The sequence below is a fragment of the Triticum urartu genome, chromosome 3, assembly GCF_003073215.2.
Source record: "Triticum urartu cultivar G1812 chromosome 3, Tu2.1, whole genome shotgun sequence".
In the NCBI taxonomy this organism is placed as follows: Eukaryota; Viridiplantae; Streptophyta; class Magnoliopsida; order Poales; family Poaceae; genus Triticum; species Triticum urartu.
In genome coordinates, this window is record NC_053024.1 from 629,850,150 (window position 1) to 629,922,238 (window position 72,089).

Below are 72,089 nucleotides of genomic sequence, written 5' to 3' on the forward strand. Positions count from 1 at the left end.
TGTTGGTTTGAATAGATGAATCTGAGATTGTGTGATGCATATCGTATAATCATACCCACGGATACTTGAGGTGACATTGGAGTATCTAAGTGACATTAGGGTTATGATTGATTTGTGTCTTAAGGTGTTATTCTAGTACGAACTCTAGGGCTGTTTGTGACACTTATAGGAATAGCCCAATGGATTGATTGGAAAAAATAACCTTGAGGTGGTTTCGTACCCTACCATAATCTCTTCGTTTGTTCTCCGCTATTAGTGACTTTGGAGTGACTCTTTGTTGCATGTTGAGGGATAGTTATATGATCCAATTATGTTATTATTGTTGAGGGAACTTGCACTAGCGAAAGTATGAACCCTAGGCCTTGTTTCAACGCATTGCAATACCGTTTACACTCACTTTTATCATTAGTTACCTTGCTGTTTTTATATTTTCAGATTACAAAAACCTTTATCTACCATCCATATACCACTTGTATCACCATCTCTTCGCCGAACTAGTGCACCTATACAATTTACCATTGTATTGGGTGTGTTGGGGACACAAGAGACTCTTTGTTATTTGGTTGCAGGGTTGCTTGAGAGAGACCATCTTCATCCTACGCCTCCTACGGATTGATAAACCTTAGGTCACCCACTTGAGGGAAATTTGCTATTGTCCTACAAACCTCTGCAGTTGGAGGCCTAACAACGTATACAAGAAGAAGGTTGTGTAGTAGACATCAATACCTTCCTCAAAACAGCCACCATACCTACCTATCATGGCATTTTCATAGCTATTCCGAGATATATTGCCATGCAACTTCCATCATCATCATATACATGACTTGAGAATTCATTGTCATATTGTTTTGCATGATCGTAAGATAGCTAGCATGAAGTTTTCATGGCTTGTCCGTTTTTTATGTCATTGCTACGCTAGATCATTGCACATCCCGGTACACCGCCGGAGGCATTCATATAGAGTCATATCTTTGTTCTAGTATCGAGTTGTAATATTGAGTTGTAAGTAAATAAAAGTGTGATGATCATCATTATTAGAGCATTGCCCCAGTGAGAAAAGGATGATGAAGACTATGATTCCCCCACAAGTCGGGATGAAACTCCGTACGAACAAAAAAAATAAAAAAAAGAGAAAGTCCAAAAAAAAGAGAAGGCCCAACAAAATAAAAAATAAAAAGAGAAAAAGAGAAAAAGAGAGAAGGGGCAATGTTACTATCCTTTTACCACACTTGTGCTTCAAAGTAGCACCATGTTCTTCATACAGAGAGTCTCTTGAGTTATCACTTTCATATACTAGTGGGAATTTTCATTATAGAACTTGGCTTGTATATTCCGATGATGGGCTTCCTCAAATGCCCGAGGTCTTCATGAGCAAGCAAGTTGGATGCACACCCACTTAGTTTCAGTTTGAGCTTTCATACACTTATAGCTCTAGTGCATTTGTTGCATGGCAATCCCTACTCACTCACATTGATATCTATTGATGGGCATCTCCGTAGCCCGTTGATACGCCTAGTTGATGTGAGACTATCTTCTCCTTTTTGTCTTCTCCACAACCACCATTCTTTTCCACCTATAGTGCTATGTCCATGGCTCACGCTCATGTATTGCGTGAAAGTTGAAAAGGTTTGAGAACATCAAAAGTATGAAACAATTGCTTGGCTTGTCATCGGGGTTGTGCATGATGTGAATATTTTGTGTGGTGAAGATGGAGCATAGCCAGACTATATGATTTTGTAGGGATAACTTTCTTTGGCCATGTTATTTTGAAAAGACATGATTGCTTTATTAGTAGGCTTGAAGTATTATTGTTTTTATGTCAAATGATAGACTATTGCTTTGAATCACTCGTGTCTTAATATTCATGCCATGATTAGATATGTGATCAAGATTATGCTAGGTAGCATTCCACATCAAAAATTATCTCTTTTATCATTTACCTACTCGAGGACGAGCAGGAATTAAGCTTGGGGATGCTGATACGTCTCTGTCGTATCTATAATTTTTGATTGTTCCATGCCAACATTCTACAACTTCCATATACTTTTTGGCAACTTTTTATACTATTTTTGTGACTAACATATTGATCCAATGCCCAATGCCAGTTCCTGTCTGTTGCATGTTTTTGGTTTCGCAGAATATCCATATCAAACGGAATCCAAACGGGATAAAAACGGACGGAGAATTATTTTGGAATATTTGTGATTTTTGGGAAGAAAATCAACGCGAGACGGTGCCCAAGGTGGCCACGAGGGTGGGGCCCACAGCCACTACACGCAGGCGCGCCCCGACCCCCGTGGGCCCCTCGTAAGGCGGTTGATGCCCTTCTTTCGCTGTAAGAAAGCTAATATCCGGATAGATATCGTGTTAATATTTCAGCCCAATCGGAGTTATGGATCTCCAGGAATATAAGAAACGATGAAAGGGAAGAATCTGGGAACGCAGAAACAGAGAGAGACAGAGAGACAGATCCAATCTCGGAGGGGCTCTCGCCCCTCCCATGCCATGGAGGCCAAGGACCAGAGGGGAAACCCTTCTCCCATCTAGGGAGGAGGTCAAGGAAGAAGAAGAAGGAGGGGGCTCTCTCTCCCTCGATTCCGGTGGCGCTGGAGTGCCACCGGGGGACATCATCATCACCGCAATCTTCACCAACAACTTCACCGCCATCATCACCAACTCTTCCCCCCTCTATGCAGCGGTGTAACCTCTCTCTTACCCACTGTAATCTCTACTTAAACATGGTGCTCAACGCTATATATTATTTCCCAATGATATATGGCTATCCTATGATGTTTGAGTATATCTGTTTTGTCCTATGGGCTATTTGATGATCAAGATTGGTTTGAGTTGCGTGTTTTATTATTGGTGCTGTCCTATGGTGCTCTCCGTGTCAAGCAAGCGTGAGGGATCCCCGCTGTAGGGTGTTGCAATACGTTCATGATTCGCTTATAGTGGGTTGCGTGAGTGACTGAAACACAAACCCGAGTAAGGGGGTTGTTGCGTATGGGATAAAGAGGACTTGATGCTTTAATGCTATGGTTGGGTTTTACCTTAATGATCTTTAGTAGTTGCGGATTCTTGCTAGAGTTCCAATCATAAGTGCATATGATCCAAGTAGAGAAAGTATGTTAGTTTATGCCTCTCCCTCATATAAAATTGCAATAATGATTATCGGTCTAGTTATCGATTGCCTAGGGACAAATAACTTTCTCATAACAAAAAGCTCTTTACTAAAACTAATCTAGTTGTGTCTTTATCTAAACAGCCCCTATTTTTATTTACGTAATCTTTATTATCTTGCAAACCTATCCAACAACACCTACAAAGTACTTCTAGTTCCATATGTGTTCTAGGTAAAGCGAACATCAAGCGTGCGTAGAGTTGTATCGGTGGTCGATAGAACTTGAGGAAATATTTGTTCTGCCTTTATCTCCTCGTTGGGTTCGACACTCTTACTTATCGAAAGAGGCTACAATTGATCCCATATACTTGTGGGTTATCAGGGGGGACTTTGGGCTTTCATCCTCATGCCTTCCTCCACCCCTTGCTCACACTATAAGTATAGGTGGAGAGGGCTTTCCACTTCACTCAAGTTTTCTCATCACAAGGCATGCAATGATCTACCATTCTTTCTCTCCCTCCACGAAATAGTTCCATAGCGCAGAAAGGTTGTATAGTCTCTGGCAGGGATTAGTTCTGAATAGCAAACCCTACTAGATAGGTGACACCGTATGTGTGCAACTCGGTAGAGAGATTGTATGTTCAATCTTCTATTCGAGGGGTTGTCCGAGGGACCGCTCGAGGGAGAAAATCCATGCGGTTGGGAGGTTGTAAATTCCTAGCTGCGGGGATCTGGATCAATGATCTTCACTAACTCTACTTCTGTTGCGCTATGAGTTAGTAACGATGAGATCAAACCTTGTATGCATCTTCATAGTGGTCCTGGGCTGGTGCATAGGATGATTTTTTTTTATGTTGTGTTACCCTACAACATTGTCCCTAGGGTTTAGAGTTATAGTCTCCTCCACCTCCATGGCCTGCGCATAGTTTGGCACGTAGTGAAAAGATTGTTCTCCCATTCAGTGCTAGCACGCCCTAGACCAGTTCAACAGGTTAGCCGATCACACCATAGATGGCACCTGGGTTAGTCAATATTCTCTTGTTCAATCCATTAAATTTTAATTAAGAAGACGTGATGAGATCAAGCTGATAGTTTATTATAAAGTTGCTCAGCTTTACTACTATATAGTGCATGAGTTTTGAAATTTTGAATCCTAAGCCTGAGAAGCAACTTGAGCCGTTGATCAGTGTCAATCCTATGGCTCAAAACGAAGGGATTCGTGTCTACAGTATCAATGTATCATCTCACTTTATTCCAAAAAATTCTAGGCCCTCCGGAGGCGTTGACTGTAGGTCACGTGGACGACAGTACTTGCAAGACCTTGCCTAGGCCGAACGATGGCTCTAGAAGCTGAAATATTACCAGTGTTTTAATGAACAAGTGATGCTGTCTGCCTGTCCCCAAAGGCTTCACGGGAATCCCCTGTGCAGAATTAGCAGCTCATTAGACGTAGCCTTGTGATTAGAGCATACACTAGCTTCAAATGTATCTTTTTGTATGTATATTTTTCTCAATTTTTTTTAAAGATTACATAAAAAGTTCTAGGAACAAATGTAATTATGAGAAATCTTTTTTTTCATTGCTAAATAAATTAAGCGCATCGGAACCCCATTGTAGTACTGCCCCCTCCTGCGCGTGCACCCCGCCCAACGCTAACTACGCGCATTCATGCCGCTATAAAGTGCGCCGCTCTGCATTGAAGGCGGCTTAGGGCGGACACGATCTCTCACTGCCTCCGCCACTGAAGCGGCTCATCGGCTGAGGGCACTGTCCGTTGCACGTCCGACTGAACACGCCTTCTCGTTGCATTCATATGCCTCCATTAAACCCGCGTGGAAGTCGAGAAACCTACTGCAGCCACAAATCCGTTCATGAGCGGGCCGACATTAAACGCAACGTCTACCAAGCTCCTCCCGTCCGCCGTCTATTTAAACGAGGTCATATGCCGGGCAAGAATCACCTCCCTGCCGCTCCCCACATCTCCTCCTTCACCACTCTTCTAATGGCTTCCAAAGAGCATTTCTCCGACATACAAGCCGGCTGGGTGGCCCTCCGGATACGAGCGAGGCAGCTCGCCGCTCCACCTCCCGCGCCTGACCCGGCGGAGCAAGTTGCCGCCCCAAGCCACCGCGTGGTTCAGCAACTCGCCGCTCCAGGGCCACTCGATGAGGAGTGGCGAGTTGCTCCACGTTGGCACGAGCGTCATCGTTGTCGTCGACAACCGCGCCTCCCGTGTCTATGATCGCGCCTCCCGTGCCTGTGACCGCGTCTCTCGTGCCTGCGACCGCGCCATGTAGGCAGAGATAGAAGCCGGGTGTGCGAAAAGTGATGAGTCGGTGGTCGGTGCCTTCACGTCCGCCGCCATCATCGAGGAGAAGTAGAAGATGTGAGCCGCCGCCTCTTGGGTACCATGAAGGCCACCGCCTAGGCGTCGCCAGCGTACATAGCCGGTGTCTTGGCCGGTTCTTCTCTTTCGAGGACCTCCGTCGATCCCACATGGGCTCCATGGAAGCGGAGGCGCCGCCTTCCCCTCCCATTGAAGCATCAGCTGGGGGTTTCACTTCGATGAGTGGTGGGGAAGTGAGCCGTCCTTTGCGTTGAAGCATGTACCTCCGGGGCTCCCGGCAGTCTGGTGATCGGGCTGCCAGACATAAGGAAGACAAACAGATCCGTGGGCGATGATTTAGATTAGATATTATTATACTCCAGAGTTGGACTAGCACCGTTGATGTAAATGTACTGAGATCCATCATGTTATATGAAAATCCGGCTGTATTTGCACGAATTTCATACAGTTGATTTGAATTGTTGTAAAAATGTATGCGGTTACAGTCAGATGGCGTCCTCCCGCGTCTGTGTCTGTGGACTGGTCCACCCCTGTCAGCGGACGGATGCGGGAGATGTTTACCGTTGGAGATGCCCTTACATTTAACTCGCTTGCAGAAAAAACACGTGAAAAGACGTGGGCCGGCAACAAGATAGCTATGGTCACGCAAAGTGCGAGATATAGCTCTGGCTCTCTCGTGAGACTGGACTATCTTTATCGCTTGTAGCTACATGGGCCAAGGCCCATCAACCATCCCATCTCGTCCACCGCTTGCTTCTGGCGTGCAACAAAAACGAGCAAGATAAGCACCGGACACGACCACTCCACGTGAGCAGCAGCAGATCAACTCGCAGCTTCCCAACGAGTACGGTTGCACAGATAGCGATAGGTGAGGTGACACACTGATACGTCATGGATCATGTCCTCAACTGGATACAATCATACAATCCGATCGACGACTCCATGGGGGATCTAGTTCGAGAAAACGCCGATCAATCACGCGGGACGAACGCACCGAGCTCCGCGCCGCGCAGAGTCCGGTGGAGATGCCGTGCCGGCGACCTCGCCGTCCACGACGGCAACGCCGAGCTAGCACGACATGGCCGGTGGCAAAGGGCGTGTGACAGAGCGCTGCGCTGAACAGCGAGACGTGTAGCTCATACGCGATGCCACCGTGACGGCGCGGCGTGGCAGCCGTCCAAAGGTGTGGACGCCGCTGTCCGTGTGTTCAATCCAAGGTTCCAAATCAAAGGTGTGGACGTCAGGGGTCGCTAGCGCCCCTCCAAAGTCCAAAATCAAAGCTCCTAGTGGCGTTACCGGTGAGAGTTAAGGACTAATATTGCCGCCGGAGAAGAAAAGATGACACTTTTCCCTCCCGGCCCGTCTCCCTTGAACAACTTTGGACCAAACCAAAACGCAAGACCAGCCTTGGTCCCGATTCATCCGCACATAGATGTGAAATGAAATGTCAGCATGGACGCATAGTCCACCCAGGCGATTATTATTAACCAAAAAAGAAAAGATAGACTAGATTAGATCAGGGCGGCGAGGGCATTGTTTAGTGGATCCGCTTTATTCCGTGCTAGTGGTAAACACCGTCAAACTTGTCCGCTTGCGACGGGCCGCTAGCGCCCGCTCCAAGCAGCCGCACGGCCCTCGGGGCCCCGCCGGCGCCGGCACGGACGAGGCACGCGTCCGCCGGCGCATGATGCCGCCCGTTGAACCGTCGCTCGCACCGCCCGCTTTGCTCGCTCGCTCGCTAGTGGCCGCCGCGCCTTTCGGGGAGGCTTGCTAGTGCGATGCGGTGTGCAGCGCCACTAGCGGCAGGCGCGGCTCCGGAACGGGACGTACGCCCCTGAGCTTTTGCATCGCTCCTCTCCCTTTACAACTTGTCAAGCACTAGCTGGTGCTGCGTGATTTACCCTGACGAGTGTTCAGTCGGAGACTCCCATGATTGTTCTGTGACAATTCGGGGCAAATTGTTCCGTACGGAGAACAAGTTGAGGTATGGAACTGCGCACACGCCTCCCAACGGAAGAAATTGTCTCGCTAGCTGCTGATTGAAATCTTGTTTGGCATGCACATAAATCTTCTCCCAGCGGCAACCGCACGGGCTGGCGTAGCTAGCTAGGCTTCGGCCGGTTAGATATGCACGAACGGCTCCAGTGCATCGGCCAAGGGGCTGCATTTCAGGCACAAGATATACACAATCCGTTCATGATGGCACGTTTCACCTAACCTGATCCACCATCGATACACACACGCGGTTCTTCGCCGTCCCGTCCCGGGGAAGCTGTGGAATTGTTCGGTCGCCTGAATGTGTCGGAGGTGGCTTTGATTAGCCAGCGAGAGCGACTGAGCGGTGGTCCACGCGATTAGTCTTAGCCTCTTAGGCAATGGGGACATAATAATGGTGGTGGAAGAAGAATTAATCCGTCCCGTCCGCGCGCGCGAAACGAATTTGTCAAACTGCAAGATTCTCGGTTCATTAACTAATCATCCTCATCCAGCGTCGTCCGGGCTCTTTTTGGTTGGGACGTCCGCTTCTGCCATGGGAGCATCTGACTTTGTCGCCCCCGACCCCGAGAGCGAACACTTCCCGCTTCGAGACATGTGTGCCGTTTGGAACTTGGGCTGGATTGCTACTAGTTTATCATCTGGAATTCTGGATGGATCGGTCATGTTTGGGAGACAGCCAAGCTTGCTGGTCTTCCATCTGTGCACTTCCGTAAAATGTTCTCTTGAAACAAAATCGGGTTGTATGTACGTTTTTAGTGTGTTTGTTCACTCATTTTGATCCTCGTGTAATCCATACCAAAACATTTAAAGAGTATTATTACTACAACAATGCAGTGCCCTTCGTAAATCCGACCGAATCCTGCGTAAATCTTAACCTGTATGGCCTTTAGGTAAACTCAACCGAAGAGTATTGTATCAGACAACGAACTTTCAGAAAGTTAAAACAGGGCGGCGGCCGTACTGCAGCACCTGCCCACTGGTCAGCGCTCCACCGCATCCACGATTCCACATACGTGTCGCGCTCCGGCATCAGCCAGCGCGGCAAACCATTATTAAGCCGACCAAAGCGAGCTTTTGCTTCCTGCTCCATCCACTCAAACACCATCAACATCCATAAGCACGCCACGACGGCGACCAACGGCTTAATCCCACACGCACACATACGATGATAGACGAATGGCCGTCCACGTAGCCCGACCGGCTGGCCGGCTCGCGAGCGAAGCTTCAGCGGTTCAGCCTCAAACCCGTTTCGGCACCAACCACGGCCACCACTGCCCCAAGTGCCCATGCCGATATCTAGACCTTTCCCCGCCGTGGACTTGCGAAGAGGAGGAAATATTCAGTTACACTTCAAAATGGGAAATGAATGGATACTTTCAGCACGTGTAGCAGTCCCTTCAGGCTAACGGCGGATGGTTGCGACACTTGTCGCCTTTTTTTGGAATACATGGCTTAGAGACAATTGTAGAAATGATAAGGCCCTCTTTGGTTTGCGGGATTCATAAAAACGCAGGAACATGAAATATATAAGATTGGAGTGGTATGCCCACTTGAATCCTACGACATTAGCACGGAGTATTTGATTTCATAGGAAAAACAAGAGGAATTGTAAAAATGAGGATGGAGTGGATGCTAGAGTTCATACGATATGCAGTAGAATAATTCATTAGGAAGAAATCCTACAAAATTCAATTCTATGAATCAAGCGACCAACGCATGAAAAAATCAAAAGGATTATAACACGGGGCGGGCGGGCGCGAAGCACCAAGAATTAGAACTTTGATTCTCACGTCATTATAATTTGATAACCTAGGTCATGCATGGTAATTAAATTAATGTCACCGAGCGCCCTGCGGGCAGATGCAGTCTAATATAACGTGGAATGAAGCTGCGTAATTCCACATAATTGTGAAAGGGTAAGTTAATTAAAGTGGAGTTCATATAGAGCTACATAAGGTAAGTAAATTAATGTGATTGACTGGCGTACTGGAAAGATGCAGGCAAATTGCTGATGAAAACCCCGTCTGGATAAAATATGGATGGAGACATGGTGAGAGGGGGGGGGGGGGGGGGGGGGGCGATTGAAGAAGAATTCAACCTGGCAGAAAAAAGGAAAGCTATTTGTTTTCTAAATAGTAGAGACTCAATGCTTGAATAGTTATTCTAAAGTAGCCCCTGCTTAGGATTCATGTGAGGACACATGAATATTAGACTAGGGTTCATGCGAGAACACTTGAATATTAGACTAGCACGGGTATTCATCCATGACCATTTTCTTAGCTCATGCAAATGGAGATAATGCATGTAATTGAGATGTGTGGTACTACCTCTGTCCGGGATTATTAACCCCCTTTGTATTTTGGGTCAAAGTTTGACCATAAATTCTACTAAACAATATAAGTTATATTTAGCAAAAATACTATAATTGGAAAGTATTGCCATGTATGAATCTAACACTATAATTTTGGTAACATTTCACTTATATTTTTGCTGGTCAAATATATGGTCAAAGTATGACACAAATACAATGAGGACTAATAAACCCGGGAGGAGGTAGTAACTTGCTTACAGTTCAACTCGAAAAAAGAAAAGGAGAAATACTTAACCATAAATGTGTAATTGTGTGGTTATAAAGTTTGTTTTGTTATTTGTCATGGAACATGGTTAGTAGAGATGAGATTTGTCCCTCTCTGGAATGAGATGTATTTTTTGCGGTCCCTGAGATATAGGATCTCGAAATGCATGGACATCCTACAAGTTTAACCTACTAAAGAACTCTTAGTCATGTGATCGAGAAGGCGTAGTCAAGCTTGAGCTTGACCAATATCGTGAGGAAAAAGAAAAATAGCATGTATGCAACATTATGTGGGTTCGCCCGATATGATCTTTATGTGCGTTTGGGAGTTGGCGCATCCTGCTAGGGGTTGTTACCAACAAGTGACCAAGTAGGAGTAATCAGGACATGTCCAAATGTGTCTAAACTTATAAGGGTTGCACACTTCAAGTGGGTGGAGCCTCTAACATGGAAGTCCATTATAAAAATTGTCTATATAAAAAGAAGGGATGTGCATTTAAGTGTTTGCCAGTTAGTAATCCTGAAACCTAGCCGCAACTTCTCTCTTGCCTAAAGTAGCCCATCTAGCAGTCGGGGAAAGCAACGTTCTATCTAGTACCTTGGAGGCATTGCACATGTGAGATGCTTGGATGGATGGATCTTTCAGCAGACTCGCAAAGGGAGGACGGTAAGTACGCTTCGTCAACTTTACTTCCACAGACGAAACTGCGAATCTAGTGGTAAAACCAAAACTCGTGATCTCTAGCTACAATGCTCTTGGGCGTACATGGTAGATTTGTTTTTGTTTTGCACTAGTTTAGCCTACCGTGTTTCCCTTCACCTTCGCCTCGGGATGCCTAGTACAATTTCAAAAACTTGATAGGATCCATGGTGTGGAAATTTCGCACATGCATAATTTGTAGGTGTCTTGTCTATGACTTTCCTTAACATGGGGCGGGGGTAGTGCAATCCTAGTTTCTTGGGACCATGAGACCCACCATGCCTGCAAAGAACCAGGAGGCTAGGGCCTAGGGGGAGGTTGTCAAAATCCCCATCGGTTGTCGGTTGACTCGGTTGGTCAAATAGGTTAGCAAATGTCATGTGTCAAGAAGGGAAACAAAATTTTTTTATACGAATATAAAATTTAGGTGTCTTTATATTTATGAATTTTGATGATTGTAATACATAAAACTAGTCAAAGTAAAAAAATAGTTAATATAATAAGTGGTCAAGGTTGTGTTGCCTTTTTGTTCCACAAAGACTCGATCATTTAAACTGAATCGAATTGCTAGCATTGTAGATGACCCAAATGCTTTGAGATCACAAATATATGTTGCATTAGAGAATTTTTTAGCTATGCTCATCAGTTTCCACGCCATGTGCAACAAAAAAGACATGGAAGCATGCATGTTCCGAATGCCATGATCTATCACATCTCTCAGTTAAGCAGGAAAACAAAGCACCGCGACAGATGGAGCTTGTCAAGAAACCAAGATGCAAATCATGCTCCATGGTACAAAGTAACCCTACACGTGTTTTCTATCCTTAACATATATACCAACACAGATCGTCAACACAAACGGTATGATTTGTTGAGCATGTTGTTCACCATCTCACTGAAAATAGAAACACTAGAAATCAAACACCTCAACGCGACAAGCGCAACACCAAAGGAACCAAGCAATGGAGTCATCAAGTGTAGCAAGTATAGAACGCTATATCTACAGATTGGCTCTTTCCCCATCTATGTGTGTGCACACTAAATCAGTAAAGAAATAGATGTATGTGTGTGACCCTCTCCATTTAAGAAAACAATAACTAGAAAAAGCACCATTAACACAAAAGAAACCAAAGCAATATCCAAGAATATACAAAGTCATTTTCAATCGCACATACACCCATTTCTCAAGAGTGCATGCACAAGCATAAAAACAAGATGGCAAAGAACACCACGGTTGAACCAGAACCAAGCGCAATCATCACACAAAATGTCGACCCGTCGATCAAAAACTGAGCGCAGGGGCAAGAAGAGGAACCATCACACCACGGGTTGGAGGAGGGGGGCACAAACGAAGGAGGTGGATGTGCCTTGTGTTTATGTAGAGTTAGTCCTACTCGAGGTTGCGTCACTGTGTCGAGGGATTTTGTGCCAAGAGATGATATGTCAGAAAAATTATGTGTTACACTAGTTGTCATGTACTCACCCAACAGAGACGAAAAGTTTGTTACGACGTTTAGGCTTCCTCCTCGACTAGAGAATTTTCACAGGAATTTCAAAGGGTATAAAAGGTGTTTGTTTTGGCGTTATAAACACGAGCACAATGGGTATAGACTATGTTGTTAATGTAGGGGAATGGGGCACACCATTGTAAATGTGAGGGAATGGTGTAAAACCTAACGTGTTTCATTCATCACATGAGTTGGATAACAAAGATCCCGGCAAAATGGAGTTTGGTTGCCGCGTTGTCCAGCATATATACTACATTTCTTGAATGGTCAAACGACGTATCAACTTGACACATAACGCACCCCATACGTACTACATTTCTCGAATAGGCAAACAAGAGACGTAATGGCTTGAATGTGTCGATGTTAGCGTATCACTGCGTTTCTTAGGAAAACTAATCAATATAAAATATTTATCTTGCTCAAATTATTGAAGAACGGTTACTTACAATGTCTACTTTTAAAAATGGTTGTTCATTCCGACAACCAGTAAGTAAGTAAGAGTTGGCTAGTTGACTCCAAGTCTCCGAACCCACGACGACAAAGAGAGGCGGTATATGCGGTCAGAGCACCCATGAGCATGACCTTTGACTGTTGGGACCATTAGAGCGGTAGGAGGTGGCTCATGCGAGGAAGATAGAAATATAGGGACAACCCGTTCAGTGGCGGAGTTAGAACAATGAACTGGGGGCTGGGGGGGGGGGGGGGGGGGGGGGGGGGGGGGGGCGAATGGTAAAATATGAATGCTTGGGGTGCTACATAGCTCTGCCGTTGAACCCGTTGACAATGGTTCCCACGTGTAAAAAGAATTTAGACATATTTATAACATTGAAAAAATTAAACATGATAAAGCACGCTAAGGTCTCTCTAAATAAACCTGCTCTCTCCGTATCAAAATGTAAGACGTTTTTGCACTTGAAACTCTTTTATTTTGATACTTACTACGGAGCAATGTTGCGGAGGCTTAGAATTTAGGAAATTCGTTCGAGTTGCTCCTAGTTAAGCCCGCTTGCGGCTGGCCGACCTCGGATTTTGCTTCCTACTCCATCCACTGGACGCCCCGGAGAGCGTCACGACAGCGACCACTGGCTCAACCCCGCACGCACACACAAAATAATGGGAGAGGCTAACCGTAGTGTAGACGTGTAGTGCCGCAGAGAGCGTCCACGTCCGGCCCGCGAGCAAGCGTCCGCCTCAAACCCGATCCTGCCCCAACCAGACAGCCAACCGCCACTCGCCACCGCTGCCCATGCCGCCAATCCAGAACCATCCGTCCATCCGTGGACTCGTGGAGCGCAAACACGAGCCACCCTCCGGTTCAATCAAGGCCGGTTGACCCCGACGCCAACGGCAAAGAAAGATAGAGAGACGGTCGACGATCGACGACGGGCGGCGTGGGCTCGGCAGCTTGCGGTGCGCGCGATAGGCCCGGCTGATCCGACCGTGACGCGTCCTCTGGCCCGTAGCCACGCCCGTGCCGACCCGATCGGTTTCGCGATCCTTTATCTATCTATCGCCGCACCGCCGCCGCGTACCCTCCGGATTCGGCTGGTCGCTGGCTCGGCGGCGTGTGCGTCTGCGTGTTCCTTCATCCGCCGCCGCTGGCCGGGAGGTCCATCCATCCAACGGAACAAAACGTGTGCTCGAGGCTGGAAGGCATCTCATCGCCGCGTGGCCGTGGCCGTACGCGACAATTGCTAAAGAAACCCAGGCAGGGTAGGGGTTTTGGAGGAGGGTGAGGCAACCCCTTCCGTCACGCCACATCGGGAACCCCGACGGACTAATCGGGCGCCACCTAAGCAAGCAATTATGTTAGGGAAAGACACACACGACCAGCTGTTGTCGACCATTCGAAAAGAAAAATGGCTCACTCACAAAGCCGATGCGCCAGAACGGACCAAAGGCCCTTTCGGTGCGGCATGCCCGGACCCTGCGACCCTGGGGCCGCAAAGGGTCAGAGCCTAAGAAGAGCCGTCCAAGAAATGGAACGGAACGCCCTCAAAAAAAAAATGGAACGGAACGGGATACTTGCGGCCCGGGAGAAAACGATGCTACAAAAAACCACAGCTGCGACCCGTCTCCCCCTAAGCACGCACGCCATACGCAAGGGAACAAGAACTTTTCAACCCCCGATTAAGGAGCCGGAGGAACTTTTCGCTGTGCGTACGCCGTGGTGATGCGGCACGGTCATCGTCCCACGGTCTCACCTGACCCGTGATCGCACCGAAGAGCATTTTCTTTCTCTCTTTTCTTTTCCTCTTCCTTGGATTCCAAGTCTGGTCGGCGGCCGGGCCGTGCTGAAGCAACGACCGGGCACGGAGGCACCCCCCGCTAGTTTCCATCGCCGCCTCTGGCAATTCCACGATTATCATATTCGTTAACCCGCAAAGTTAAGGTATAGATTTTTTTATTTTTAGATTTAGATTTCGAGCGAATAAAGTTTCGGGGGACGATGAATATTTCGCCGGGCCGGGGCGGGACGGGACGGGAGCCAGAAATCTAGGGGGAGGGGTGAAACGGAATCTGAGAGGATAGAGTAGGGTGGCGCAGGCAGTGGCCTCATCCTCAGGCTCGGATGGGCCGGGCTGAGCCGACCGGTCCCCGGGCCACCGAGAAATATTCCTGATAGACTGATCCAGTGATCGATCTCTGAATGTGATGGCCTTTTTCCCGTAGTGGGGATCCGCGGGGCCCGCCGGCGAAAGATCTAGAAACAGTGCGAGCTTTCCCGTTGTCTGCCCATGCCCAGAGAACTCATCAATCAGTGTATAGTACGTACCTTCCGTAGTATAGAGAGTGAAGCGACGTAAACGGTAAATTTCTCCGAATACAAAAATATACTAGATTTTGCATAGAGTATGGTATTCAAGTTGAAATGGACTCCTTCAGTTTAAGCATGATTGGGTTTCAAAAGGGTTTTTGAATATGATTAACGTCTCTCTCCTTTCAAGTTTGAATCACACCGATAAAGAAAGTGGGTCCGTGGGGAGACCGGCGGCGGGTCCCAGCGTGCTGCTGGTAGTGGATAGGGCCAACCAGCCATCTCCCCTCCCCCGGACGAGACTTGCCTGCTCCCCTCCCGTGTGCCCATCCGTGCTCCCGCATACGTGGCTTGATTTGATTGGAATAAAATAAAGCCCGGCCCCATCCCTTAAAATCAGGGGGGAGATGATTAGATTAGAAAGAAAAAAGAAAAAAAGACTGCCGTTGGATGAGGTGGGAGCACGGAAAGGGAGCAGGCAAGCCGGATCCCCCCTCCCCCCACCAAGACCTTTCTTTTCCGAACGCCATCTGCGCCCTCCTCCAACGCCTCATTATCACCATCCATCCATCATCAACCCATTTATCTATCTGCTCCCATTTTTTTCTTCCCATCTATTTCTTTTTCAATATTTCCACTCGAAACACCTATTATTGAGAATTCAACTTTTTTTTTCAGTTTCATGGTATAATCTCTAAATGAAGCACCTATTCATCATATACCTGGCAAAAAAAATGTCATCAACCAAAAATTCAAAACGTCTAATCATCGACCAAGGACCACTTCTTTCTCCATGCGCCGTCCTCCAACCTATCCCTAACAGTTGACAGCCGCCCTAGGCGACCGCATCGCTCCCCCTCCTCCTCGCCCTGCGTCGCCCTCCCCTTGTTGCAGCCCATCGTTTGCCGTTGTCACCAGGGACATACCTCTAGCTCTACCTCTCCCTTTCCCCAACCTCTTGTTCTTCGATGCTAACAGACTTTTCACATGTCAAGCTGCTTCCTCGCCTCCACCCGGGATGTCACAGCTTGCTGCTGCTCGAAGCACCGCCTCGTCTTCAGCTAGGTCCTAACTCGGCCTCGTCAGGGTCAACGCTCGTCGCTGGCGCTCCTCACATCATCCCATTTCTGGGGTTGTCCGAAAATCGAACGATGCACGCGAAATTTATGGGAAATGTGAAGATTCATCCAACAACCACCAACCCAAATCCCAATGTTCATCTTCTTGCCCCTCTTCGCCTTCCTCGTGTCGTCGCCCTCCAACCCAGCCCTAACCATCGCCCTCCCCCCCTCCCTTCCCCTTTCGCGATCACGTCACCACTCTGCCCTTCCATCGCCGCAGTGCACCGTCATGCCCTGTCGCCCAAGGCCATCTCTGCTCCCCACCCCCACGCCACTTTCCTGTTTTCCGACATCAACATATCCACACCTGCACCCATCAACCCGCTTCCTCGCCTACCTAGGACGTCGCAGTTTGCTACCGCTCCCAGCGTCACCCCCATCTCCCGGCGAGGTCCTGGCTCAGCCTCGCCGGCATCAACGCTCGTCGCCGGCGCTCCGCACATAGCCCCCATCTTCGACGTCATCCCAAGATCGACCAGCGCGCGCAAAATTCATGGGTAAATTACGATGGGCAAATAGAATCAATAGAAAAATTGTACTACAATATTGGAAATATGTATAGAATAGGCTCATAAAACTGTTCCTCCATGCCTCATTTGTGTAGCCTTTCCCTCTCCCTTTGTCTCCTCCACTTTCTTTATTCCCAAGCATTTCCTTTCTATCTATCCTCCCCTCAAAGCCCTCAAGCAACCATGGAAGCAAAAACAAAGCAAAAGCAAAGCAGCCACAGGTTGCACGGCCGTAGCCTGCCCTCCCGTTATAAAACCGAGGGGGCCGTGGCCGCAGGACAAAAGCTCCTCACCCCTCTCCCTCTCCCCCTCACAGCTTCCCCAAAGCTTACCTTTCCCCACACCCAGACCTCACCAGCTTGCTCCGCGGTCTTCTTCTTGCTTGGTACCCCGGTCGCCTCTTGCTTCCTCGAGCCCCTCTCCTCCTCGCCCAAGCTTCTCTCTCTGAACCATCCCGGTCCGCGGCCACAGGGGGTTCTTGGATTGCCGGAGAAGAGCCATGCTTCACGGCGGCAGGCCGCTGTCCCTCAGGGGCTCCCTCAAGGCCCTCGAAGCCGATATCCACCACGCCAACACCCTGTAAGCAAATCCTCTCCTTCCCCTCCATGATTTTCTTGATTCTGGGTGTTGCTCTCTTTCTGTACTTGATTTTTCCTGGGAAAAAGGAGTGGAAAGGGAAAGGTTCCCCTTTTGGTTCCTGGCTGTTTTTGGTCCCTGTTTTGACATGTTTGATGCAATTTGCGGGGGTGTTAAATTCATGTCCGCAGGCATGTTTTGATGAATCGGCGCTTCTTTTTTCAGGGCGCATGCTGTCCACAGGGCCTACGGGGGCACCTGCGTGCAGATGAGGCTGTCCTACAGCTCCATGGCTCCAATCATCCTCAACCTTATCCAGTGGATGGACTGCAGCTGCTCCCTCTCCTACACCCTCCCCAGCTACCTGGGCCTCCTCGAGGTTCTTGTCTACAAGGTATTGTTTCATTCAGTCCTGCTGCAGGCCCTCAAATTTCTTAGCTGAATTTTATCTCCAGATTATTATTATTGTTATCTTTTTGCTACATGATAATGATGTTTTTAGATGCTTTGGTCTCACTGCAGGTTTATGTTGATGGGGATGCGTCCATATCCACCATCGAAAGGCGAGCGAGCCTCAAAGAATTCTACGGTATGCATAGCAGGCACATAGTTGGGGGAAATTCTTCAGTTTCAGGCCTTCTTCATGCACTGACACCGTGTGCTTCTTTCTGACGTGCCATGGAATGCAGCCATAATATACCCCTACTTGCAACAAATTGAGGAGAACGTCATGGCGAAGGAGTGTAAGGAGAAAGGGTGGTGCAAGGGGGACGGCGACAGCGGCGGCCGCCGGAAGCTTTACGCCGATGATAAGGACGCCGAGAGGGAAGACGAGTGCGGCATTTGCCTGGAGACCTGCACCAAGATGGTCCTTCCCAACTGCAACCATGCCATGTGCATCAACTGTTACCGAGACTGGTAATTGCCCCCTGGTTCCCCTTGCTTATCCGTTTGAGGCATTCTTAATTAGCACCATATATGTTGTTTATCATTTATAGTCCCCACGTCACACGCTAATGTTAAAAATTGCCAGTGGTTGAAAGAGCCTCGAGATAAGGTCAATTTAAGAGATAAATATGCGAGGAATCGCGTGAGCGGCGACAGCTTTGGAATCATGGGTTCTAACAATGCATTTGTATTGTGCGAAGGAGTTATTGGTGCAGTTCTTTTTCAACCTTGGCGCTGTTTGTGAGCTGCTCCTACTCAACTCAGTGTTGGTAGGGGTAGGGAGGGAGTAGTTCAACAACCCAACAGTAGTCTTTGATGCACACAATTCTGCATTTTATTGCTCTACAACTCCATTTAGCCCTACTTAAGCTACATTCTCTCCAAAATATTCAAAATTCACACCAAACAAAAATGTTATCGCTGATTCACTGTTGTTTGAAAGAACTGCAATCTGTTCAGATTGTTTTGCTTTGCTTGCACTGAACGCTCGATTAGTTGGCTGGAAGCTGGAAGTTGCAGTGTTTCTTATTGGCCTTCTACTGTCAACTATAGGAGAGATTACATATAATCCAACCATTCCAACTTTATGCCGTACTCAAGAGACACATTCGGTTATCCCTTTAATTAGGCACTGTATTTATGTTTGAGTTTAATGGGCAGTTGTGGTACTTCATAGTACCATTCTTAAAGCCCTGCTGTTTGTCACACTAAATACAACGGACTATATTTTATCAGTGGTATGGAAATGAGACAACCTGGAAGCTGCGTCCATAAATAAAAACCAGTAGCAGTACTGCATTACCAGTGGCAATTGTCAATAGCACAACACGAACTTGAAGGGATAAGCGCAAGGGGGCGTGGGGGATATTTAAATGTGACATTCTAATAATGCTAATTATGTTTCCTTAGCTGGCAGATCATACTTGTGTACCAAGGCAAGTGTTATCCGCAAGGCGTCGTGTGTGTCATAGGTTTTGCACATGGCAAGTTGTCGTTATAATGATAATGAACTGGCTGCTTCAGTACAATGTTGGGAGCAGTCAATGGCTTCTCTAACAGCATTACTTCAGACAAGATGCAGTTTGCTGCAATTGTATCTGTAGATACTTTTGGTAACTGGTCTATCGCTATTAGCCTTGCAGTGGCCCGACGCAGAAAATTGTCAAGTTAAGGGAAGAAGGTTCCGTTAACTCGCTTCCTTTTGATCAAAGCTAATTTTGCAGTGTAGGCAACTGGATGAGGTTATGTACAATAGTGTGGTCTATTTTCTGTTTCTGAACTCTATTCGAACAACGTTCAGTCGATTTTGTTGTTGCGCTTTCTATTTGCTGCTGCAAGTGCCATCAAGCCACACCTCTAATGTGCATCATGGTTACAGGTACACAAGATCTCAGTCCTGCCCATTCTGCCGCGGAAGCCTGAAGCGAGTCCAGTCCAGGGATCTGTGGGTGCTCACCGGCGACGAGGACGTGATCGACCCCGTGACCCTGGAGAAGGAGAATGTGAGGCACTTCCACAGCTTCATCGACAGCCTGCCCCTCATCGTCCCTGACAACCTCCTGCTGGTCTACTATGACTACCTAGTCTAGCGACGCTCCAGCGCCAGCTCCGGCTCGGCGTGGAGATAGCGATGATGTACTACAGTGCAAGGGTTCTCCGGCAGCCGACCATCCTCCGCAGATCGAGTCTGGCAAGCGAAAGCCGAAGCCGTCAGTCAGTCCGTTTGCCAAGCGCCATTATTTGTTGCTCTGGCTTTGCGCAATCGCATTGGTGTGGTAATAAGTGTACAGAAAAAGAAGTGTTTGATGGATCCTGATGAAGGTTTTTACTTGTTTGGTATCGATGCTATGGCAAATTGCCAAGCTATAATTAAAAAAGAACAGTTTCTGGGTAATGAGTCAATCTGTGTGTGTGTGTCACCACCATTGGTAGAAAAGGAGCCCTTCATGATTCTGCTACTGCTTCTTCCCTTTGTGGTTGTGTTATGTTGTGCAGCACAGTTTTTCTGGTACCAGTTCAAAATTTGTGTGGTAGTTCAAAATTTATAGACCACATCACAAGTTCATAATAGGTACTCCCTCCGATCCGATCCACAATAATAAGTGTCGTGGTTTTGGTTCAAAAAACTAGAGTTTGTAGTTTGAACTAAAACCACGGCACTTGTTATGGATTCAAGTTTGGGTCATGAAGTGCCCCAGAAACCCGAAGAAAGCGAACGAATGATTTCGAAATGGTCAGAGAAGCACTGCTTCAGTGAGCACCCTGTCAAACTTAAAACTTATGTCCGTGAACTTGCAAATTGTGAAAGTACGCCCCATCAGTTCCGTACCGGTCAACTTTTTACGGCCATTGAAATTGAGACTAGTGCAGATTGTTGTGAATGTACACGTAAGCGCTGATGATGACCCAACGAAACTTTTCAACTTCAGCGCTGCTCTCGCTCTAGGTTGGATGATCTCATCAATCAGAAGGCAGTCAAGTCTGCCAAGTAAGAAACTACTCAGTCGTTCAATCAGAACAAACTGTTCTGTTGACTCAACTAGTTTGTATTACCTCCATCCAGAATTAGTTGTCTCAGATACGTATATCTAGAAATAATTTGAGACGAAGGGAGTATTATTCAATCGTCCAAGCGGAACTAAAAATAAATAAAGTGCTGCAAACAAAAAAAGCTGACTCTACCATCGTAAGCATCAAATACCTGCTGCCTAGTTAGCCAACTATCGCCCGTGCAGAAGGCACACAGGAAACCTTGCAATCTAGGGCTCGCTTTCATGAGCATACACGAAATTTCAAGTTTGGTTTCTGATTGCAGTTCAAGATTTATGCATCACCCCAGAAGTTTAAGTTTGAGATAGCAGTGTCAGGTGTCAGTTGCTGCCATTGAAGCTGCAAACTTGGATATGAAATCGGAAACTTACTAAGCTGTTTGACGAGATAAACTAGTATTGCATTATTCAATCGTGCGTCAAAAAGGTGCTGCTGACTGGTTACAGGAGCATAGAACAAAAACCTGATATAAAAACCTTGATTTCATAAGCATACACGAAATTTGAAGTTCTGATTTCTGCTTAAGAGAAAACTGAAAGAGTACTCCAGCCTAGTGTAACAAAACTGAGCAATCTCAATTTCATGAGCATGCACGAAAGTGCAAGAGAAAACTGAGGTTACTTCAGCCAAGTGAAGCAACGAATGAAATTAAGCGATGTTGCTTCAGCTGAAGCAACAAAAGAAAAATTAAGCGATGCAACACAATCGAAATAGAGCAACTCAAGACATGTACTCAGCATATAACAGGTTTTACCCATTGTATAAGCAGCAAAATTACACGACCATAGTAGAACAAAAACCACCGCTCCGATTTACGATACGCAGCACCCGAGTAACAGGGTATTCGACTCCAAAAACGAAACTACCTAAGCTATTTTGAGAGCACAAGTTCCATACTAGGTTCGATATCCGAAGGATATATCAAGACTCTGAAAACCAAACGATAATACTGGTAAGCAGGACACCCAAACAGGCCACCGCACCGAAGGCAGATCAGTACTTGTAGTCCTTGACGTGGAGGCTCTCAGAGGCCCCCTCGCCGAGGGTGGCATCGCCCTTGTAGGTGCCGAGGGTGGCCTCAGAGTTGGCCTTGCACCTCACCAGGAACGCCTTCCTGGCCTTCTCCTCGTTCTCCACCTTGCCAGCCCAGGCCTTGAGGGTGCTCTGCTGGAGGGCACGCCCGAAGGAGAAGGACAGGTTCCATGGCTTCTTGGTCTCGAGCTTGTTCATGGCGTTCAGGTTCAGGGTCGCCTCCTCCTCGCTCTGTCCACCAGAGAGGAAGACAATGGCTGGGACGGCAGCAGGGACAGTCCTCTGGAGGGTGCGGACGGTGTACTCAGCAATCACCTCAGGGGCCACCTTCTTGGCGTCGGATCCAGGGGTGACCATGTTGGGCTTCAGGAGGGTGCCCTCAAGGAGGACATGCTGGTCGTTGAGGGCCTTGTAGCACGCAGCAAGGACCATCTCAGTCACGTAAGCACAGCGGTCAATGTCATGAGGTCCATCAACAAGGATCTCAGGCTCAACAATGGGCACCAGCCCATTCTCCTGGCAGATGATGGCATAGCGAGCCAGACCCTGAGCATTCTGGTTGATGGAAAGCTGTGATGGTTCGGTGGGGCCAATCTTGAGGACGGCACGCCACTTGGCAAAGCGGGCACCAGCCTCGTAGTACTTGGCACAGCGCTTGCCAAGGTCATCAAAGCCCTGGGTGGTGGTCTCACCGTTGGTTCCAGCGAGCTCGACGGTACCCTTGTCCACCTTGATGCCAGGGAGGACGTTGCCCTCCTTGAGGATGTCAACGAAGGGCTTGCCACCCTTGGTGCTCTGGTACAGGGTCTCCTCAAAGAGGATCACACCACTGAGGTACTGGAGGGCTCCAGGGGTGCAGAAGAGGAGCTCACGGAGGGCACGGCGGTTGTCCTCAACATTCTCAACATTGATGCTGGCAAAGCGCTTGCCGATGGTGCCGGTGGACTCGTCGGCAGCAAGGATACCCTTGCCGGGGGTGCCAATGTAGGCAGCGTTCTTGATGAGCTCATCTGCAGGATAACCACCATCAGTATTAAGATGAATTGCCATAACTATTCAGATTGTGCTAAAATCTAGAAAACTGCACAAGTTGAGAGTGGCCATTAACAGCGTTTAGCTAACAACAGATGCACAACAAACTGACTAGCATGATTCTGACAACTGATTATGAATTTTTTACAATTTCTCAAAGATGTATCTGCACAACAGCACAAGGTGGCTAACACGGCCAGGGGCAACAAAGAATTAACATGGCAGCAGAGCAATCAGTACAGCTTGCAACTATATAAGCACAGGATATAGCTTAGCAAAAGAAGCCACTAGGATCTAAACAGAAATAGATTTACAGGGGCAATCTTCAAACAACCATAAAGCCATAGTAAACACTACAACGAACACAAACAGAATTATGTACAGATGGAGCAACGGAGTCCATCAACTTACCCAAAAAAAGTACTTGCAAAATAAGAAGGAACGCCAGTATCATCATTCATATAAAATAATCACTAGCATGGACCTAGCAGTAATCATCAGCATGCAGCCCATCACCCTGACGCGACCTAAATCCACCCAAAGGACTCGGATCTTACAGGCAGTGCCTAAATCCGCTCGAAAACAGCGTAACCGCTAGAACCAAGCAGATCAAAGCACGGCGCGTACGGACGGCACACACTACATCGGATTCGCGAGCAAAGGTAGATCTAAGCACGGCGAACAGGCAACGGATCTACACGCGAGGCAGATCAAAGCGCCGACGTATCGAGAGAACGACGAGGGAGGGGATGGATCGCGTACCCTTGTACTTTCCGCAGTAGGCCGACATGGTCGATGCTCGGGGGGATTCGAGAGCGGGGGAGGGAGGGGAGATTTGGGGCTAGTTGGCAGGCAGGTGATGGGGGTGGTGGCTTTGGTGGACGGGCAGGATTAGGTGGCGGGGGTTATAAAGAGGCCCAGGCTTGGACGAGGGGAAAGAAAGGGGCAATTCGACCGGCTAACCCACCGCTCTGCCCCCCCGCGCACGTCGTATTCACACCGGCCCACGGACTCGTCGAAGCCTCTCGTCCTTGGTTTTCTTCGCGAATCCTCTCTATCCTTTGCTAGCAAAAAAAAGTCCGTGTGTCGCAATAGTTCCAAAAAAAAATCCGTATGTCGCAACGTGAGAAAACTGTGAAGAAACTGTGTGAATGAACAGTAGCGATTCACTATTGATTGATCTCGATGATGTACAGATTTGTGACGATTCACTATTGATTGATGTTAATGATGTACATATTTATATCCCTGGAGGGATGCATCGCACACGCGCAACGTTCACAATAGGCACGATCCGAACGACGTGTCCGTTACATTAGGATGCATTCGTTTGAGAGAGAAACCGGCTGTCGGTTCCACAAGCAGAGATTCTAATTAATTAATCCTAGCACTCCTCTTAAGCGAACCAATCTGTGGTTGAATGGTTAGAGGGATTATGGTATTCCGAGTTCACCAGGATTCAAGTCCTGGTGCTCGCAATTATTCCTGGATTTATTTCATGATTTTCGGCGATGCGCATTCAGTGAAAGGAGACGTTCCCGTCGATGACGAGGTGACTACGGTTATTTCGTAAATTTCAAGATGATATGTCGGCTCAGTCTTTTGGAGGGGCTCATATGGGTAGGGTGTGCATATGCGTTTATAGGGATGAATATATGCGCGTGTATATAAGCGCTTGTGTCTGTACTGTGTTAAAAAACACCACCCCTAATATTTGCTTCAATTTTTTTTGTAAACATTATCATCATGATTAGTCTTCAAAAACCCTGTAGGAAAAATACGAGGAAATATGTACAATATGCCATTAAAAGCTTCATCCAAAAACTCAATAGAAAAATAAGAGAAACTGACATATTACAATGACTACATTAATAATGTCTCATTAAAAACCTTCTATAAAAAACCATTTAGAAAAAAACTTATAAAGAAAAAAGTGCAATATCAAAGATCTGAGAATCACAAACAGATTATCATTTAGAGATACACTCCCTATTAGAATAAATCCGAGACACTCCGTCGATCATCCAAGAACCAAGCAATTACACAATGCACGACACCGAGATTTGTTAACGAGGTTCACCGATATGGTTACATCTCTGGGACCTGACTACAGGCGCTCCTTCCCGTGATACCGCTACAATACCGCACTCAGTCGCCCTGGACGTCGGCACATGCCGCTGGCTTCCCCTGCATTCCTGTGCTACTATGTTGGCATATGTTACATCGTGTGTCTACCCTCGATATATATAAGAGACCTAGAATACAAGTGTCCTACTAGGACACGACTCCATATCTTGTAAACACAATACTACTCAGAGTCCAACTGTAACCTACTTGTACACAATATTCGACACAACTCTAACAAACTCCACCTTGGCGAATATTCTCCACCACCTTGAGTTCGTCAATGCATCAAACTTTCATATACATTGGACTTGAGCTTATCCCATGAGCACCGCTGCTACTCCAAAGACTCCATATGACTCCACCTGCAACTTGTAGTCCGTTCTTTTCTTGACCACAGTCAATGCTCGAGCGAAATTAAGTTCCACATTACTCTAGTTTGCGCTCCCAACTTCCAGTGTATCCGTCCAATGCCATCACACACTGATCATTGACATGCGTGAAAGTGAACAACTAACATATTGGATATCACACATAAGAGTTACCTGAACTCAACATCACCACTCATTTCTTGCCCGTCTGTCTGAAACTTGAAAGAATTTCACCATTGCTTCTAATCATCGCGAGTCAAATTCGCAGTTGTCTCACCACATGTATGACCACCAGAGCCATGACCTGTCTCCATGTCCCGTGCGTACCGCACGCCTCGCCGCTATTACCGCGTCGAGCCTCCGCTATCCCGGTCGAGTCTCAAGGGTCGCAAAACCACACCACTCAACCCCCACTACAGAGTACCACCGATCATCACCGACCGATGACAAGTCTCACGCTTCCATCAGACCACTGGGCTCCAGTCCGAACTACGTGTCACTCGCTTTTTCCCACTGAATAGGCTTCGATTCTCTGGATCCTTACACCGTAGCCCCTCAATCCAGCTCCACCTTCAACATGACTCCATGGTAGATGATCATTCCACCCTCGCGCTCGTCGACTTCAAGCTCCGTGTGTACATCACCTTGAATCAACCCCGCGCCATAGTCTTGTCGAAGTCACACAAGCCCTCAGGCCCGCGCCACGTGTTTCCACGCTCCAGAAATCGGTCACCATCAGTATCACACTCCTATGTCATTGTCGCCAATCCCACCTCCGTCTTCTGTAACAACCGACTTGCGTTGATTCGTCAAACTGCCTAGTCAGACCCGGCCGAACTCGTTCGACTATATGACACGCTCGAGGCTCCCAAATCGTCTTTGGCAAATTTTCATCCATCACATGATAATTTCATCTTAACTGAATTGACTTCCCGCAACGCCTTCAAGCATCTCTGTTGTGCCAACAAATCTTTCATCCGTGTCTGCCATAACCCAAAGTTTTTAGTTCTAATGAACTTCTCCACCTCAAACCCGATGCCCGATGGCATCATGATTCTTTGTATGGCTGACCTTGCAAAAATTAACAGAGCTTCTTTCCATGATGCCAAAGTACATAAGCAAACCTAACGTGGTCACCTCCCAGCACTAGTAGCAATTCAACCAAAACAATGTTAGTCTTCACGTGGTGTAACTCCTAGGCTCAACTCTCAATGCTAGCTATTTGCTTTGTCAAATCCTTAGCCTTCCTGACGTACGCATATCCCTTGATAGACTTTTTCCTTGCCGATTGATCTGCCTCCATCCGTGTCACACAAGGACTGGTCCTTTTTTTGTTCCAAAACAAAACTCGTTTCGCTGCTTTGTAGCACTTCCTGCGTGCTTCACCGGCCATCTGAACCTGCTCGCGTTGCCACGCCTTGGCCTGTCCAGCTGCACGGGTCACTACGGCCAGCCCCGCCTGGGCTTGCCTGCCCAATGAGCCACCAGGCGCTAGTGATCTCAGCGCCCGCCTAGAGTACGCTCGCACCATCAATCCTTCGACCCACCGCCGCACGACTCTCCTGATGATGACCCACAAGTGTAGGGGATCTACCGTAGCCTTTTCGATAAGTAAGAGTGTCGAACCCAACTAGGAGTAGAAGCAAATGATAAGCAATTTTCAGTAAGGTATTCTCTGTAAGTACTGAAATTATCGGTAATAGATAGTTTTGTGATAAGGTAATTTGTAATGAGTAACAAGTAATGCAAGTAAATAAGGTGCAGCAAGATGGCCCAATCCTTTTGTAGCAAAGGACAAGCCTGGACAAATTCTTATATAAAGGAAAGCGCTTCCGAGGACACATGGGAATTATCGTCAAGCTAGTTTTCATCACGTTCATATGATTCGCGTTCGGTACTTTGATAATTTGATATGTGGGTGGACCGGTGCTTGGGTACTGCCCTTACTTGGACAAGCATCCCACTTATGATTAACCTGTATTGCAAGCATCCGCAACTACAACAGAAGTATTAACGTAAACCTAACCATAGCATGAAACATATGGATCCAAATCAGCCCCTTACGAAGCAACGCATAAACTAGGGTTTAAGCTTCTGTCACTCTAGCAACCCATCATCTACTTATCACTTCCCAATGTCTCCCTCTAGGCCCAAACAATGGTGAAGTGTCATGTAGTCGACGTTCACATGACACCACTAGAGGGATGACAACATACATCTCATCAAAATATCGAACGAATACCAAATTCACATGACTACTTATAGCAAGACTTCTCCCATGTCCTCAGGAACAAACGTAACTACTCACAAAGCATATTCATGTTCATAATCAGAGGGGTATTAATATGCATAATGGATCTCAACATATGATCTTCCACCAAGTAAACCAACTAGCATCAACTACAAGGAGTAATCAACACTACTAGCAACCCACAGGTACCAATCTGAGGTTTGGATACAAAGATTGGATACAAGAGATGAACTAGGGTTTGAGATGAGATGGTGCTGGTGAAGATGTTGATGAAGATTGCCCCCCTCCCGATGAGAGGATCGTTGGTGATGACGATGGTGATGAATTCCCTCTCCTGGAGGGAAGTTTCCCCGGCAGAACAGCTCCGCCGGAGCCCTAGATTGGTTCCGCCAAGGTTCCGCCTCGTGGTGGCGGAGTTTCGTCCCGTGAGCTTGCTTATGATTTTTTTCCTCGACGAAAGACTCCATATAGCCAAAGATGGGCATTAGAGGGCCACTGATACGTCTCCGTCGTATCTACTTTTCCAAACACCTTTGCCCTTGTTTTGGACTCTAACTTGTATGATTTGAATGGAACTAACCCGGACTGACGCTGTTTTCAGCAGAATTGCCATGGTGTTGTTTTATGTGCAGAAAACAAATATTCTCGGAATGACCTGAAACTCCACGGAACATCTTAGAAAAAATAATAAAAAATCCTCGCCAAAGATGAAGACCAGGGGGCCCACACCCTGTCCACGAGGGTGGGGGCGCGCCCCCGCCCTCTAGGGCGCGCCCCCCTACCTCGTGGCCCCCCTGGATGCCCTCCGACGCCAACTCCAACTCTATATATTTGCTTTCGGAGAGAAAAAAATCAGAGAGAAGAAATCATTGCGTTTTACGATACGGAGCCGCCGCCAAGCCCTAAAACCTCTCGGGAGGGCTGATCTGGAGTCCGTTCGGGGCTCCGGAGAGGGGGATTCGTCGCCGTCATCATCATCAACCATCCTCCATCACCAATTTCATGATGCTCGCCGCCGTGCGTGAGTAATTCCATCGTAGGCTTGCTGGACGGTGATGGGTTGGATGAGATTTATCATGTAATCGAGTTAGTTTTGTTAGGGTTTGATCCCTAGTATCCATTATGTTCTGAGATTGATGTTGCTATGACTTTGTTATGCTTAATGCTTGTCACTAGGGCCCGAGTGCCATGATTTCAGATCTGAACCTATTATGTTTTCATGAATACATGTGAGTTCTTGATCCTATCTTGCAAGTCTATAGTCACCTACTATGTGTTATGATCCGGCAACCCCGAAGTGACAATAATCGGGACCACTCCCGGTGATGACCTTAGTTTGAGGAGTTCATGTATTCACTATCTGCTAATGCTTTGTTCCGGTTCTCTATTAAAAGGAGGCCTTAATATCCCTTAGTTTCTGATAGGACCCCGCTGCCATGGGAGGGTAGGACAAAAGATGTCATGCAAGTTCTTTTCCATAAGCACGTATGAGTATATACGGAATACATGCCTACATTACATTGATGAATTGGAGCTAGTTCTATGTCACCCTATGTTATGACTGCTACATGATGAACCGCATCCGGCATAATTATCCATCACTGATCCGGTGCCTACGAGTTTTCCATATACTGGTTCTCGCTTATTTACTTTCCCGCTGCTACTGTTACAATCACTACAAAATACCAAAAACATTACTTTTTTTGTCTTTACTTTTGTTGCCGCTACCACTACTATCATATTACTTTGCTACTAAACACTTTGCTGCAGATACTAAGTTTCCAGGTGTGGTTGAATTGACAACTCAGCTGCTAATACTTGAGAATATTCTTTGGCTCCCCTTGTGTCGAATCAATAAATTTGGGTTGAATACTCTACCCTCGAAAGCTGTTGCGATCCCCTATACTTGTGGGTTATCAGCCACCAGGGGGCCCACAAGGCAGGGGGCGCGCCCAGGGGGTAGGGCGCGCCCCCACCCTCGTGGATGGTGGGTGGCCCCCCTCTGGTACTTCCTTCGCTCAGTATTTTTTATATATTTTGAAAATAACTCCCGTGGAGTTTCAGGGCTTTTGGAGATGTGCAGAATAGGTCTCTAATATTTGCTCCTTTTCCAGCCCAGAATTCCAGCTGCCGGCACCCCCCTCTTCATGTAAACCTTGTAAAATAAAAGAGAATATGCATAAGTATTGTTACATAATGTGTAATAACAACCCATAATGTGATAATTATCGATATAAAAACATGATGCAAAATGGACGTATCAACTCCCCCAAGCTTAGACCTCGTTTGTACTCAAGCGAAAGTCGAAATCGAAAAATATGTCCACATGTTTAGAGATAGAGGTGTCGATAAAATAAAATACGGACATGAGGTATATATATTCTGATCATGGGATCAAAATAATATTCTGATCACAACCTGAACTGCCTGAATAACGTGCTTGAACTTCCCTCTGTACGAACCCGACCTTCGGGCTATCTTCGCAACCATGGCTCCCCCCGTGAATTATTTTGCTTAGTCGTGTTCTATATGGTGTTAGTGTAATCTAGAAATGTTTTTTAGCAACTAAATACCGGTTTTAAATAGGAATCTCGCTCGTTGGCGGATTTTGCTTTCGGGATCGTGATGAAATTGTGTTTTTTTAATTTTACTACCTGATTTATTTGACCCGAACTTCTCCTAGTGCTAGGTTGAACTTCCGCCAACATTGCTCAAATGGGGCTTGCGATATACTGTTGGAAAGCTATGGACACCAGTATCATGACCCAAGTTAAAATTTTGGCAAAATGTAAGCGGTTTAAGAGCAGTTTTGAAAACTGTTTTTTCCTCATACAAAAAACATGAATCATATTTTTGATCGCATTTCTAAACCATTTATCGGAATGAGGCAAATAATATGGCGTTGGAAACCTGCTGCAAAACCGCTCCTTCCACATGTTGAAAGTTTTCTCTAATTCCCTATGGATAAAGGGTAATTTGGAAAACCGTAGAATTTCATAAACGGAACACCTGAGTTCGTATTTTCGATGCCATTTCTAAACGGCTAATCCAATTGAGGCAAATAATATGGCGTTGGAAAGCTTATGAAAATACACTACTTTTTCATGTTGAAAGTTTTTTCTAATTTTGAACAATTTAAAAGTAATTTAGAAAACGATACAAGTTCCACCGAGTTCGTATTTTCGAGCTAATGTTTTAACCGTACGTCCGAATGCAACAAATCATATCGTGTTGGAAAGCTTGAAGAAATGGAAAACTTTTTTGTATATATTGTTTCTCCCAATTCCTTATGGTTTTAAGTCAATTTTGAAAATGGCTAAAAATGTATTTTCCCCGTAATTTCTACAAACTTTATCGGAATGAGGCAAATAATATACCGCTGAAAAGCTACGGAAAATGCAAAACTTTTCCATGTTGATGGTTTTCTCTGATTCCCAGCCGTTTTTATGTAATTTTGAAAACGGCGAGATCATTCGTTCCGCCTTTATCGCGAAACAGATTCTTCGGAAATGCAGCGCGTGAAGAACCTGAACTTCTCGGCGCGTGTACCTGAACTTCACTATGTTTTTCACGTGATTTTTTTGCTCGTAGCTCTCCATCCACTGCTCGTAGCTCTCCATCCACTCACCGGAATTGAGCAAGTGATATACCGGCGGAAAGCTGTTGTAAGCACACAACTTTCCCGTGTTGATCGTTTTTTCATACTCGCGATGATTTTAAAAGTTTTTCATCTGAAATTCATTCAGCGTAGTAGTTAAACTTCGTGCTGTTTTCACGTTGAACTTCTGTTACATACTTTCGTTTGTAATTATCTCGTTCATTCGTCAGTGTCACACAAATGATATTACTTTTGTACAAACCTCTCTCACAATAATTTTTTAATTTTCTTCGACCGAGTAGTTGAACTTATAACAACAAAAAATTTGGACCTTGCCTTTTAATTCATTTTTTTCTCATATTAAACACACACCATGTAGTACATGAACTTTTTCCATTTTTATAATTTGATTTTTTATTTTCTTTTTGAAATCAAATTGGTCCCAAATAATAACTGAACTTCTTCGTGGATTGAGAGAATTGTTTTAAAACCCCAAAAAACATTTTTTTTGTTTTTGAACATGGACATACAAGGTGAACCATTCTCGCAAGAATTTTTTAACTTCCCTGGACAGAGCACTTGAACTTTTGTGAATAAACCTTTTAAACTTTTATTTTTCTATACTTTTATTTCACCTGAAACGCATTCCTTGCAGTACTTGAACTTCTCACTGTTTTCAGTATGAACTTCTATCACATTTTTGTGTATACGTTGAATTACACACAATTTAAGGGTGAACGTCATTTTTTGCCATTTTTGAAACATGTAACTAGAGGTCGAACGTCCCGCAATATAAATTCTGAACCGTGCATAGAGGTGCACGTGAACTTCTTGCAACAAATCTCAGTTTTTTATATACTTTGAACTTCTCTGTTATTTCAAATTGAACTTCTTAGTCTTATTCTTAGAAAAAATGTGTTTTCAAATAAGCATCAATTTTTTTTTAAATTGAACCTCATAATTTTATTTTATTTTCCTAGAAATGGAAAGAATTTGAGTTTTACGTAAACATCAAACTACTCCTTTTATTTTAATTTGAATTTCTTTAATTTTATACTTTAGTAACAAAGAAAATCTGTGTTTTTTTAAATATTGAACTTCTCTTTTTTTATTATTTGGACTTCTTGGTTTATTTCTTTTAGCATCAAAATATCCTAGTTTTGTCATAAATATTGGACCCCCTTCACATTCTTTTTCTAATTAATTTTTGTGAACTATTTTTTTATTTAATTTGAGCTTCCGTTGTGGAAACTTGTTTAACAGGAGGAACCTTTTGAACTTTCCCAGTTTGTGCACTTGAACTTCTAGCAACAAAATTTTTGGACTTCACCTTTTTACTCCTATTTTTTCATACGAAACACACACCATGCAGTACGTGAACCTCCGTCTGTTGGCAATTTGAACTTCTCCCTATTTCACTTTAGTAGCGAAAAAAATCTGAGTTTTTTATAGACATCGAATCGCTCTAACTTTCTTTTTTCAACTTCTTTTGTGTGATTTTTAGATTTGTGAAAAATGAAAGTTTTGTTAGAAACATTGAACTTCTTCATTATTTTGAATATATCTTACTGGTCTTATTCTTTAGTAACCGAAAAAACTGAGTTTCAAATAAGTATCAAACACTCTACTTTTAAAAGTTGAACTTCTTTGGTTTTATTATTTAGTAAACAGAAAAATCTCCGTTCTTTATATACATCAAACTACTTCGTTATTTTAGTTTGAACTTCTTGGCCTTATTCTTGTAATAAGGAGAAAAATCCAAGATTTTAATATACATCAAACTATTCTATGATTTAAAATTGAACTTCCTAGTTTTTTTATTTTTTGCTAGGAGTATTTTAATAAACATCCAAACTGTTGTGGTATTTAAACCCGAATGTTTTTATTTTACTTTTTGGAAACGAATATTTTTTTTCTTTTTTAATAAACTTCAGACTTCTCTATTTTCAAAATTTGAACTTCGTGAATTTTTTGTATGTTCACCTCTTTTTTATACCCAATGTGTGTGTTTTGCCCTAAGCGAACATATTGAACTATCCGCGACAGAGAATATGAACTTCGCATCAACCTTTTTTGTCTTCAAGAATGCTCGCTTGTTTTTTTGCTTTTAATATCGAACTTCTATGCTCTATTATTTTGTAACAGTTTTATGAAGGAGAAGGAAAGCAACAACATAATGTGTGTCAGAGAGACAACTAATTGAGGAAACCAACCAATACATGATACATTTTTTACTGTAAAGAGCAGAGAACAATTTTTTTCCATGTCTTTCCAATTTGAACCCCACTAAAAAGTTTCTATTCAATGTATTTTTTTTAGTGTTTCCGTATTGGTTGAACTTGTTGCTTCCTTAAAATTGAACTTCCTAATGTTTTACTACATGAACACAGAAAAATTGACACTATAAAACCAATATGGAAAACAAACTTCTTGGAGCCGTGATACGTCTCCAACGTACCTATAATTTTTGATTGCTCCATGCTATATTATCTACTATTTTGGACTATATTGGGCTTTATTTTCCACTTTTATATTATTTTTGGGACTAACCTATTAACCGGAGGCCCAGCCCAGAATTGCTGTTTTTTTGCCTAATTTAGTGTTTCGGATAAACGGAATATCAAGCGGAGTCCAAATGGAATAAAATCTTCGGAAACGTGATTTTCTCACCGAACGTGATCCAGGAGACTTGGACCCTACTGCAAGGGATCAACGAGGTGGTCACGAGGGTGGGGGGGCGCACCCCCCGCCTCGTGGGCCCCTTGGTGCTCCACCGACGTACTCCTTCCTCCTATATATACACACGTACCCCCAAACGATCAGAACAGGAGCCAAAAACCTAATTCCACCGCTGCAACTTTCTGTATCCACGAGATCCCATCTCGGGGCCTGTTCCGGAGCTCCGCCGGAAGAGGGCCGTCATCACAGAGGGCTTCTATATCATCCTAGCCTCTCCGATGAAGTGTGAGTAGTTTACCTCAGACCTTCGGGTCCATAGGTAGTAGCTAGATGGCTTATTCTCTCTCTTTGAATCTCAATACAAAGTTCTCCCCCTCTCTCGTGGATATCTATTCGATGTAATCTTCTTTTTGCAGTGTGTTTGTTGAGACCGATGAATTGTGGGTTTATGATCAAGTCTATCTATGAATAATATTTGAATCTTCTCTGAATTCTTTTATGTATGATTGGTTATCTTTGCAAGTCTCTTCGAATTATCCGTTTGGTTTGGCCAACTAGATTGGTAGTTCTTGCCATGGGAGAAGTGCTTAGCTTTGGGTTCGATCTTGCAGTGTCCTTACCCAGTGACAGAAGGGGCAGCAAGGCACGTATTGTATCGTTTCCATCGAGGATAACAAGATGGGGTTTATTTCATATTGCATGAATTTATCTCTCTACATCATGTCATCTTGCTTAAGGCGTTACTCTGTTTTGACTTAATACTCTAGATGCATGCTGGATAGCGGTCGATGAGTGGAGTAATAGTAGTAGATGCAGAATCGTTTCGATCTACTTGTCACGGACGTGATGCCTATATACATGATCATGCCTAGATATTCTCATAATTATGCTCAATTCTATCAATTGCTCAACAGTAATTTGTTCACCTACCATAGAATACTTATGCTCTTGAGAGAAGCCACTAGTGAAACCTATGGCCCCCGGGTCTATTCTCATCATATCAATCTCCATCACTTTTATATTGTTTTGCTATTTACTTTGCTTTTACTTTTTACTTTGCATCTTTATATCAAAAACACCAAAAATATTCTATCTATCAGATCTCACTCTCGTAAGTGACCGTGAAGGGCTTGACAACCCCTAATCGCGTTGGTTGCGAGTAGCTATCGCTTTGTGCAGGTACGAGGGACTTGAGCGTGGGCTCCTACTGGATTGATACCTTGGTTCTCAAAAACTGAGGGAAATACTTACGCTACTCTGTTGCATCATCCCTTCCTCTTCGGGGAAAACCAACGCAAGCTCAAGACGTAGCAAGAAGGATTTCTGGCGCCGTTGCTGGGGAGTCTACGCAAAAAGTCATATACCAAGTACCCATCACAATCCCTATCTCTCGCATTACATTATTTGCCATTTGCCTCTCGTTTTCCTCTCCCCCCAATTCACCCTTGCCGTTTTATTCGCCCTCTCTCTCTATCCTCCCTCTCTGTTTGCCTCTTTTGTCCGTTTGCTTTTTGTTTGCTCGTGTGTCAGATTGCTTGTTTGTCGCGATGGCTCTCAACAGATTTGGTGATCTTCACCTTAAAAGGTTAGAGAGATCGAAAACAACGTTAGGAAGTTTATGGTTTTGCAATTTGAGCATAATAATTTCTTTAGAAACGAGCTTAAGGAACAAAAAAGTTTTATGAGTTATATGAATAAAGAGCTTGATGATATGTCTAAAGAATTTGAGGGTATAAGATCCCAGATTGCTCGTCTAGAGAAGATGACTGCTGAAATTTCGGATATGCAAGCCACCTTAGTCAATAAGATGGCCGCTAAACCGAATATCCTATGAAAATCAAGATGAAGATCTAAAAGTTATTGATGTGTCTCCATTAAATCTTTATTTTGCAATATGAATCTTGATGAAACTGAATATGATCTTCCTTTACCTAGAAGAAGGCGTTCTAAAAATTCGGAGTATTTAGATTTTAATGATGAAATTGATGAAAGTGGGATTGAAAGAAATAAAAATCTAGATGTTGCTAAACCCACTATATTGGATTTCAAGGAATTTAATTATGAAAGTTGCTCTTTGATTGATTGTATTTCCTTGTTGCAATCTGTGCTAAATTCTCCACATTCTTATAATCGAAATAAAGCCTTCATCGAACATATTGTTGATGCCTTGATGCGATCTTATGAAGAAAAACTTGAATTGAAAATTTCTATCCCTAGAAAACTCTATGATGAGTGGGAACCAACTATTAAAATTAAAATTAAAGATCATGAGTTTTATGCTTTGTGTGATTTGGGTGCCAGTGTCTCTACTATTCCCAAGACTTTGTGTGATTTACTAGATTTCTGTAACTTTGATGATTGCTCTCTAAACTTGCATCTTGAGGATTCCACTATTAAGAAACCTATGGGAAGGATTAATGATGTTCTTATTGTTGCAAATAGGAATTATGTGCCCGCAGATTTCATTGTTCTTGATATAGATTGCAATCCTTCTTGCCCTATTATTCTTGGTAGACCTTTCCTTAGAACGGTTGGTGCGATTATTGATATGAAGGAAGGGAATATTAGATTTCAATTTCCATTAAAAAAGGGCATGGAACACTTTCCAAGAAAGAAAATAAAATTACCATATGAAACTATCATGAGAGCCACTTATGGATTGCCTACCAAAGATGGCAATACCTAGATATATTCTTGCTCGTTATGCCTAGCTAGGGGCGTTAAACGATAGCGCTTGTTGGGAGGCAACCCAATTTTATTTTTATTCCTTGCTTTTTTCTCCTGTTTAGTAATAAATAAATTATTTAGCCTCTGTTTTGGTTGTGTTTTTTATGTTTAATTAGTGTTTGTGCCAAGTAGAACCATTGGGAAGACTTGGGGAAAGTCATGTTGAACTTGCTGTAAAAAACAGAAACTTTAGCGCTCACGAGAAATGCTGTTATTTTTATTTGAAGAGTGATATTTAGTTAATTATTTTTTCAGATGATTAATAGATAAATTACTCACGTCCAGCAATTTATTTTATAATTTTAGGGGTTCCAGATATTGTGCTAGCTACAGATTACTACAGACTGTTCTGTTTTTGACAGATTCTGTTTTTCGTGTGTTGTTTGCTTATTTTGATGAATCTATGGCTAGTAAAATAGTTTATAATCCATAGAGAAGTTGTAATACAGTAGGTTTAACACCAATATAAATAAATAATGAGTTCATTACAGTACCTTGAAGTGGTCTTTTGTTTTCTTTCGCTAACGGAGCTCACGAGTTTTCTATTTTGAGTTTTGTGTTGTGAAGTTTTCAAGTTTTGGGTGAATTCTTTTGATGGATCATGGAACAAGGAGTGGCAAGAGCCCAAGCTTGGGGATGCCCATGGCACCCCCAAGATAATCCAAGGACACCAAAAAGCCAAAGCTTGGGGATGCCCCCGGAAGACATCCCCTCTTTCGTCCACTTCCATCGGTAATTTACTTGGAGCTATATTTTTATTCACCAACATGATATGTGTTTTGCTTGGAGCATCTTGTATTATTTGTGTCTTTATTTGTTAGTATGCCACAATCAACCTTGCTGTACACACCTTTTTAGAGATCCATACATGAATTAAAATTTGATAGAATACTCTATGTGCTTCACTTATATCTTTTGAGCTAAGTAGTTTTGCTCTATGTGCTTCACTTATATCTATTGAGCTAAGTAATTTTGCTCTATGTGCTTCACTTATATCCTTTGAGCTAGATAATTTTGCTCTATGTGCTTCACTTATATCTTTTAAGCATTATAATTTTGCTCTATGTGCTTCACTTAGATCTTTTAGAGCACGGTGGTGGATATGTTTTAAAGAAACTATTGATCTCTCATGCTTCACTTAAATTAATTTGAGAGTCTCTTAGTAGCATGGTAATTTGCCTAATAATAATATGCTTGGTATTCAAGATTTGTGAAACTCTCTTTTGAGTGTGTTGAATACTAAGAAAAGATTGAAGCATGATAATTGTTTTGAGTTATGGAGGTGATAATATTAAAGTCATGTTAGTTGAGTAGTTGTGAATTTAAAGAATACTTGTGTTAAAGTTTGTGATTCCCATAGCATGCACGTATGGTGAACCGTTATGTAATAAAGTCGGAGCATGATTTATTTATTGATTTTCTTCCTTATGAGTGGCGGTCGGGGACGAGCGATGGTCTTTTCCTACCAATCTATCCCCCTAGGAGCATGCGCGTAATACTTTGCTTTGATAACTTCTAGATTTTTGCAATAAGTATATGAGTTCTTTATGACTAATGTTGAGTCCATGGATTATATGCACTCTCACCCTTCCACCTTTGCTAGCCTCTCTAATACCGCGCAACTTTTGTCGGTATCATACACCTACCATATACCTTCCTCAAAACAGCCACCATACCTACCTATTATGGCATTTCCATAGCCATTCCGAGATATATTGCCATGCAACTTTCCACCATCTAGTTCATCATGACACACTTCATCATTGCCATATTCATATCCCGGCACACCGCCGGATGCATTCACATAGAGTCATATTTTGTTCTAAGTATCGAGTTGTAATTGTTGAGTTATAAGAATGATCATCATTATTAGAGCATTGTCCCAGTGAGGAAAGAATGATGGAGACTATGATTCCCCCATAAGTCGGGATGAGACTCCGGACGAAAAACAGAGGCCATAAAAAAAGAGAAAAGGCCCAAACAAAGAAAATGATGAGAGAAAAAGAGAGAAGGGACAATGTTACTATCCTTTTACCACACTTGTGCTTCAAAGTAGCACCGTGATCTTCATAGTAGAGAGTCTCTCATGTTATCACTTTCATATACTAGTGGGAATTTTTCATTATAGAACTTCATGAGCAAGCAAGTTGGATGCACACCCACTTAGTTTCTTTTTGAGCTTTCATATACTTATAGCTCTAGTGCATCGGTTGCATGGCAATCCCTACTCACTCACATTGATATCTATTGATGGGCATCTCCATAGCCCGTTGATAGGCCTAGTTGATGTGAGACTATCTTCTCCTTTTTGTCTTCTCCACAACCACCATTCTATTCCACCTATAGTGCTATATCCATGGCTCACACTCATGTATTGCGTGAAGATTGAAAAAGTTTTGAAAAAGTTAGAGTATGAAACAATTGCTTGGCTTGTCATCGGGGTTGTACATGATTTAAATACTTTGTGTGGGGAAGATGGAGCATAGCCAGACTATATGATTTTTTAGGGATAACTTTCTTTGGCCATGTTATTTTGAGAAGACATAATTGCTTTGTTAGTATGCTTGAAGTATTATTATTTTCTATGTCAATATAAATTTTTATCTTAAATCTTTCTGATCTAAATATTCATACCACAATTAAGAAGATTTGCATTGAAATTATGCCAAGTAGCACTCCACATCAAAAATTCTCTTTTTATCATTTACCTACTCGAGGACGAGCAGGAATTAAGCTTGGGGATGCCCGATACGTCTGCAACGTATCTATAATTTTTGATTGCTCCATGCTATATTATCTACTATTTTGGACTATATTGGGCTTTATTTTCCACTTTTATATTATTTTTGGGACTAACCTATTAACCGGAGGCCCAGCCCAGAATTGATGTTTTTTTTGCCTATTTCAGTGTTTCGGATAAACGGAATATCAAACAGAGTCCAAACGGAATAAAATCTTCGGAAACGTGATTTTCTCACCGAACGTGATCCAGGAGACTTGGACCCTACTGCAAGGGATCAACGAGGTGGTCACGAGGGTGGGGGGCGCCCCCCCTAGGGTGCGCCCCCCTGCCTCGTGGGCCCCTCGGTGCTCCACCGACGTACTCCTTCCTCCTATATATACACACGTACCCCCAAACGATCAGAACAGGAGCCAAAAACCTAATTCCACCTCCGCAACTTTCTGTATCCACGAGATCCCATCTTGGGGCCTGTTCCGAAGCTCCGCCGGAAGAGGGCCGTCATCACGGAGGGCTTATACATCATCCTAGCCCCTCCGATGAAGTGTGAGTAGTTTACCTCAGACCTTCGGGTCCATAGTTAGTATCTAGATGGCTTCTTCTCTCTTTGAATCTTAATACAAAGTTCTCCCCCTCTCTCGTGGAGATCTATTTGATGTAATCTTCTTTTTGCGGTGTGTTTGTTGAGACCGATGAATTGTGGGTTTATGATCAAGTCTATCTATGAATAATATTTGAATCTTCTCTGAATTCTTTTATGTATGACTGGTTATCTTTGCAAGTCTCTTCGAATTATCCGTTTGGTTTGGCCAACTAGATTGATAGTTCTTGCCATGGGAGAAGTGCTTAGCTTTGGGTTCGATCTTGCGGTGTCCTTACCCAGTGACAAAAGGGGCAGCAAGGCACGTATTGTATCGTTGCCATCGAGGATAACAAGATGGGGTTTATTTCATATTGCATGAATTTATCTCTCTACATCATGTCATTTTGTTTAAGGCGTTACTCTGTTTTTAACTTAATACTCTAGATGCATGCTGGATAGCGGTCGATGAGTGGAGTAATAGTAGTAGATGCAGAATCGTTTCGATCTACTTGTCACGGACGTGATGCCTATATACATGATCATCCCTAGATATTCTCATAATTATGCTCAATTCTATCAATTGCTCAACAGTAATTTGTTCACCCACCGTAGAATACTTATGCTCTTGAGAGAAGCCACTAGTGAAACCTATGGCCCCCGGGTCTATTCTCATCATATCAATCTCCATCACTTTTATATTGTTTTGCTATTTACTTTGCTTTTACTTTTTACTTTGCATCTTTATATCAAAAACACCAAAAATATTCTATCTATCAGATCTCACTCTCGTAAGTGACCGTGAAGGGCTTGACAACCCCTAATCGCGTTGGTTGCGAGTAGCTATCGCTTTGTGCAGGTACGAGGGACTTGAGCGTGGGCTCCTACTGGATTGATACCTTAGTTCTCAAAAACTGAGGAAAATACTTACGCTACTCTATTGCATCATCCCTTCCTCTTCGGGGAAAACCAACGCAAGCTCAAGACGTAGCAATCCGCATCGTTGAACGGCCCGAGATGGCGGTGTTGAACTTTTTGGGCAACACAATGTCAACGCATACTATTTAGAAATGTATGAGCTCATCAACAAGGGTCTGATTTGAATACAAATGATAGACTGTCATGTATAGTCAGAGAAAACACGAAAGAAAACAAAAAAACTACTGAATATATTCACTTTTTTGTCTCTGCATTTTACATCATATTTGGTTGTAATAGGATCCTGTATGTGCACTTTTCTTGGGGTCTAGTTGTGGCCAAATGGGAAGTTCATAGAAATATGTTGTTGTCGTTCTTCTTCTCACAGAAACTGGAGGATTAAAACTCCAGACGTTGTTGCATTTTGGAGATAAACTTGGAAGAAAACCGACTTGTCAAACTGAAACAAATGGACCAAAACACCTATTTTTTGCACCTGCAGGTATAGCTGAACTTCAGACATCAAAAATCACTTAGAGACGGCAGAGGCAAGCGCTCTATGGCTGGAGCACGGTCGTGGCCGAGGACGTTGGAGAGGGTATAGCTGAATTTCCTCGATGACAGTAAGTGAACTTCGTGCCTTCTTCTGCAAAAACCAAAATCTGAATACATATATAAGAGAAATAGATATATGAACTAGCATGAACAAAAATTGTGATAGGGCATATTTTCTGAACTTTTTATGCAAAAACTCTCTGTATTTTTCACCCCTTGTTCTCTGTGAACTTCAATTTTCAGAACAAGAACTTGGTTAATCGAACCAATGGATCCACATGTCAGGGAGATCTTGCGGATGGCAACTGCACCGTCAGGCATCGGAATCATCCTCGAGAATAGCGTTCGCGCTGTGTAGGGGGTTGGGACAACAACATCGGCAGGACACGAGAGCTTGAAGAACAAGAACAATGCCGCAATGGTGGTCTGAGGGTCACGCATGGATGAACAAGAGGAACTGGAGCGACGATGAGCAGGAGGAACCAGGGGAGTTCCCCGGAGGTAGAGAAGTAGAAGAGGAAGGCCGAGAGCGGGAGGAGACTCACTGGAGGGAGAAGTGCGGGGTTGACCAGAGTGGGGGACGGGAAGAGCAGCGGTGGCCGGTGGTGGAGGCGTGAGGCGGCCGCAAGATCCGACGGCGCACGTGGGGGTTCCAGGGAGGGCGCACGTTATCGGGTGGATCCGGTTAGGGGGCGCGCCGATGGGGGTCTCCGGGGACGGGGGCGACGGCGGGGGTTTCCAGGGATGGGGTGCGGCAGCACCGGTCTCCGGGGAGGGGCGCGGCGGCGCGGGTCTCCGGGGAGGGGCGCTGCGGCGCGAGTCTCTGTGGAGGGGCGCGGCGGCGTGGGGATCCGGGGAGGGGCACGGCGGCGTGGGCATCCAGGGGAGTGAAAGCGGCGTGGGGATCGGGGGAGGGGCTCGGCGGCGGGGATCCGGGGATGCAGGCGGTTGCGGGGTGGAGTGCGGGAGTGGGGGAGAAGAGGTTTTTATTTCTTGTTTTATCGCGTGGGCCGCCACAGCGGTTCGGGAGGATCTGCTCGGCTCCTATATAGGGCGCGCCGTGATTCAAATAGCTATTCTAATCCCGGGATTAGAATAGTGCCACTCTATATATATATATTGTCATATGATATCTTATGCTAAAGTAACAATTCATTCACATACTCAAGTATGAATCAGAAACTTCATTGTAAACTAACAAACTATAATCTCAGTCATTGAAGCAATTGCAATTTATCATAACCTAGGAAAGAGTCAATGCTTCTCAACAAGTCCACATACTCAACCAACATTTAGTCTTTCACAAGTGCTAACACTCACGCGATATTTATGGTTATGAAGTTCTAATCGGACACAGAGAAAGATAGGGGTTTATAGTTTGCCTCCCAACTTTTTACCTCAAGGGTAATGTCAACAATAATAGTTCATGAAAACTCACATCCAATTAGCTATATGTATCTGGATCTTTCCAACACATTGCGCTTGCCAAAGGATAAAATGTAAAAAGGAAAGGTGAAGATCACCATGACTCTTATATAAGGTAGAAGATAAAAGTAAAAGATAGGCCCTTCGCAGAGGGAAGCAGAGGTTGTCATGCGCTTTTATGGTTGGATGCACAAAATCTTAATGCCAAAGAACGTCACTTTATATTGCCACTTGTGATATGGACCTTTATTATTTAGTCCGTCGCTTTTATTTCTTCCACATCACAAGATCGTATAAAAGCTTATTCTGTTCACATTAATAGATCATACATATTTAGAGAGCAATTTTTATTGTGTGCACCGATGACAACTTACTTGAAGGATCTTACTCAATCCATAGGTAGATATGGTGGACTCTCATGGCAAAACTGGGTTTAGGGATATTTGGAAGCACAAGTAGTATCGCTACTTGGTGCAAGGAAATTGGCTAGCAAAAGAGGGAAAGGCAAGTTCAACATGTTGGATGATCCATGACAATATAATTTATCTCAGATGTAAGAAAACATAACCCATTACATTGTCTTCCTTGTCCAACGTCAACTCTTTAGCATATCATACTTTAATGAGTGCTCACAATTATAAAAGATGTCCAAGATAGTATATTTATATGTGAAAACCTCTCTTTCTTTATTACTTCCTATTAATTGCAACGATGACCAAAACTATGTTTATCAACTTTCAACAACTTTTATTCATCATACTTTTTTATGTGAAGTCATTACTCTCCATAAGATCCTTATGATCTCTTTATTTCTTTTTATTTCTTTTTCTTTTATTTATTCCCTCAAGATCATAGCAAGATAATCAAGCCCTTGATTCAACACTAATCTTAATTATATAGCTCACGGACTCGATTACATAGAAGGATCATAAAGCAGAACTCACAACTAGATCATACTAAAACTTTATTCTACTAGATCAAGATATTACCAAAAGGATCGAACTAAGAAAAAGGTAAAGATAAAAGCGATGGTGATACGATACCGGGGCACTCCCCCAAGCTTGGAAGTTGCCAAGGGGAGTGCCCATACCCATGTGTTTATGTTTCCTTCCTCGCAGGTGGTGATGAAGGAGTTGCTGATGATGTAGGCTTGTCGTCCATCTTCCAAGGCATAGGCTCACCATCATAGAAGGATGACCGAGTCTCCGGGATCCTCAAATCTGCAGCCAAACTCATCCTCTTGAATCTATATTCATACTCACAATTTTGGTTTTGCGGGTCGTAGATCTGGGCTAGGAGGCGCTCGATTTTCTCGTGAAGCTTGAAGATGGCTTCCCCAATGTTCTTGTCATCCAGCTTGTGGTTGTTGGTGAACTCCATGATCATTATATGATTGGAGTCAAGTCCATGTTCCACCATCTCCTGGCACTTGAAAACTTGTTGCTCCAATGCCTCGAGCCTTGTCTCCATGCTTTCGGTCCTACTTGGTCCCTCAACATCGCGGATGTGCAGCAACCCCTCACGCATCTCAATGGTTTGAGGGTGTTGCAGCACCTCCACGAGGTAGGGGTTGATGACCTTCTTGAAGAACTTGTCCTTGGGGGCACTTGAAGACGCCATGGCGATCTATATCTGTTAGAAAAACAGTTCAAAACAAAGACAGGAGATAATTGCGTGATACGGTGGTCAAAACCTTCGGGAGATTATATAATGAATTTTTACCGACCAAAAGAAGTATCGTGCAAGAAAACAGAGTCCGGAGAGCACACGAGGTGCCCACGAGGCAGGGGCGCGCCCTCCACCCTCGTGGAAGCCTCGTGTCCTTTCTGGTCTGCTTCTTATTTTCCTATTTTCTTAAATATTCCAAAACGGAGAAAAATTGCCATTAGAACTGTTTTGAAGCCGGTTTACTTACCGTACCACGTACCTATTCCTTTTCGGAGTCTGAAACGTTTTGGAAAGTGTCCCTTATGTATTCCTCTAGGGTTACGGTTTCAATAACATTAGTTTCAACATTTATAGGATTACCTAAGATATAATGTTTGATTCTTTGGTCGTTCACCACCCTCGGATTTGTGCCTTCAAAGTTGTTGATTTTTATGGCACCGGAATGATAGACCTCCTCGATGACATAAGGACCTTCCCATTTAGAGAGAAGCTTGCCTGCGAAAAATCTTAAACGAGAGTAGTATAGCAATACATAATCACCTACATTAAACTCGCGCTTTTGTATCCTTTTATCATGCCATCTTTTAACTTTTTCTTTAAACAATTTGGCATTCTCGTAGGCCTGGGTTCTCCATTCATCAAGTGAGCTAATGTCAAAAAGCCTCTTCTCACCGGCAAGTTTGAAGTCATAGTTGAGCTCTTTAATAGCCCAATATGCCTTATGTTCTAATTCGAGAGGTAAGTGACATGCTTTTCCATAAACCATTTTATACGAAGACATACCCATAGGATTTTTATATGCAGTTCTATAAGCCCATAATGCATCATCAAGTTTCTTGGACTAATTCTTTATAGATCTATTAACAGTCTTTTGCAAAATTAATTTAAGCTCTCTATTGCTCAATTCTACTTGACCACTAGACTGTGGATGATATGGAGATGCAATTCTATGATTAACATCATACTTAGCAAGCATTTTACGGAAAGCACCATGAATAAAATGTGAACCACCATCAGTTATTAAATATCTAGGGACTCCAAACCTCGGAAAAGTAACCTTTTTAAGCATCTTAATAGAGGTGTTATGATCAGCACTACTAGTTGGAATAGCTTCTACCCACTTAGTAACATAATCAACAACAATTAAAATACGTGTATACCCATTAGAGGAAGGAAAATTTCCCATATAATCAAAGCCGCAAACATCAAATGGTTCAATAACAAGTGAATAATTCATAGGCATTTCTTGACGTCTACTAATATTACCAATTCTTTGACATTCCTCACAAGATAAGACAAACTTACGGGCATCCTTGAAGAGAGTAGGCCAATAAAAACCGGATTGCAATACCTTATGTGCAGTTCTATCTCCAGCATGGTGTCCTCCATAAGCTTCGGAGTGACACTTGCGTAGGATCTGTTCCTGTTCATGCTTAGGTATACGACGTCTAATAACACCATCTACTTCTTCTTTATAAAGGTGTGGGTCATCCCAGAAGTAATGTCTTAAATCATAGAAAAACCTTTTCTTTTGCTGGTATGTGAAACTAGGTGGTATAAATTTAGCAACAATGTAATTAGCATAATCAGCATACCATGGCGCAGTACGAGAAGCATTTATGACATTTAATTGTTCATCAGGAAAGCTGATACGTCTCCAACGTATCTATAATTTTTGATTGCTCCATGCTATATTATCTACTGTTTTGAATGTTTATGGGCTTTATTATACACCTTTATATCATTTTGGGGACTAACCTATTAACCCAGAGCCCAGTGCCAGTTTCTGTTTTTACCCTAATTTAGGGTTTCGAAGAAAAGGAAAATCAAACGAAGTCCAATTGACCTGAAACTTCACGGAACTCATTTTTGGAAGGAAAGAAGCCCAGAAGACTTGGAGTGCACGTCTGGGGATCTGCGAGGAGGTCACGAGGCAGGGGGGTGCCCACCCCCCTGGGCGTGCCCTCCACCCTCGTGAGCCCCTCGTGGCCCCCCTGGCATACTTCTTCTGCCTATATATCTCCATATACCCTAAAAACATCGATGAACACAATAGATTGGGAGTTCCGCCGCCAGAAGCCTCCGTAGCCACCGAAAGCCAATCTAGACTCGTTCCGGCACCCTGCCGGAGGGGGCAATCCTTCTCCGGTGGCCATCTTCATCATCCCGGTGCTCTCCATGACGAGGAGGGGGTAGTTCTCCCTCGGGGCTGAGGGTATGTACCAGTAGCTATGTGTTTGATCTCTCTCTCTCTCGTGTTCTTGAGGTGATACGATCTTGATGTGTCGCGAGCTTTGCTATTATATTTGGATCCTATGATGTTTCTTCCCCCCTCTACTCTCTTGTAATGGATTGAGTTTCCCCTTTGAAGTTATATTGTCGGATTGAGACTTTAAAGATTTGAGAACACTTGATGTATGTCTTGCCGTGGATATCTGTGGTGACAATGGGATATCACGTGATTCACTTGATGTATGTTTTGGTGATCAACTTGCGGGTTCCGCCCATGAACCTATGCATAGGGGTTGGCACACATTTTCGTCGTGATTCTCCGGTAGAAACTTTGGGGCACTCTTTGAGGTCCTTTGTGTTGGTTGAATAGATGAATCTGAGATTGTGTGACGCATATCGTATAATCATACCCACGGATACTTGAGGTGACATTGGAGTATCTAGGTGACATTAGGGTTTTGGTTGATTTGTGTCTTAAGGTGTTATTCTAGTACGAACTCTAGGGCTGTTTGTGACATTTATAGGAATAGCCCAACGGATTGATTGGAAAGAATAACCTTGAGGTGGTTTCGTACCCTACCATAATCTCTTCGTTCGTTCTCCGCTATTAGTGACTTTGGAGTGACTCTTTGTTGCATGTTGAGGGATAGTTATGTAATCCAATTATGATATTATTGTTGAGAGGACTTGCACTAGTGAAAGTATGAACCCTAAGCCTTGTTTCCTAGCATTGCAATACCGTTTACGCTCACTTTTATCATTAGTTACCTTGCTGTTTTTATATTTTCAGATTACAAAAAACCTTTATCTACTATCCATATACCACTTGCATCACCATCTCTTCGCCGAACTAGTGCACCTATACAATTTACCATTGTATTGGGTGTGTTGGGGACACAAGAGACTCTTTGTTATTTGGTTGCAGGGTTGCTTGAGAGAGACCATCTTCATCCTACGCCTCCTACGGATTGATAAACCTTAGGTCATCCACTTGAGGGAAATTTTCTACTGTCCTACAAACCTCTACACTTGGAGGCCCAACAACGTCTACAAGAAGAAGGTTGTGTAGTAGACATCAAGCTCTTTTCTGGCGCCATTGCCGGGGAGGTGAGTGCTTGAAGGTATATCTTTAGATCTTGCAATCGAGTCTTTCAGTTTCTTGTTTTATCACTAGTTTAGTTTATAAAAGAAAACTCAAAAAAATGGAATTGAGTTTGTCTCATACGCTTCATCTTTTTAATATCTTTTGTGAGTATGATGGAAAGGACAATTGTGCTCAAGTGCTAGAAGAAGGGATCTCTAAAATGTTTGGCACTAAATATTTGAATGATGAGCATGATTGCAATGTTATTAGTACAAATTCTTTGAATATCCATGATGCTAATGATGATTGCACTAGTTATGATGAAAATGCCTCCTATAAACATGTCAATTTTTGTGGAGTAGACTGGGTTTGCAAGTACACACCAAATAGGAAGATAGATATTGCAAGAGGCATAAGTACTTAGAAACCAAATTGTTGCAAGAAGAGCTAGATGAATGTGCTAAAAATTTATCTTTTCTTAGCCCTACTTGTGAACTTTGCAATGAACGTGATCATTCTAGTACCCAATGAAAATTGTTTCATGAGCGTATCGTGTCCAAAAAATGTGATGACTTAGTTTGCTCTTGGGTTATGAAGAAATTAAACATAGAACTAAGGATATTCCAAAATTTGCCCTTGATAAAGTTCTTCATTTTGATCTAGAGGAAATTTATATGTATTGCGCGGTGAATTGCATTGAAAATCCTTTTATTGCCAATTACATAAAGAAAAGAAAACAAATAGAAGATTAAGAGAATGCTAACGAAAGGGAAGAGACTTCCCAATATTCTCCTATTATTTCTTATGATGAATCAGGTAACGAGGAGGAGCCTCCTATTCAACCAATCTCATTAATAAGGAGCTCCAAAAAGAGGATTGAACCCACACATGATGTGGTGAAGAAGAATAAAAGAAAAAGGAAGAGAGGTAAAAAGATATGTCTCCCAAATAATGCTGCTCCTATTACTATTGTGCCTCATGAAAATATAATTGTGGAAGATAATGATGCTTCTTATGATCTTGAAAATCTATTTGGCACTTGCTTGGAAGAATATAATAATTGCTATACTATTGGTGATATCCATACTATTAATGATGACAGTGATTATGCTTATGATATGAAAAGGCCCAAGCTTGGGGATGCTATGTTTGATGAAGATGATGTTTTTGAGAATATATTTGCTGCAATTAATGTTTGTCCCAAGCTTGGGGAAGCTATGATTAATGAAGATGATATTTTTAGTCTCCCAAGTTTTGATATGCAAGTTTATAATGATGATAGCATGCCTCCTACTTATGATGATTATTGTGATGATACTTATGCTATAAAAAGTAGTGCTTATATTTATAAAACTTGTCATGATTATGATTACCCTTTTTCTGAACATTACTCCTTTAATGTGGAAACAATTTATAGTATTCAAGTCTCTTATGATACTCCCACTATTCCGATTAAGAAGAATTTTTCTTATGTGGAGAGTAATAAAATTTCTATGCTTGTAGATCATGAAAAGAATACTTTAGGTGCTGGTTATATTGTTGAATTCATTCATGATGCTACTGAATATTATTATGAGGGAGGAATATATGCTTGTAGGAATTCCAATAATATCAAGTTTCATCTCTATGTGCTTAAAGTTTTGAAGTTATGCTTGTTTTGCCCTCCTATGCTAGTTGATTATTGTTCCCACAAGTTGTTTTCTCACAAAATCCCTATGCATAGGAAGCATGTTATACTTAAATGTGCTAGTCATATTCTTCACGATGCTCTCTTTATGTTTCAATTCTTATCCTTTATGTGAGCATCATTGAAATCATCATGCCTAGCTAGGGGCGTTAAACGATAGCGCTTGTTGGGAGGCAACCCAACTTTATTTTTATTCCTTGCTTTTTGTTCCTGTTTAGTAATAAATAATTCATATAGACTCTGTTTATATGTGGTTTTATGCTTTTAATTAGTGTTTGTGCCAAGTAGAACCTTTGGGAAGACTTGGGTGAAGTCTTTATGATCATGCTGTAAAAAACAGAAACTTTAGCGCTCACGAGAACTGCTGTCATTTTTATTTGGAGAGTGATATTTAGTTAATTATTTTTGCAGATGATTAATAGGTAAATTCCTCAGGTCCAGAAATTTATTTGAGAATTTTATGAGTTCCAGAAGTATACGTTTGATCCAGATTACTACAGACTGTTCTGTTTTTGACAGATTCTGTTTTTCATGTATTGTTTACTTATTTTGATGAATCTATGGCTAGTAAAATAGTTTATAAACCATAGAGAAGTTGGAATACAGTAGGTTTAACACCAATATAAATAAATAATGAGTTCATTACAGTACCTTGAAGTGGTGATTTATTTTCTTATACTAACGGAGCTTACGAGTTTTCTGTTAAGTTTTGTGTTGTGAAGTTTTCAAGTTTTGGGTAAAGATTCGATGGATTATGGAATAAGGAGTGGCAAGAGCCTAATCTTGGGGATGCCCAAGGCACCCCAAGGTAATATTCAAGGACAACCAAGAGCCTAAGCTTGGGGATGCCCCGGAAGGCATCCCCTCTTTCGTCTTCGTCCATCGGTAACTTTACTTGGAGCTATACTTTTATTTACCACATGATATGTGTTTTGCTTGGAGCGTCAATTTATTTTGTTAGGATTTGCTTGCTGTTATTTAGAACAATGTTTTGCATCTTTTATTTCAATAAAAGTGGCATTGATAGCCTTTACTATGCCTATGTTACAAGTATACATGTTGCTGTTTGAAAACAGAAAGTTTACCGCTGTTGCAATAATTCCCTAGAAATGTCAGAATGTGATAAAATGTTGAAACCTTTTGCATATTAATATCTGATAAATTTACCACAGTGTGAATTTTATTTCATAATTTTTGGAGCTAGGGAAGTATGGATGTTGCAGCATTCTTTATAGACTATCCTGTTTAGGCAGATTGCTGTTATGTTTGCATATGTTTGCTTCTTTAATGATTCTATTTGAGGATAGGACTATTAAATATGCAGAGGCATTTAGTATGCAATGTTGAATAATAATTTTAGTGATTTGCTACAGTAGAGTATGATAAGGTTTTGGCAATGGTTTATACTAACTTATCTCACGAGTCCTTGTTGAGTTTTGTGTGGATGAAGCTTTTGAGATTTAGGGAGACCGTGATATGAGAGGAATTGAGGAGACACAAAAGCTCAAGCTTGGGGATGCCCAAGGCATCCCAAGATAATATTTCAAGAAGTCTCAAACATCTAGGCTTGGGGATGCCCCGGTTGGCATCCCACCTTTCTTCTTCAACAACTATCGGTTAGTATCGGTTGATCCTAAGTTTTTGCTTCTTCACATGATGTTTGCTATTCTTAGATGTCATTTTATTTTGCTTTGCTTGCTGCTTGAATAAATTACCAAGATCTGAAATTATTAAATATTAGAGAGTCTTCACATAGTTGCATAATTATTCGACTACTCATTGATCTTCACTTATATCTTTCGGAGTAGTTTGTCGTTTGCTCTAGTGCTTCACTTATATCCTTTTAGAGCACGGTGGTGGTTTTATTTTATAGAAATAGATGAACTCTCATGCTTCACTTAGATTATTTTGAGAGTATTAAATAGCATGGTAAGTTTCTTAAAATCCTAATATGCTAGGTATTCAAGAATAATAAAATTATCTTATGAGTGTGTTGAATACTATGAGAAGTTTGATACTTGATAATTGTTTTGAGATATGGAGATGGTGATATTAGAGTCATGCTAGTTGAGTGGTTATGAATTTCAGAAATACTTGTGTTGAAGTTTGTGATTCCCATAGCATGCACGTATGGTGGACCGTTATGTCATGAAGTCGGAGCATGATTTATTTATTGAATGTCTTCCTTATGAGTGGCGGTCGTGGATGAGCGATGGTCTTTTCCTACCAATCTATCCCCCTAGGAGCATGCGCGTAGTACTTTGTTTCGATAACTAATAGATTTTTGCAATAAGTATGTGAGTTCTTTATGACTAATGTTGAGTCCATGGATTATACGCACTCTCACCCTTCCACCATTGCTAGCCTCTCTAGTACCGCGCAACTTTCGCCGGTACCATAAACCCACCATATACCTTCCTCAAAACAGCCACCACACCTACCTATTATGGAATTTCCATAGCCATTCCGAGATATATTGCCATCAACTTTCCACCATTCTGTTTATTATGACACACTCCATCATTGTCATATTGCTTAGCATGATCATGTAGTTGACATCGTATTTGTGGCAAAGCCACCATTGATAATTCTTTCATACATGTCACTCATGAGTCATTGCACATCCCGGTACACCGCCGGAGGCATTCATATAGAGTCATATCTTGTTCTAAGTATCGAGTTGTAATTCTTGAGTTGTAAGTAAATAAAAGTGTGATGATCATCATTATTAGAGCATCGTCCCAGTGAGGAAAGGATGATGGAGACTATGATCCCCCCACAAGTCGGGATGAGACTCCGGACGAAAAAAAAGAGGCCATAAAAAAAAGAGAAGGCCCAAATAAAAAAATAAAAAAAAAATGAGAGAAAAAGAGAGAAGGGACAGTGCTACTATCCTTTTACCACACTTGTGCTTCAAAGTAGCACCATGATCTTCATCATAGAGAGTCTCCTATGTTGTCACTTTCATATACTAGTGGGAATCTTTCATTATAGAACTTGGCTTATATTCCAATGATGGGCTTCCTCAAAATGCCCTAGGTCTTCGTGAGCAAGCGAGTTGGATGCACACCCACTAGTTTCTTTTGTTGAGCTTTCATATACTTATAGCTCTAGTGCATCCGTTGCATGGCAATCCCTACTCACTCACATTGATATCTATTGATGGGCATCTCCATAACCCGTTGATACGCCTAGTCGATGTAAGACTATCTTCTCCCTTTTTGTCTTCTCCACAACCACCATTCTATTCCACCTATAGTGCTATGTCCATGGCTCACGCTCATGTATTGCGTGAAGATTGAAAAAGTTTGAGAACAACGAAAGTATGAAACAATTGCTTGGCTTGTCATCGGGGTTGTGCATGATTTAAATATTTTGTGTGGTGAAGATAGAGCATAGCCAGACTATATGATTTTGTAGGGATAGCTTTCTTTGGCCATGTTATTTTGAGAAGACATAATTGCTTAGTTAGTATGCTTGAACTATTATCATTTTTTTGTCAATATGAACTTTTGTCTTGAATCTTATGGATCTGAATATTCATACCACAATTAATAAGAATCACATTGAAATTATGCCAAGTAGCACTCCGCATCAAAAATTCTGTTTTTATCATTTACCTACTCGAGGACGAGCAGGAATTAAGCTTGGGGATGCTTGATACGTCTCCAACGTATCTATAATTTTTGATTGCTCCATGCTATATTATCTACTGTTTTGAATGTTTATGGGCTTTATTATACACTTTTATATCATTTTTGGGACTAACCTATTAACCCAGAGCCCAGTGCCAGTTTCTGTTTTTTACCCTGTTTTAGGGTTTCGAAGAAAAAGAAATCAAACGGAGTCCAATTGACCTGAAACTTCACGGAACTCATTTTTGGAAGGAAAGAAGCCCAGAAGACTTGGAGTGCACGTCGGGGGATCTGCGAGGAGGTCACGAGGCAGGGGGCGCGCCCACCCCCCTGGGCGCGCCCTCCACCCTCGTGAGCCCCTCGTGGCCCCCCCGGCGTACTTCTTTCGCCTATATATCTCCATATACCCTAAAAACATCGGTGAGCACAATAGATCGGGAGTTCCGCCGCCAGAAGCCTTCGTAGCCACCGAAATCAAATCTAGACCCGTTCCGGCACCCTGCCGGAGGGGGCAATCCTTCTCCGGTGGCCATCTTCATCATCCCGGTGCTCTCCATGACGAGGAGGGAGTAGTTCTCCCTCGGGGCTGAGGGTATGTACCAGTAGCTATGTGTTTGATCTCTCTCTCTCGTGTTCTTGAGGTGATACGATCTTGATGTGTCGCGAGCTTTGCTATTATATTTGGATCCTATGATGTTTCTTCCCCCCTCTACTCTCTTGTAATGGATTGAGTTTCCCCTTTGAAGTTATATTGTCGGATTGAGACTTTAAAGATTTGAGAACACTTGATGTATGTCTTGCCGTGGATATCTGTGGTGACAATGGGATATCACGTGATTCACTTGATGTATGTTTTGGTGATCAACTTGCGGGTTCCGCCCATGAACCTATGCATAGGGGTTGGCACACGTTTTCGTCGTGATTCTCCGGTAGAAACTTTGGGGCACTCTTTGAGGTCCTTTGTGTTGGCTGAATAGACGAATCTGAGATTGTGTGACACATATCGTATAATCATACCCACGGATACTTGAGGTGACATTGGAGTATCTAGGTGACATTAGGGTTTTGGTTGATTTGTGTCTTAAGGTGTTATTCTAGTACGAACTCTAGGGCTGTTTGTGACACTTATAGGAATAGCCCAACGGATTGATTGGAAAGAATAACTTTGAGGTGGTTTCATACCCTACCATAATCTCTTCGTTCGTTCTCCGCTATTAGTGACTTTGGAGTGACTCTTTGTTGCATGTTGAGGGATAGTTATGTAATCCAATTATGATATTATTGTTGAGAGGACTTGCACTAGTGAAAGTATGAACCCTAGGCCTTGATTCCTAGCATTGCAATACCGTTTACGCTCACTTTTATCATTAGTTACCTTGCTGTTTTTATATTTTCAGATTACAAAAAACCTTTATCTACTATCCATATACCACTTGCATCACCATCTCTTCGCCGAACTAGTGCACCTATACAATTTACCATTGTATTGGGTGTGTTGGGGACACAAGAGACTCTTTGTTATTTGGTTGCAGGGTTGCTTGAGAGAGACCATCTTCATCCTACGCCTCCTACGGATTGATAAACCTTAGGTCATCCACTTGAGGGAAATTTGCTACTGTCCTACAAACCTCTGCACTTGGAGGCCCAACAACATCTACAAGAGTAAGGTTGTGTAGTAGACATCAAAAGCTATCATCAATAGGTAGTGGGTCATCAAGAACATTCTCTAACCTAGACAACTTGTCTGCAACGGGGTTCTCACCTCCCTTTCTATCAATAATATGCAAATCAAATTTTGGTAGTAGGAGAACCCATCTAATAAGTCTAGGTTTAGCATCTTTCTTTTCTATAATATATTTAATAGCAACATGATCAATGTGAATAGTTACTTTGGAATCAACAATATAAGGTCTGAACTTATCACAAGCAAATACAACTGCTAAGAATTCCTTTTCAGTAGTAGCATAATTTCTCTAGACATTGTCTAGAGTTTTACTAGCATATTGAATAACATTTAGTTTCTTATCAACCCTTTGTCCTAGAGCAGCACCTACAACATAATCACTAGCATCACACATGATTTCAAATGGTAAATTCCAATCAGGTGGCTGAACAATCGGTGCAAAAATCAAGGCTTTCTTAAGTATTTCAAATGCTTCTACACAATCATCATCAAAGACAAAAGGAATGTCTTTTTGTAATAGGTTAGTCAGAGGCCTGGAAACTTTTGAGAAGTCCTTAATGAACCTCCTATAAAAATGGCATGACCAAGGAAACTTCTTATACCTTTGATGTCCTTGGGACACGACATCTTTTCAATAGCATCAACTTTAGCTTTGTCAACTTCAATACCTCTTTCAGAAATTTTATGCCCCAAGACCATACATTCATTAACCATAAAGTGGCACTTCTCCCAATTCAAGACAAGGTTAGTTTCTTCACATCTCTGCAAAACTCGATCAAGGTTGCTCAAGCAATCATCAAAAGAGGATCCATAAACAGAGATGAAAGGATCGATAAAGTTGACTAGAGGGGGGGGTGAATAGGCAACTAACAACTTTTAGCTTTTCTTTACCAAATTAAACTTTGCATCAAAGTAGGTTGTCTAGATGTGCAACTAGGTGAGCAACCTATATGATGCAACAACAACAAGCACACAAGCAAGCAAGGGAAATAACACAAATAAGCTTGTACAAGTAAAGGTATGAGATAACCAAGAGTGGAGCTAGTGAAGACGAGGATGTGTTACCGAAGTTCCTTCCTTTTCAGGGGAAGTACGTCTCCGTTGGAGCGGTGTGGAGGCACAATGCTCCCCAAGAAGCCACTAGGGCCACCGTATTCTCCTCACGCCCTCACACAATGCGAGATGCCGTGATTCCACTATTGGTGCCCTTGGAGGCAGCGACCGGACCTTTACAAACAAGGTTGGGGCAATCTCCACAACTTAATTGGAGGCTCCTAACAACACCACGAAGCTTCACCACAATGGAATATGGCTCTGTGGTGACCTCAACCGTCTAGGGTGCTCAAACACCCAAGAGTAACAAGATCCGCTAGGGATTAGTGGGGGAATCAATTTTCTCTTGGTGGAAGTGTAGATCGGGGCCTTCTCAACCAATCCCAAGCAAATCAACAAGTTTGATTGGCTAGGGAGAGAGATCGGGTGAAAATGGAGCTTGGAGTAATAATGGAGCTTTAGGGGAAGAGGTAAGTCAAATTTGGAGAAGAAGACCGCCTTTTATAGAGGGGGGAAAAATCCAACCGTTACCCCCCAAAACAGCCCCGCAGAGGGCGGTACTAGCACTGGTACCAGCGGTACTACCGTTGGGACCAACGGTACTACCGCTCCCCCTCGTGGTACTGCCGTGCAGTCTGGGAGGGCTGGCGTATGAGCAGGAGTCAGACCCAGTGCGGTACTGCCGCGGTGGTAGGGAGGTACTACCACTCTCGAGCGGTACTACCGCTTCTACTGCCACTGCTTAGTGCCGCACAATCCGACACGAGAGGCGACCCCCTCGAGTCGACGCGGTAGGAGCCCGGTACCGCAGCGGTACTACGGCTGAGGACCCACAAGCGGTACTACCGCTAGGCACTACGGTACTACCACTGCGACCAAAACATACTCATAAAACAGGGAATGAAACCTCCATCAAAGCGGGAAGGCTCAGAGGGTGGGAAAAGGAAGTGTACGTGTTGATTCCACCCTAGCCTTACCAAAGCGGACCCCCTCTTGATAGTACGGTGACTCCTATGAAACAAGTCCACCAAAAAAGAAACGAAAGAGCTACACCGTCTTGATTAAAACTCCGAGGGGAAAGAATCGTCTCGTGCCAAAGGATGAATCTCTGAAATGCTCAAAGCACATGATTAGTCTGCAAAAGCATTGTCATCAATCACCAAAACACCTTAGGGATAAATATGCCCTTACAATCTCCCTATTTTTGGTGGATTGATGACAATACGGGATTTGCACAAAGGGGAAAATATATGACATAAGCAAACCCCACATCTCTAAAATATAGACGGTCTCCCCCTAGATGTGTTCTATCTAGAAAGTGCTTTGGACTGCACGGCGCACATACTAGGATCAACACTCCCCCTATATTTTATAGACAATGCATATCTTGCAACAATAAGGCTAACACTAAGCAAGATAGTATAACTAGCACAAGATAACATAAGCTCAATAAGATGCGATAGAGTGCATATGTCTTACACCATATGATAGATAAGTCTCACGAGCACAACCAAACCAATGCAAGCAAGGTTCAACACGAGAAAAGAGTTTGCGAGAAAGACAGGCAAGGCAAACATGCCACACAAACACACGCTCGCAACAAACACATGCTCGCAACTCGATAACGACAAATCCCTAAGCTCTCTCCCCCTTTGGCATTGCTACGGCTCCAGGTGATAGCCAACTGAGGATCTCAAACATCATATCCCAGCGGGATCGACTGCACCGCCGTCATCGGTCGGAAACTACTCGGTGTCTGAGTCGGTCCACGGACAGTGCTGCTGAATCCACTCCTCCTCATCAGTGATCTTGCCCTTAGAACCGCTGGCAACGATCGCACCCAACTGACGCATGAGCTCCTTGTGACGACTCCTGGCCTGCTTCTCATCCACATGAGTCATGTACTGACCATGAGACTCCATGCAGAAGAGTTTCTTCATCTTGCGCTTGAGCTTCTTTGCCCAAGAGGGCTCTGCTCCAGATGGATCATAGTCATCATCATCATCCGCCTCAGCCTCGATCTCCATGTCAGTAGCTCCAGGCGGAATGCCAGAACTCGGAGCTGTGGTGCCCCAGTTCTCCTTCTTCCTCAGACGCTTGATTTCATGAGAAACTAGATCCCCAGTCTCCAGCACCACCCTAGGATACACACGCTCCCAGGCCTTCTCAATGAGCAACATGATAAACGGTCCATAGATAGGGCACTTGCGCTCAGAGATGGCGGAAACCAACTCAGAACACATGACATGAGAGATATCCAAAGAGTCTCAAGTGTTTTCTTCCTTCTCATGTTGACAGAAAAGAAGCATGTCCACAAGATAAGAGTGTACCATATCCAAGTTGCCAATGCGAGGGAAGAGGGTCTCCCTGAAGATGTGATGGAGAATATCCAGAAATGCTGGCAGCTCATAGGTCTCCTTCTGAGTCACTGGGTTAATCTTCAAGGTACAGTATGGCCAGAGAGATTACTTGTGAGTGGAAGTTGCATTGCGGTGAGGGCGAAAGCCAACTGGGTTCTCAAGACCTTGATCTTCAACTTCAAGAAGCTCCATGAAGGCCTTCCACTTGACAGTAAGCAGCCTGCCATTTTTCATCCAAGTCAGAGTCATGTCCTCATCTGTTCCAAGATGGACGGTGGCATAAAACTGAGCCACCAAATCTGCATCAAAATCCTTGTTGAACTGCATGATCCTGAGGATGTTCAACTGAGAGCACATCTGAAGAGCCTCCCCAAAGTAGTCAGGATCCTTCTCCATAAAGGCAACGTCGATGGAGCGAACATCAACAAAGAGATTCTTCTTAGCTTTGATCACATCAAAGTAAATGGCATACTAAAAACGGTTCCAGAACGGGTGATTGACCAAAGCAGGTTCTTGATCGACCTCATAGGGGTTGCACCGACGCTTCTCCCAGAATTCCTTGGCAGACATCTTTGTCATAGACTTGGCCCTTGGCTTGGGCTTGGACGCACTCATCTTCTTCATTTGAGGCGGAACACTTGGAGGAACACTTGATGAGGCCGCCGTTGTCTCAGAGGTGCGGCAGCGCTTGGACGTTGCACGTCCGAAGTTGACACGGCAGACTTGCTGCTCAGGATGTTCATCGCCTGGAACCAAACACACGAGCAGAAGAAACAACAAGAAAGAAAGAGCATAAGCCTCCAAACAAGACAACATGGATCAAAAAGTGGTAGGAAATGATGGAATTGGGCATCCAGCGGCAGTACCGCGACCCAACCGCGGCAGTACCGCTCGAGCGGTAGTACCGTGCAAGATGAGCGGTAGTACCGCTCTAGATGGGGAACGGCAGTTCCCTACTACCGTGGACAGGTTTGGCACTACCAGGGATTCCAAATTCAAAAATAAGCCTACCAAACATCAATCCAAAAGGCCTAGAAACCATCTCCATCCTACTCAAGCCTCGACTTAGCCAAAAATCGAGAAAAGCAATGCCTATTGCCCATAACAACTAGATGTGAGATCTAGGCAAAGAGAGAACAGGAACGGGGGCAATACCGGCATCCATGGCAAGAGGACGCGGTGGGGATTGACTCCACCGGAGGAACTGGAGAGGGACGGCACGAAGACGGTGGCCGGCCGAAGCCCTCCTGCGCCAAGACGTCGCTGGAGCGGCGAAGAAGACGAGCGAGTGGAGCGAATGGGTATGGGGGAGAAAAGCAACTCCCCCGAATCCAACATAACCCCCATCACCCGCCCCGTAGCGGTAGTACCGTTGGGGTGGGCGGTAGTACCGCTTGACGATCATCAGCGGTAGTACCGCGCACCCAGCGGTAGTATCGCTCAGCCGCAAAAAGGCTGGCCAAAACGGCTTAGCTCAAGAAAAGTAGCCAACTAGAAAACGAGAGCAAACACACACGCAAAACCAACACAAAGAGGACGAGAAACACACACCTCTCCAAGAGAGGGCGGTGGCCGAGGCCACCTATGTTTGAGTCCGGAGGTATGGCGCCGCGAAGATTTTAACCTTGGGCCCATGACCAAAACTCATCTTTGAAGCACAAGTACCATCAAAAATGGCTAAAGTGAAAGAGTTTGATTAGTTTATGCATAATGGGGGGAGGGAAGGTTCATTGAGAGAACAACACTCCCCCTATGTCCATGCCTACATCTAAACTAGACAACAAGTTGAGTATGGCGGGGTGTGAAAGGTTCAAGCAACATTGCTCGAATCAATGATATTTAGCTCATGCCTTAACTCGCGAAATCTTGCTTCATCCAAGGGCTTCATGAAGATATCTTCAAGGTTATGTCGGTGTCAAAACCGGCGGATCTCGGGTAGGGGGTCCCAAGCTGTGCGTCTAGGATCGATGGTAACAGGAGGCAGGGGACACGATGTTTACCCAGGTTCGGGCCCTCTTGATGGAGGTAATACCCTACGTCCTGCTTGATTGATATTGATGATATGAGTATTACAAGAGTTGATCTACCACGAGATCGTAGAGGCTAAAACCCTAGAAGCTAGCCTATGGTATGATTGTTGTATATGATCTATCGACTAGCCTGGCCTCGGTTTATATAATGCACCAGAGGCCTAGGATAACAAGAGTCCTAGCCGAATACGCCGGTGGGGAGGAGTCCTTGTCTTGATCACCAAGTCTTGTGGAATCTTCCATGTATGGGCAGCTGTCCGAACTGGCCCATGAGTATACGGCCATGGGGGTCCTCGGCCCAATCTAACAGATCGGGAGATGACGTGTTGAGTACCCCCTAGTCCAGGACACCGTCAGTAGCCCCTGAACCGGTCTTCAAGTTACGGATGCTCCTCGATTCTTCCGAACCGTTCTTCATCTTCGGTTGTCGGTCTTGAAAACTGGTTCAACAAATCTTCTCATCTTCGATCTTGAGGATCGCCGAAATGCATTCGACGAGTTTATACATCGGGTATCCGAGGAGCCCCTTTAAGTTTCCGGCCTTTATCAATGCCTTGTTATTTTTATGTCACACCTCGGGTTTGAAGTTGTTCCCGGGAGGCAGTGTCCTCTTGCGTCCGAGCTCCAACGCCGGACTGCATTCAAGGTATCTTTTGCAGACGAGCACCAACGCCGGACCGCTTCCGAGCTCCAACGCCGGAATGTATCCGAGCTCCAACGACGGACTGTATCCGAGCTCCAACACCGGACTATGTCCAAGCTCCAACGCCGGACTATGTCCAAGATCCAACGCCGGACTGTCATAAATCACCTTGGTTCAAAAAAGTTGAAGGAGTTTAGCCGAGCTTAATGTCGGAAATGCCCTCTATGGAGCCAGCCACTAGCGCCCGGACTGCTTCCGAGGTGGTGCACCACCCCGACTGTAGGCCGGTTTTTTGTCAATATTTTTGATTGGTGCAATTTATTCTCTGCTGAGATATATAGCCAGTAGCCCTCAAGGTGTGTATCGGTCTAAAACCCGAGATGTACCTGAAGGATGACGTAAGACCGCTGATCCCAGTAGCCACTGAGACTCAGGTTGATTTGTAAAATCGGCCTGAGGATCAAGTCCTAACTCGGCAGAATACTTTGGGACACAAAAAGCGGCGTGCTCAGTCCTCGAGACTCAGGTTGGGTGCGGCCGACCAACCTGAGGATCAAAATCTCGTCGGAAACTGTATTGCACTTAAAATTTTATGCATTGAACAGGCAATGCAGTAGCCCCCGAGACACTGGTCGGGTGGCAACACCAGATCAGGGGATCGATGTGCCCCTTTCATATTTGTAAATAATAAGCCCGAAGCCCAGTAACCCCCGAGCCTTAATGCAGGCACGGGTGGCTGAATTAAGGATCGATATCCATAGTAAAATCACAAATTATGTGTAATGACTCTATGTATCCAAGTACTTTACATCATTAATGCTCGGATCCGCATTGTACAAAACTTTGTTGACCGACCATCGGCTTCCACCTCCTCAGCTAGTAGCCGAGGGGTGTTTGTCCTACTTCATATAGCCTTTATGAGGGCAAAGATTTACGACAAACAAGGCAATCTGGCCATACGGTTTTATAAACAAAGGTACGCAGAGAGATATGTTATATTACTATTTAACATAAGAAATGTCTTCTAAAGAAAATAGTCCCGCTATCGGTCCCTTTCTTTGGATTGTCATGCTAAGTATGATCATGAAACCTCAGCTCTAATGTAAGAGCAAAATATTGAGGATTTAGTTTGGGAGGCCAATTAATAGCCCCCGGTAGTGTTCGGCGATAGTCGAGGTCAAGCCGTAAACACTTTGGCCATTGTTATGAATGGCCCGTCATTTAACACAGTCATCAGATCGCTGACCAGTTTACGCTTATTGTGACAGTCAGTTTTCGGCTTTCTCCATTGAGGTGCTTAACCATGTGAGCTGGAAGCACAATCGCAGTGGTTCTCCCTTTGCACGCCTAGCCGAACAAAGCGGAACGTAAGAAGCAAGTGCAAGAGCCGGGCAACCCAACTATTGACCGAAGACACAATTCGAAACCGATGCATATATAGCAATATCCGAGAATGTTTTTGCCGAATCTCTAAAGGTGTCCGGCATTGCACTGTGAGACTTGTGCTGGAAACACACAAATAGTTTAAAAGTGCCATAAGCTTGGAAAACCAAAAAACGTCAGTAAAAACTTGACGTCCGAACAAGATCAAGTGTTCGGTGCCAATCCGAAAATTGGTCTTAGAAAAGAGTGCTTCTGTCGTGCTTTAACATGTCACATCCTATCTCAAGACTTCAGGCGGGTCAGCCTATGGCTTCAACCTCCTATCCCGAAGGCAGAGTACTTCTCATTAGGACAGTTTAGCAAACTAAACTCTAGCGGCTTTGAGAGAGAAATTAGGCTCCCCGGCTAGTGACCACACACTCGTGTCGAAAAAAGGAGTGATGAATAATAATAGTAATAAAAACTTTGCAACAACTAAGAAGAACACTTATTATAAAACGGCTCATATAAATTTAAGAGCCCCCAAGTTACTTGGGTAAAAGAATTTTATGTATAATGATTGTATGTACCGAAGTACTAATATCATATCTTTGTCCACCCGAACTTTAAACGCGTCTTAACCGACCGTCGGCTTCTCCCTCTTCGGTCAAGGACCAAAAAGTGTTATGTACTCCACCTATCGAGAATATCGACAGTGTTTCCGATAACCAGGCAACCAGGCCATAAGGCTGTAACAGACAAAGCGCGCTCAGGGAACTTATGCTATATTATAGATGAAGTGTAAGAAGCATCTTTGAAGAAAATAGTACCCCCACCGATACCTTTCTTCGGTGCTCATTATTACTATGAGACTTGTGCAATAGATTTTTTGTACTCATGAGTTCCGTTGTGTGCCGACCATGATTGAAAACAAATAAGAGCGCTAGCTTTCGGCTTCACCCAGTCTGAGGTCAGAGCTCGGAGGACCCGGTCGTGACAATCGCAGAGGTGCTCCCTTTACTCCCTAGCCGAACAATCGGGAACGTAGGGGTAAGCATAGGAGCCAGGCAACCCAGCTTGCAAATCGCTTAAGTCAATATGGTGCATATTGTGGCGTAATACACGAACAAGGAACGAAGCCGTACAAGTATAATCATATGCAAGGGGAAAAGCTTCATAAAGGAAGCCCCCAAATAAACAGGGTATTTGAATTTGTGCGTCACAAACAAATTTTGGACAAGGAAATTTTTTACAAGAAACTTTTTTCTAAAAAAGTATAATGCTTGGTCGAACCGAACATAAGTTAAAAATTTAAAACTTTGAGCATGAAGGCAACTTAGCTGGTTAATGTGTTCGGTCTTGATGACGCGGTCCGAACTTGATGCGGGACAAGGTTCCATCCCCCAAGCCGGTCCCGAGGTGGCGGAGCAAAGGGCTCGGCACTCCGGAGTGGTGACATAGCACGGCCAATGCAGGCCGGCAGAGTGATGCCGAAGTCCCCGGCATGGGGTAATGAAGTGTTGACGAAGCCCCCTGTCCAGCCGAGGTGACGTGGTATGTCAGTACGCCGAGTTGATGATACTGCCCAACCCGGATTATTTTCCTGTGCACAAAAAATAGTGCAAACCGGAGATAATAGTAATGATAATAAAAAAATGTTGCATAATAAATAATTTATGCAAAGTGAGTAATAAAAGAAATATGGCCTGGCGCCGAAGTCAATGTCGATGCAGGGTGTCGGCGTGATGCGGTAAAGGTGTGGCAAAGCCTGAATTCACAGGTCGGTCCGAGTTCCGGATGCGGTGTTCGTCGGACTATGTACGGAAACTGACCGAACCACCACATGACCGTCACTAATGCGGATATCATTCGATAGACCTGTGTACAGGAACAAACAAGAGTAATAATTTCTTGGGAAAAATAAACTCCAACAAACAAAAATTACTAGGATTAATAGCACCTAATTTATTTCTTGTATCAATCCGAAGAAAGGTGACTCCCAAAATTGGGAATCGATCCGCACACCCATTGCCTGATGGGCGATAAAGCGACGGCATGGCGATGCTCGCAAAGGTTGGCTCGCCGAGGCAAAGCCCTCGGTCCAGCTAACGTGACGGAGCTGGTCGGCTAGTGACGCCGAAGTCTCTAGAGTAGGTTGATGAAGAGATGGCGAAGCCCCCGGTCCAGCCGAGATGTCGAAGCCTCAATGTCAGCCGATGAGTCGAAGTAGGTCGGTGTGATGGACCCCATCTTGAAGAAGCAACAGTGCGGCCCTGCCGATGCAGGTCGTGACGTGGTCGATGCCGGCTTGATAAAGTGACTGTGCGGCGATGCCGGTATGCCCGCTCCGTGTAATCCATGGGGCGGCGATGTTGGTGATGATTTATCCTTCGTTATACCAGACTCTTGTTTGGCTTGCCGAGATGATGATCCGAAGAAGTTGAGCTCGGCTCAACAAAGTGACGACGTGTCTAGCGCAGGTCGGTAGCCTTGGAGCAATATTGCCGGACTGGTTTGACACCAGCATGATGATGAAGATGACCTCAGGGGAGGCTTAAAAATTTACGGGCACGTGTTTAAAAACAACGCACAATATCCTAGAAGAGAATTCCTCTAAAAAGGTTGTCCAATATCACGTTCATAAAGAAACATGAATTCGGGTCGGATCCGTATTCGCGCAGAAAACGGATCCGAAAATTGGTCTACTCATCAGAAGGTTCCCGGAGTTTGAACCGTCAGATCAAGCTGAAATTTGGAGGGGTGGTAGATATGGGAATTCCGCAGTAGATGAACGGTTGGATCTTCCAAAGGACCTCCGAGCTGAGCTCTGTAGACCACGCCCTAAACTCGTCCAGATTCACGTCCAGATTTGACAGGGCTCCGGTATATCATAGATTGTCGGAGATTCCTCCATCGGAACTCGACGAAATTTTGCATGGCTGTTGTAGACGTAATTCCTCACTATTCCACCAAAGCAATCATCAAATCGACGCTCGAGGAGGTGGTGACGGCGAATACAAGTTCACTGTCCATAAAAACAGCACGGCCGCCCGAGGGCAATGTTGACGTTGAGCCCTCGAGCTCCATGGATGACTCCTCTATGATCATGATAGAGATCGGAGTTGATGTTGAAGAAGGCCCCCGTCCGAACATGACGATTGGAGATGGAGCACGGTCCTCGGTCGAGCCAAGGTGACCAGTCGAGCCGGCGACGAAGATGTCGGCGTCGTAGTTGACCTGCGGGCGAGCCATTGATCCTTTTGCCGATCACATAACGGAACTCTCAATGAAAGCCCAATGTCGGTGTCAAAACCGGCAGATCTTGGATAGGGGGTCCCGAACTGTGCGTCTAGGATCGATGGTAACAGGAGGCAGGGGACACGATGTTTACCCAGGTTCGGGCCCTCTTGATGGAGGTAATACCCTACGTCCTGCTTAATTGATATTGATGATACAAGTATTACAAGAGTTGATCTACCACGAGATCGTAGAGGCTAAAACCCTAGAAGCTAGCCTATGGTATGATTGTTGTATATGATCTATTGACTAGCCTGGCCTCGGTTTATATAATGCACCAGAGGCCTAGGATAACAAGAGTCCTAGCCGAATACGTCGGTGGGGAGGAGTCCTTGTCTTGATCACTAAGTCTTGTGGAATCATCCATGTATGCGGCAGCTGTCCGAACTGGCCCATGAGTATACGGCAATGGGGGTCCTCGGCTTAATCTAACAGATCGGGAGATGACGTGTTGAGTACCCCCTAGTCCAGGACAATGTCAGTTATCATGAGTGTTGACATAGTTGACCTCGATCTTCCCTCGCCTAATGTGATCCCGGATGAAGTGATACCGAATCTCAATATGCTTCGTCTTGAAATATTGGACCGGGTTGAGAGAAATCTTGGTGGAACTTTCATTGTCACACCAAAGTGGCACTTTGTCACAAATGACACCGTAATCCTTTGAAGTTTGCCTCATCCAAAGAAGTTGTGCACAACAACTACCGGCCGCCACATACTCCGCTTCGGTGGACGAGAGAGACACACAACTTTGCTTTTTGGAAGACCAACTCACCAAAGAGGAACCAAGAAATTGGCACCCTCCGAAAGTTGACTTCCTATCCACTTTATCTCCCACCCAATCAGAGTCCGAATATCCTACAAGCTTGAAGTTTTCTCCTTGGGTACCATAAGCCAAAGTTTGGGGTATGAGCCAAATATCAAAAGATTCGCTTGACCGCCACAAAGTGGCTTTCCTTAGGTGCGGCTTGAAACCATGCACAAATTCCCACACTCAACATCATATCCAGTCTACATGCACAAAGGTAAAGGAAGGAGCCAATCATGGAGCGATATACCTTCTGATCCACCGATTTACCATTGGGATCAATGTCAAGTTGGCACTTGGTGGGCATGGGAGTGGAGGCCTGATGACCCACAAGTATAGGGGATCTATCGTAGTCCTTTCGATAAGTAAGAGTGTCGAACCCAACGAGGAGCAGAAGGAAATGATAAGCGGTTTTCAGCAAGGTATTCTTTCCAAGCACTGAAATTATAGGTAACAGATAGTTTTGTGATAAGATAATTGGTAACGAGCAACAAGTAACAAAAGTAAATAAAGTGCAACAAGGTGGCCCAATCCTTTTTGTAGCAAAGGACAAGCCTGGACAAACTCTTATATGATGTAAAGCGCTCCCGAGGACACATGGGAATATCGTCAAGATAGTTTTCATCATGTTCATATGATTCGCGTTCGGTACTTTGATAATTTGGTATGTGGATGGACCGGTGCTTGGGAGCTGTCCTTACTTGGACAAGCATTCCACTTATGATTAACCTCTATTGCAATTGCAAGCATCTTCAACTACAACAAAAGTATTAAGGTAAACCTAACCATAGCATGAAATATGTGGATCCAAATCAGCCCTCAGCCCCTTACGAAGCAACGCATAAACTAGGGTTTAAGCTTATGTCACTCTAGCAACCCATCATCTACTTATTACTTTCCAATGCCTTTCTCTAGGCCCAAATAATGGTGAAGTGTTATGTAGTCGACGTTCACATAACACCACTAGAGGAGAGACAACATACATCTCATCAAAATATCGAACGAATACCAAATTCACGTGACTACTAATAGCAAGACTTCTCCCATGTCCTCAGGAACAAACGTAACTACTCACAAAGCATATTCATGTTCATAATCAGAGGGGTATTAATATGCATAAAGGATCTGAACATATGATCTTACACCAAATAAACCAACTAGCATCAACTACAAGGAGTAATCAACACTACTAGCAATCAACAGGTACCAATCCCGGACTTAGAGACAAGAATTGGATACAAGAGATGAACTAGGGTTTGAGAAGAGATGGTGTTGGTGAAGATGTTGATGGAGATTGCCCCCTCCCGATGAGAGGATTGTTGATGATGACGATGGTGATGATTTCCCCCTCCTGGAGGGAAGTTTCCCCGGCAAAACAGCTCCGCCAGAGCCCTAGATTGGTTCCGCCAAGGTTTCGCCTCGTGGCGGCGGAGTCTCGTCCCGAAAGCTGGCTTATGCTTTTTTCCTCATCGAAAGACTCCATATAGCAGAAGATGGGCATCGAAGGGCCACCAGGGGACCCACGAGGCAGGGGGCGCGCCCAGGGGGGTAGGGCGCGCCCCCACCCTCGTGGGCAGGGTGTGGCCCCCCTCCGGAACTTCTTGCGCTCAGTATTTTTTATATATTCTGAAAATGACTTCCGTGAAGTTTCAGAACTTTTGGAGCTGTGCAGAATAGGTCTCTAATATTTGCTCCTTTTCCAGCCCAGAATCCCAGCTGCCGGCATTCTCCCTCTTTATGTAAACCTTGTAAAATAAGAGAGAATAGGCATAAGTATTGTGACATGATGTGTAATAACAGCCCATAATGCAATAAATATCGATATAAAATCATGATGCAAAATGGACGTATCAACTCCCCCAAGCTTAGACCTGGCTTGTCCTCAAGCAAAAGCCGAAATCAAAAAATATGTCCACATGTTTAGAGATAGAGGTGTCGATAAAAATAAAATACGGACATGAAGGCATCATGATCATTCTTAGAACAACAACTTATATAATTCTTGTCATATGATCATGCTAGAGTAATAATTCAATCACAATTTCAAGTATGAATCATAAACTTCATTGACAACTAACAAACTATAATCTCAGTCACTGGAACAATTGCAATTTATCATAACATAGGAAAGAGTCAATATAAGAGCTTTTCAGCAAGTCCACATACTCAACTATCATATAGTCTTTCACAATTGCTAACACTCACGCAATACTTATGGGTATGGAGTTTTAATCGGACACAGAGAAAGATAGGGGCTTATAGTTTTGCCTCTCAATGTTTTACCTCAAGGGTAATGTCAACAATAATAGTTCATGAAAACTCATATCTAATTAGCCATATATACCAGGATCTTTCCAATATGTTGTGCTTGCCAAAAGATAAAATGTAAAAAGGAAGGGTGAAGATCACGATGACTCTTATGTAAGGTAGGAGATAAAGGTAAAAGATATGCCCTTCGCAGAGGGAAGCAGAGGTTGTCATGCGCTTTTATGGTTGGATGCACAAAATCTTAGTGCGAAAGAGCGTCACTTTATATTGCCACTTGTGATATGGACCTTTATTATGCAGTCTGTCGCTTTTATTTCTTCCATATCACATGATCGTATAAAGCTTATTTTCTCCCACACTAATAAGTCATACATATTTAGAGAGCAATTTTTATTGCTTGCACCGATGACAACTTACTTGGAGGATCTTACTCAATCCATAGGTAGGTATGGTGGACTCTCATGGCAAAACTGGGTTTAGGGATATTTGGAAGCACAAGTAGTATCTCTACTTGGTGTAAAGAATTGGCTAGCATGAGAGGGAAAGGCAAGCTCAACCATGTTGGATGACCCATGACAATATAATTTATCTCAGATGTAAGAAAACATGACCCATTACGTTGTCTTCCTTGTCCAACGTCAACTCTTTAGCCTGTCATATTTTAATGAGTGCTCACAATCATAAAAGAAGTCCAAGATAGTATATTTATATGTGAAGACCTCTCTTTCTTTATTACTTCCTATTAATTGCAACGATGACCAAAACTATGTTTGTCAACTCTCAACAGCTTTTATTCATCATACTTTTTCTATGTGAGCTCATTACTCTCCATAAGATCCATATGATCTCTTTTATTTCTTTCTCTTTTATTTTATTCACTCAATATCATGGCAAAATAATCAAGCCCTTGACTCAACACTAATCTTTGTTATATATAGCTCACGAACTCGATTACATAGAAGGATCATAAAGCAAAACTCACAATGAGATCATACTAATCTTTATTCTACTAGATCAAGATATTACCAAAAGGATCGAACTAAGAATAACGGTAAAGATAAAAGTGATGGTGATACGATACCGGGGCACTCCCCCAAGCTTGGTAGTTGCCAAGGGGAGTGCCCATACCCATGTGATTATGTCTCCTTCTTTGTTGGTGAAGAGAGTGTTGGTTTTGTTGATGGCGTAGGCTTCTTCCTAAATTTGCGCTTGAGGACAGAATTTTGATCCCTTAGGTCATCGATCTCCTGCTCTAGGTTTAATATCTTCTTGCATGATTCCTGTTTGTTTTCCTGCAAGAGGCGAAAAGGGATAAACTCGATCTTAGGTTTCTTTGCTCTATCAGGGAGGCTTGACTTTTTGAAATCCACATGCATGTCCCCAGGTTGGGGCAATGGGACTTCATCTTCATCTGAGCTCATCTCCTCCCTTCTCTTGGGTTCATAGTCCTCTTCTACTTCAGTAGTCCAACCACCATGCTCCACGTCCCCATAGACCTTAGGGTCTACAAGATAATCAGCCACATAGCTTTCTCCTTCCGAATCCCGGGAAGACATATTGCTCTAATCTGCAGCCGAAACGGCTCAAAACAAGAGCAGGAGATTTTTGCATGATACTGTGGTCAAAACCTTCGGGAGATTATATAATGAATTTTTACCAACCAAAATACGTAACGTGTAAGAAAACGGAGTCCGGAGAGCACACGAGGTGCCCACGAGGTAGGGGGGCGTGCCCAGGGGGTAGGGCGTGCCCTCCACCCTCGTGGAGCCCTCGTGTCCTTCCCGGACTTCTTCTTATTTTCTATTTTTCCAAATACTCCAAAACGGAGGAAAATTGCCATTAGAACTGTTTTGGAGTCGGTTTACTTACCGTACCACATACGTATTCTTTTTTGGAGTCTGAAACGTTCCGGAAAGTGTCCCTTATGTATTCCTCCGGGGTTACGGTTTCAATAACATTGGTTTCAACATTTATAGGATTACCTGAGATATAATGTTTAATTCTTTGACCATTCACCACCTTCGGATTTGTGCCTTCGAAGTTGTTGATTTTTATGGCACCAGAATGATAGACCTCCTCGATAAGTAAGGTCCCTCCCATTTAGAGAGAAGTTTTCCTGCAAAAAATCTTAAACGAGAGTTGTATAGCAATACATAATCACCTACATTAAACTCACGCTTTTGTATTCTTTTGTCATGCCATCTTTTAACTTTTTCTTTAAATAATTTGGCATTCTCATAGGCTTGGGTTCTCCATTCATCAAGTGAGCTAATGTCAAATAACCTCTTCTCACCGGCAAGTTTGAAATCATAATTGAGTTCTTTAATAGCCCAATAAGCCTTATGTTCTAGTTCGAGAGGTAAGTGACATGCTTTTCCATAAACCATTTTATACGGAGACATACCCATAGGATTTTTATACGCAGTTCTATAGGCCCATAATGCATCATCAAGTTTCTTGGACCAATTCTTTATAGATCTATTAACAGTCTTTTGCAAAATTAATTTGAGTTCTCTATTACTCAATTCTACTTGACCACTAGACTGTGGGTGCTAAGGAGATGCAATTCTATGATTAACATCATAGTTAGCAAGCATTTTACGGAAAGCATCGTGAATAAAATGTGAACCACCATCAGTCATTAAATATCTAGGGACTCCAAACCTCGGAAAAATAACTTCTTTAAGCATCTTAATAGAGGTGTTCTGATCAACACTACTAGTTGGAATAGCTTCTACCCACTTAGTAACGTAATCAACAGCAACTAAAATATGTGTATAACCATTAGAGGAAGGAAAAGGTCCCATATAGTCAAAGCCCCAAACATCAAATGGTTCAATAACAAGTGAACAATTCATAGGCATTTCTTGACGTCTACTAATATTACCAATTCTTTGACATTCATCACAAGATACGACAAACTTACGGGCATCCTTGAAGAGAGTAGGCCAATAAAAACCGGATTGCAGTACCTTATGTGCAGTTCTATCTCCAGCGTGGTGTCCTCCATAAGCCTCGGAATGACACTTGCGTAGGATCTGTTCCTATTCATGCTCAGGTACACAACGTCTAATAACACCATCTACTCCTTCTTTATAAAGATGTGGGTCATCCCAAAAGTAATGCCTCAAATCATAGATTTTTTTCTTTTATTGGTATGTGAAACTAGGTGGTATAAATTTAGCAACAATATAATTAGCATAATCAGCATACCATGGAGTAGTACAAGAAGTATTTATGACATTTAATTGTTCATCAGGAAAGCTATCATCAATAAAAATGTTTATCATGCAAAAAAACGATTTTAGAAACAAATCGCGAATTAATATATTTTTGGAAATTGAAAAACACGAATAAAAATGAAAACATAAAAGTAAAGAAAAAATGGTAAGAAAACAGAGAAAGGAACAAAGAAAAAGAAAAACCCGAAAGAAAAACATAAAATCCCTGGTTCAAGGAAGGTTCTAGAACCTTCCCAAAACCGGTTGGGGTGCATGAGAAGTGCATGGATGAACCCACTTTGGAAAACACATTT

At 43.8% G+C, this 72,089-nt stretch overlaps 3 protein-coding genes across 4 annotated transcripts; 1 reads left to right on the forward strand and 2 right to left on the reverse strand.

The window, feature by feature from the left end:
- Positions 1-16,903: 16,903 nt before the first annotated feature.
- Positions 16,904-20,055, forward strand: LOC125545477 (E3 ubiquitin-protein ligase AIRP2-like). The gene is made up of 5 exons (XM_048709425.1): positions 16,904-17,216; positions 17,439-17,607; positions 17,736-17,802; positions 17,903-18,131; positions 19,540-20,055. Exons 1-5 carry the CDS (start codon positions 17,137-17,139, stop codon positions 19,748-19,750), a joined length of 756 nt encoding a protein of 251 aa, XP_048565382.1. The 5' UTR covers positions 16,904-17,136; the 3' UTR covers positions 19,751-20,055.
- Positions 20,056-21,422: 1,367 nt separating this feature from the next.
- Positions 21,423-23,687, reverse strand: LOC125545478 (fructose-bisphosphate aldolase 1, cytoplasmic). The gene is made up of 2 exons (XM_048709426.1): positions 23,538-23,687; positions 21,423-22,753 (listed from the first exon to the last, which is right to left on the reverse strand). Exons 1-2 carry the CDS (start codon positions 23,563-23,565, stop codon positions 21,705-21,707), a joined length of 1,077 nt encoding a protein of 358 aa, XP_048565383.1. The 5' UTR covers positions 23,566-23,687; the 3' UTR covers positions 21,423-21,704.
- A 17,208-nt stretch (positions 23,688-40,895) lies between these two features.
- LOC125548904 (formin-like protein 13) lies at positions 40,896-42,325 on the reverse strand. Of its 2 annotated transcripts, none has more exons than XM_048712427.1 (2): positions 41,864-42,325; positions 40,896-41,409 (listed from the first exon to the last, which is right to left on the reverse strand). In XM_048712427.1, exons 1-2 carry the CDS (start codon positions 42,195-42,197, stop codon positions 41,321-41,323), a joined length of 423 nt encoding a protein of 140 aa, XP_048568384.1. In that variant the 5' UTR covers positions 42,198-42,325; the 3' UTR covers positions 40,896-41,320. The 2 variants fall into 2 exon arrangements, with proteins under 2 accessions (XP_048568384.1, XP_048568383.1); XM_048712426.1 differs by having other exon boundaries at positions 40,896-41,425.
- Positions 42,326-72,089: the final 29,764 nt, after the last annotated feature.

Excerpts from the sequence above, each read along its gene's own strand:
- LOC125545477 (XM_048709425.1), top strand. The coding sequence starts at position 17,137 with ATGCTTCACGGCGGCAGGCCGCTGTCCCTCAGGGGCTCCCTCAAGGCC. Across the intron at positions 17,803-17,902 it reads GAGCCTCAAAGAATTCTACG|CCATAATATACCCCTACTTG; the intron begins GTATGCATAGCA and ends CATGGAATGCAG. Across the intron at positions 18,132-19,539 it reads ATCAACTGTTACCGAGACTG|GTACACAAGATCTCAGTCCT; the intron begins GTAATTGCCCCC and ends TCATGGTTACAG.
- LOC125545478 (XM_048709426.1), bottom strand. The coding sequence starts at position 23,565 with ATGTCGGCCTACTGCGGAAAGTACAAGG. Across the intron at positions 22,754-23,537 it reads CTACTGCGGAAAGTACAAGG|ATGAGCTCATCAAGAACGCT; the intron begins GTACGCGATCCA and ends GTTATCCTGCAG.
- LOC125548904 (XM_048712426.1), bottom strand. The coding sequence starts at position 42,197 with ATGCCCACGCCGCCGTGCCCCTCCCCGGATCCCCACGCCGCCGCGCCC. Across the intron at positions 41,426-41,863 it reads ACCCCGCACTTCTCCCTCCA|ATTTTGGTTTTTGCAGAAGA; the intron begins GTGAGTCTCCTC and ends ATATGTATTCAG.